We start from the raw sequence: 72,089 nt of genomic DNA, 5'->3' as shown, positions 1-72,089 counted from the left end.
GGAGATTTACTTCTAAACTGCACAACAGTCTCTGTGTTAACTCGTAAAAGATTGAAGCCAGAAGGCAGGAACCTTTTAAAGCTGCATTCTCTAGAAAGTTGTTCGGAACACCTCGCCCTTGAAGCTTAGGGCTTAGATAAATACGGCTGTGTTTTGTTAACCTGCCTCCGCGCCCGCTCACCCCAGCTGTGAGGGAAGTCGCCGCTCTGGCTTACATCTCGGCCTTCTATTGATGTCCACTTTGGTATCGGCGCAGGTCATCCATTCCACTGCCACTCCGGCAGCCGCTGGGAATGCACGGCCAAAGTTGCCGCTCTTTGCGAGCCTGGGGAAGGAGTGTCAGTTTTTTTTTTCAGGGCTTAACAGCCCCAGTCAGATCCCGGCACATGGGCTCATAAATCTTGTGCTGACCGAGATGAACCGCAGTGCTCGGAGTCTCCTGAATGTTGACAGGGTCTCTGCTTACTGTAAAAGCCCCTGCGCGTGACAAGTGAAGGATTCGACAAACGCTCACGAGGCACAGCAGACTTCTATTAGTTGTAAAACAAATGGCTTTAAAAAGAATCTCGGACAATGGTTTAAGCCTGTCTGTTAGACATATTATACTGATGAATGGGTAAAATGGCAAAAAACGCTTCGGTCCGTCCGGCCGGCAGGGACGCGGCTTTCAGTGGGAACGCGCACCCGGGCAATTGTCGTTTATTGAAAACCCCTCAAACTTGATTCCAAAGAGATCTGCCTCAAAGAGAACAGTATTCTGGAGATCCTGGAGAGATTTTTATTTTTTAAATGTGTTATTTTGTATGTTCTTGCAGCGTATACAATTGGCCAGAGTGTAGGTCACCAGGGGGACATTGGGTTCCATTCCTTTCCTTTCATTTCAGAGATCATTTCCGGGTGCGTTAGTGCTATTGGTCCAAGACCTTGGTAAGGAAAAGTCCTGAACTGTAAGATAGTGTTCCTGGTGGCATTTAGTCAACCTGTGGGTAGAGTGCGGCGCAGCATTTTGATTGGGAGTGCTGACTGCTGATGCAGTGAATGTGTAACATTTAATTTAACTGGGGACTCACAGCAGACTATCTACAGTGAACTGCTGGAGGCCAGCAAATAATTTTCTGCAGCCTTCAATGCTAAATGTTTTTTTTCAGTATTCCACTAGAAATGCCGAACCCTCTGGGGCGGATTTATGTTGCACTTGCGCCACTTTTGCGCCGCCGTTGCGTCACTTTTGTGACGCAGCAGCGGCGCAAATCCTGCGCCATGGTGCGGGGTATTTACAACATGACGCATCTGGGAGATGCGTCACGTTGTAAAGCCCTGCGCCACATGTAGGCGTTCCAGGGCAGGTGGGGGCGTTCCGACGCAGGAACGCCTCCTAAAAGTGGCTGAGTGAAATCTACAAGATTTCACTCAGTCACTTTTAGGCCCATGCTGCCTCAAAACCCTGCGCCTGCTTGAAGCAGGCGTAAGGATTGACGCAGCATTGTAAAGATAGGGCCCCCCAGATCATTGCTAGAGCTGCGTCGCGCTTGCGACGCAACTCCAGCAATGCGCCACTTTTCGGCACAGATGCGTCACGCATCTGTGCCGTTTTTGCCCCATGGTGCGCCGCATTATAAATGCGGCGCATCCATGGTGGCGCAGCTGTGGCGCATAATAACTGGCGCATCCCTGCTGATATGCAGGGATGCGCCAGTCGTCATAAATCTGCCCCTCTGTCTTTTGAATTTACTAATGCCCCGTGAAATAGGCAGCTCTTGTAGTGCTTCGGGTGTGTCATGTTCTGCCCTTGTGAAACTGGGGTCACTACAGGCCAGTTACTGCTAAGTGACTGCACAGGGCCAGGTGCTGACAGGCCAACACTGAATGTGAAGAGGAGATCACCGACAGCAGGCATAGATAGGTACCACAGAATGTCTATGTGCAGGCACTTTGAGCTGCAGGCTCAGCCTCGAGTGAGCACCTGTATGTATTGTGCTCACAAGCCTCTGTATGCACCAACACCGGGATACAGACTCATAATATGATGCATGCATGAACATCCCTTCACAAGCCTCTAGGTGCAGCCACCTCCAGGGTGAGAATTCAGCATTGGAGCACGTATGAGCTTGATTATGCACATGCTAAAGTCTTCGAGGCTGCCTCGCCTACATTGTTGAAAGTCCCATAAGACACACACATCTCACCTTGCTGTGCCCGCTAGTATTGTGCATCACTGCATGCAAACAGCATTTATATATAAAAGAACGTAAGTGAAGGGAACCCAAGGTTTCCCTAGAGGACCACGTGCCTTCTTCTCCCACCACCACACATCTCGCAGTGCAGGTTCTTTTCCTTCTCTGATTTCTCCCTTTGTCATTGTTTTCCTATTCTCTTCCTGTTTCTTCTCCTTTTCTGCTTTTCTCTACTCTGCCCTGGTTCACGGTTTGAGGATGAAAAGTAAGGGGCAGATTTACAAGCCCCTTGTGGCTCATTTACGCCGCCGTTGCGTCACTTTTGTGACGCAGCGGCGGCGCAAATCCTGCACCATGGTGCGGGGTACTTACAACATGACGCATCTGGGAGATGCGTCACGTTGTAAAGCCCTGCGCCACATGTAGGCGTTCCTGCGCAGGGGAGTGTGTTCCGGCGCAGGAACGCTTCCTAAAAGTGGCTGAGTGAAATCTACAAGATTTCACTCAGTCACTTTTAGACCCATGCTGCGTCAAAACCCAGCGCCTGCCTGAAGCAGGCGTAGGGATTGACGCAGCATTAGCAAGAGAGGGCCCCCCAGAGCATTGCTGGAGCTGCGTCGCGCTTGCGACGCAACTTCAGCAATGCGCCACTTTTACGGCACAGATGCGTCACGCATCTGTGCCGTTTTTGCCCCATGGTGCGCCGCATTGTAAATGCGGCGCATCCATGGTGTCGGAGCTGTGGCGCACAATAACCGGCGCGTCCCTGCTGATATGCAGGGATGCGCCAGTTATTGTAAATATGCCCCTAAGTACCTACCGCTATCAAAACAAATGTCTTTGTCCCCACCTTAATTAAACACAAAAGCTTGTCATTCATATGTACATGTTAAATATGAGGAAGGTATTAACAGTTTTGATAGTGAAAACTGTTCTCAGGCAGAACATTCACAGTTAGAGCTGATATGACACTGAGCCCCAGAGCCACTTTTATTTTGCACAGGTGTTCTTCTGATGCTAACAGTGCCCCCTCACACAAAGCGGCACAAGCGGCAGCAGCAATCAACTTTCGCACGCAATAGATATTTGCACCGAAAGTTGCGGCAAATACATCACAAAATCACTTTGCGTCAAGGGGCTCCAATTCCCTATAATAAATGCTAAGTGGGTGTAACAGGTAAAGGAACAGTGCACATATCCATAGGTTTTCCCCCAAATCTACATCGACTATACTCACCCACTTTTGGCTCTGTCGTATCTCGAGTTCACTCACTCTCGTACCTGGCTCCCTTTTTCTCCCATATAATTGACATTAATAACTGTAGACAACTTGCATGTTACAGGTATTACTTTTCGTTTTTAAATAGCGGCACATGTCTGTAAATACCGGATGCGCTAATGCCCATGTTATGGTGCTCAATTTAGCAAGCCTGCCGGGGACCGAACTCACGACCTGCCGATCACCATTTTGTTCTTGCGTTTCACTCATAGAGGTCCTTCTTCGGGGAGCCGAGGTTGCTTCACAGCTGGGAGAAGAGTGCAGCGCGACAGAGCACACGCATATAAATAATACTGCTTTGTTAAATATGTCATCACACTTGAATCAATATTTATGCAGTGTGCTTTAAACATCTGTGGCTAAAATATAAAACACTGTCATACAAAGATTTTAAAAAATCGTTAGTCTCCAGCTGAAATTCGTTGCGTCAGCTTCCAAACTATTTCAAAAGCTTGACACCTATGGCCAAAATGAACTGTCCTGGCTTTGAGTGAAAACTTAGCTACAAATAATAACAGCTGCTAACATGGGAGAAGCATATTCCTATGCATAATGCGTTTGGGCGCTTGATTGACCAAAATGCCTGGGGCAGTGGAAGTGACATCACATGCCCTTTGAACTTAATGACATCACAGGAAGTGACATCATATGATCCTTGTCCCTAAGAATGTAAGTCAGACCTCCATTAGGAGGTTTCTTCCCAAGAGAAATTTTTCAAAAGAATGGGGTTACATGCCCTATATTAAACACATTTTCACATACATTTGCTAAAATGTCTAAGGCCCTGACACGGCGTTAGCTAGTTTTTCAAATCCTTCTTTAGTGTGCTAAGCCAATGAAACCAGATGTTCCCCAGGAGACTACCCTTTTTTTTCCAAAATGTGGTATTGATGCCCTCGTATGTCAAAAATTACCTCCACTGTGCCAGGACCAGCATTTTGTTCTGGGTGTCCCTCTTATATCAAGAATGGCCTAAAATATGCCAGTGTCAGAATTTTGCAATTTATACTGTCAAAATACCATAGGTGACCACTATGTCAAAAAATTGCGCAGAATGTCAGGGCCATCATTTTGTCATGGTTACCACCTTCCTTTATGCCATGTTGTCCATCTTAATGCTAAGAATTATCTCCATGTTGCTAGTATTAATATTTTTCCACTGTTGTCCACATGAGAAGAATTTTTTCAAGTATGCCAGTATTTTTCCACAAGTATCCTATATGCTATGAATTACCTTTAGTATGCAAGTACCAGTATTTTACCAATAGTGACCTTTACGCCAAGAATTACCCCCAGCGTGCCAGTGGCAGTATTGTATCACAGGTGTCTGTCATGCTAACAATTGCTGCAAGTGTGCCAGCACTAGAATTTTGCCCTGTTTGTCTCTAGAAGAAAATAATTACCTTCAGTATGACAGGGCAATGAGAAGTTCACAAACATCACATCACATTCTTGCTATACATATTCACTCACTAACACTCACCGTTTTACGCACACTCACTCATTCATTCTCAATCATATTCATACACACCCTTACATTCATTATAATTCAGTCTTACTCACTTGCATTCACTCTTAATTTCACTAATTCTCACTCACTCATGTTTACTGGCACTCAGGCCCTGGTTTACTAATGCTTAGTACAAGGTTTGCATCATTTCTGTGATGAAACGCAGCACAAAGTGTAAGGGTGAAATTTACTATCCAGTGCAAATCAGGATTTGCACTAGATAGCATCCCAAAGTAGCACAAAGTTGTGCTATGCGCTGTTTTGTGTTACTTTACATCAAGGGGGCATTCTATGGGTGGTGCATGGGCATTCCCATGCAACCACCCATGGGTTTTGACGCAAATTCCTATCTACAAATATTGATAGATAGAGATGTGCACACCCTTGCACTATGTATGCATTGGCGCATGGGTGCCAAAAATGCCCCAGTGCATGGGGAGAGACAAAATGCACCGTATCATAGTAGATATGGCATATTTTTTCTTTCTCCCTTTGACACAGGCAGCGCAGCACCTTTGGTGCAGAGTTGCCTCACATCAAAGAATAGTAAATCTGGGTCTAAAACGCGCCCAATTTTACTGACTACCTGTCACTGACTCGCTTTCACTTTCACTCACACACGCGCTCTAACTCACATAAACACTCTCTCGCCTGCAAGTAGGCACACAACATACACTGAAAACAAATTTTCCTTACCAAAGCTGCCACCAGAGGTACAGTTTAAGCTAAGTGTGCTCCATTTTTCATTACACTATTAGAGATTAATTGCACATCTTACTTGCCATACCTTGGAAGTTTGTGTTGGCTTTGAAACGTATACTGAAGTTTGTCCTAGGTTACAACTAACAGGCAAGCCAGCCGGCGCTGACGCTCCCAGGGGCTCTGGCTGATGACCTCATTGGCTTACGGAATGCTGCGTCCCCATTCGCACAGTGCTGCACATTTCCATGCAGCGCTGCGTGGATGTTGGTTAGTTAATCCTAGTGTGAGTTTCATTCTTGCTTCTGCAGCTTAACTAAGAACACTGAGCAACATTCATTGAGCTGCTTCACATCTGGCAGCAGCCATCAGGGGGTTTGGTTATTATACATGAATCTTATGAGTTGATAATTGTTGTGGTATTCCCTGCTTTTATTAGATCACAGTCCTTTGTCAAGAAAAGCTGCAGTCCAAGGATGGCAAGACAGACTGAGAGTTTGCTGCAACATTCAGACAGCCTGAGTCACACAGTGAGAACAATATGGCCGCCCTTGCAGTCATTGGAAGGCGCAGGACTGTTTTTGGTGTATACTTCATAGTTAATTGTCTTCATTTATATCAGTGAGGCTATCGGCTGCGTTCAGACGCACATCTGGCCTATTTTCATCATCCCTCTCAGATGGGTTACATCCCACGTATATATTTAACCTTAAAATTAAATGGGAATTAAAGTGGTTCTCAGACTGCCCTCTTTGACCTGCTATTGACCGTTTGAACTTCTAAGTTGGGGTCAGAGGGGGCCCAGGATAAAGAGGTCAAAGGCTGGTCACTGATCTCCAGCTCCGCCATTTTGAATGGGACGACTTTATTGCTGTGATTTATACAATTTGCTCAGACAGGTTAAGGAGACTTTAAAACATGCCCTGGTGCTCAGCCTGCCCGGGCACACCATCAGCTTGGAAAATAAATTCTGGACGTCCAGCTGAAATCTCTTGTGGATAGATTTGAAGTCTTTCACCCTCTGTGCCCCCTAGATTCATTTCTGCACTCGACCCCTGAGCGTGACAAGGTTAGTGTTTCCAGATTTATTTAAACAATACAAATGCAGCAAATGGCGGCCTGTAAAAAATCTGATTCATTGCTAGGGAAAATATTCTTCAGCGTTGTGCGGGCAGGCACCTTCCATTAAACACTCTTCTAAATACATCTCCGCATTCAAAAATACTGAGAAAATGAATGGCTCAATCATTGCACTAACAAACATTTTTCAAATGCAGGGTTTCTACATCAAGCTCCCTATTGTCTTCTGCTTTATGGCAAAATAAAGAGACGAGTTACCGCAAAACATGTTCAGCTGCCTATCGAAACAGCAGACAGCTACATCTGCATCTCAGTATGAAACTCACACTGTTAGATAATGTCATCTTATGGGCCGGTTATGTGAGGCAGAAACAAAAAAAGAATGGCAATATGGCATCGAATATCAATTAGGGGAAGATTTTTTTTATATAAATTGTCCTCTATGCCTGTGGAAATCTCTGTTACATTTGATGTTTTTTCTTCATTATGCGCAATTCATTTAGTGTAGGGATAATATTTAGAAGTAAAACATTTGTAGACATATTAATACAAGTATTATTCAGTAACATATGATATGTGCTAAAAATGTATATCTGGCTGCTGTTATCAATATCTGCACGAATCAACTCAAAGACATCAAAAATCAACTATATGTTCTAAAAGATGGGTCTCGAGTCCTTCGGTGCTGGTGTTGAACAACGCTGACACCGGCACCCCCTCCCAAGTTTGTCGATCACAGGCAGACACTGGGGATACTCGCACTGGAGGATTCCTTTTTTCCCTAAAAGGGCAGGGGTATATCTGAATTGTTGCCGCTTCAGCCCACAGTCACATTCCGCCCATATAAGAATTAAGCATGCGGCTAGGTGCACCGACATCATAGAATCCTACCGCCGGCGAAGACAACTGGTGTGTTTTTCCTCTGCCATCTGGTGGGGTAATTGGGGAGGGGGAGGCATATAATCTAGAAGTGTTTTTTCAGTTGGCAGTTGGAGTTTCATCCAATGACTCGTCTTCCAGCAATTCGGAACAACATGAAGATGGCAGTCATACTGTCCCTTCGCAAGCACAGTCTGTGCAGTAGGGCACCCATAGCAATATAGACCAACCTAAAGAGCAGGCACTAACAGTGTGCTGTCTTGGTAGCACCCAAATTAGTTCAGCCCCAAATTCTGGCATTTACTAGCGATGCTACAGCCATCTCTTTTTGGATGTGGACTTCAAAATGCAAATTGTGCAGCAAACACATTTTTGCTGAATGATTTATGAGAGAGCATGGAGGCACTCTAGGGCTTAATTCTAGGGTACACTGATGGACAACCCTCTTCACTTGAGGAGTTGAAGATATATTTTTGGGCCTTATTCTCAAAATGGAGTTAGTGCACAAACCAAGCTTGCAGTCCGACTGGTCTACTTGCACAGTTTCACCCATCTCCGCACCGTACATGAGCAGAGATAATCTTTTGTGTTTGCAGCGTATGTTGCATTTCAATGAGTGTTCTGCTGCATTGCCCCGGGACCATCAAGACCATGACAGGTTGTTCAAAATTAAGCCTGTCGTGAAATATTTGTCTGCCAGGTTTCCAGAGAGTTATTCTCCAGGGAAGAATATATCCATTCATGAGTCCTTGATCCTGTACAAAAGACAGCTGCTGTTCAGGCAGTATACTGAGAGCAAAAGAGCTCATTATGGCATTAAGTTTCATGGGCCACTACATGACTAGGCAAGCAGCCATGGAATTGTTTTTCCTCCACATGAGGGAATCAAGGACTTGCTTATGGCCTGTTCAACACCTTTGTCCGTCATCAGAACGTGGTAGAGGTTCTGTTTGCTGATTGATAAGTGCATTATAGTCTCCACACTACACATAATGGTGGACGGAACAAAAGCCATGTTGTCACAAAGTACCCCGTGTAGCAAAATTAGAAATTCTTGACTAATTTTTTAAGTGCTTTTTAGGGAACCTATGTATACAACACAAGAAGCACCTTGATTGCCCATGAGAACAAGAGTAAGTGTAATAAGTCAAACAAATGTCCTGTGGGACTCATTCACCAACACTTCCACTTTAAAACTAGATTAGTACCTTGTTTCATAATATTGTTATTAAAAAAGGATACAGGACACAATATCTTGTATGATCATGATTTTCACCTTTTTAGTATATGGACAATATTCATTGCAGTGGGAATCAAAATTAGTGCAGACAACACATTCTCAGACAATGAACTAATATTTATACAACAGCATAGAACGGACACTGAATTTATTGAATATAATTTTGTTTCAAACAAATGTAAGTGGAAATTCTGTCTGTTCAATTTTTATACTGAGCAGGAAGGCAGATACTAATGTTATTATATCCATCGAATATACAATATGTCAGATACACATAAGCTGACCAGGATTTGGTGTGATGTTTGCTACGTAACACATCTATACAGCGCATAATGTACTACGATATATGTGATGTGACCAGATAATTGTACCATGTATGAGGTGACATGCCATCCTATCTGCTGTGGAAACATATGTGTGATGCACCATAAATGTAAGAGAAAAGATAAAGACAGTGGCTACATGGTGTAGCAGTATGTCTTAATTGCTAGATGTCAAACTGCAAAGCCTAAAAAACAATAAAGATATTTACAAAAAAATAATAATGTTATTGTATCAATCACATTGATTGCAATACATATACAACAAGTAAAATCAGTCATTGAAACATTTCCTCAGGAAATTGTTAAAAACATGATATACGGTCCTAAATGCAGTGTTAAAAATCCAGCTGGTTAGCATATTCTCTGTAACATTATGTAAACGAGATCTAAAAATGTCATCAGTTTATTGATAAAAACAGATTATTGTGTCATAAAATAGTGGTTAATTGCCCCCTTTATTGTGCTGATGTTTGCTTCTTTAAAGGAGGCAAGCAAGTTAAGTTTCCTTAAAGCTGACAGTTTTGGGTAGCGATAGATAATGTGGTCTAGAGTTTCAGCTTTATAGCCAACAATCAACATCCACACTTGTCTTTGTCTGGGATTCCATGCTCCCTCAAACTCAAGCAGAGAAATATACAGAAGTCTAAATCTCAAATATTGCCTGTTTTGATTGGCTTCTAAGTTTGAATCAATAAATTCCTTGTTTGAGAATAGATAGAATTATACACTAGATTTAAGTGCTTATATTACGTCAAAGTAGAAAGATCTTTTTCACGATTGTTAATTTTCAAGGTTTTCTTTAATATCTCTATCCACTTTCTGGATAACATTGCAGACATCATTTCTAGTTCCGGTGGACTGTGTTCCTTAATTGCCTTTTTAATACATACTCAATTTAGTTCCAGGTCTCTGTTAGAGCTCATTTTTAATTCTTAATAAATTAAATGCCTTAATTTGACCATCTCCGCTTCAATACATTTGTAAACATAAATTATCGTTGCAGTTATGTGAAACGTAGTTAATGATTTTATATTTAGCTCTAGTCTTAGTTTGTAGTGTGGAATGGATGATCGCAGGTTTAATAGTTGTTTAATGTTTAATGTTTTGCATGTATATTTTACGTAGTATAACTATTTTTGATATAATTGGATTCTCCAGCACCAGATAGCTAGCTTCTTCATCATTGATGATGTATTGTTCTTTCCATTTTTTGATTCTTTGTTGGTAGTCTATTGTCATAATATTGATGGGGTTAGCTGCTAGTTTTGTATATTTACTGGTGTCATTTAGTTGTCTTTTTGCCTCCTTAATATATTGGAACTTGTCTAGAATGACAATTTATTTATTTATTTATAAAGTTTGGTATACCGCGAAGCAGATCCCGAAGGATATCAGAGCGCTTTACATGAGGATCAATTGAATCACAAGTTACATGTTATATCCAAGCATAGTAAGACACGGGCACAGAGACAATGAACAAGAATAGCAGATATTCATGGATACAATCATTACATATATAGCGCTGGCTAGACCCGTAGGTATCAGAGCGCTTTACATTAGGTTGCACAATGTTACAGAAAATGATCACAATCACACAATACATCAAAAATAAGCAACACAATGAGAGAGGAAAGAAAGGTGAGACAAGTAGAGCGGAGGGGGGAAGCTGGGAACGGTGAAGAGGGAGGATGAGGGAAAGGACGGCAGTAGAGACGAAAGGAAGTCTGTCCAAAGATCGACTGGGTAGGTGACGTCTGAGGAGGGAAGCCTCAACCCATCTCCCCTATAGCTAAACAAGGTAGCTCCATCGGGCATCAGACAAATAGCTAGGTCTCAACTGACGAGGGAAAGTTCACAGGAGAAAGTGCAGTGGATAAACAGGGTGGGGACTATGAGCAAGGACAGGTGAGAGCAAAGGTCAGTAGTTGGAAAGAGGAGAAGAGTAGAGCAGAGAGGGGTAGGGAGAAGGGGGAGGAGGGAGGAAAGGTCAGGAGAGACATCGGTCCTGGTGTTACTGGGGAGAGCCTTCCACTACGTTCTCCAGCTGGCCACTGGGACAAAGATGGTGAGAGGAGAGGTGAGGAAGGGACAGACTCCAAGTTCGGACCTCCTCGTGGTGAAAGTCTCCCCTGGCGGCCATCTTAAGGTCAGGCAAGGAGTGAAAACCCCTGTGGGTCCCCACATCCGGGTCCTTTTCAAGGTTTGCTAAGACCCTTTCCTGGGCCCTGCTATTACTGCTTTCCCCCCTCAGGGAGCCTCTGGGGTGCCCCCGTGCCATACCTGAAAATGGGAGGTACGGCCTCCATTTTGGAGTCAGGCGGGGCGCCTCAGGGTCTCCTTCCCTCTCGGTCTACCTTCAGATCTTGTGCCCCCCTTCCACCAGTACCGTAGCTCCAGAGTCTCAGTGCAGCCAGCTCCTTGAGGTGTTTGCTGTGCTCGGGTTTGGCCAGCTCTTCTTGCGTTCCCGGGCTCCGATCAGACCATCTGGTCCAGATGTGTTTAAATAGTCAAAAAGGGACACTGGGAGCACACCACACGTTGTCTCTTTTTGAGAAAGGCAACACCAAATTAGGCACATACAAGGAGCTGAGACAGCTCTGGGATTAGTTTGGCGCAGTGATTCTCCAATCTGTGGCCAATGATCAGATCGGGAAGCAAACTGAGAGCGAGCAGGCATGAGGGGTCACAGACGGGAAAGCACACAGGAAAGCACAGCCTGCCCCCAGGCTGGACCCGGCGTGGAAGAACGAGGCACCGGGCAGCGGCCTCCCGCAGAGGGAAACACTTTAAATGGACAGAGGCGGCAGCCCCAGGCAGGGAGTACGGCCCGATCCTGGACAATGAGAAAGACGAGAGCCGCCCATCGGCAGGGCTGAGGCAGAAGGTAGTGACCTCAAGGAAAGAGCGCGGCTCACTTCCGGTATGTGAGCCGTCACTCAGCGGCTCACTTCAGGTGTGGGAGCCGTCACTCAGCAGCTTATTTCAGGAGCAGGAGACATCGCTTAGTAGGAAGCACAAGCGGCCGACCAGGCAGCATGTAGGCCGGCGGCTGCAGGAGCAATCACCCGGTCCTAGGCCCCCCCACTCCTCCGAGGATAGCAGACGAAACAGCGCCTCCAGCCAACAATGCAGGGGGGATCTGACAGTCAGAGCCTCTCATCAGGTTGCACAACCCGAGAGCCAGCAGCCGACCGGCAACATTGCAGATGAGGAGATGCACTCGGCAGGATCCACAGGCAGCCGACCAGGCAGTCCGATGGCCAGCGCTCGCAAGGAGGTGAGCAGAGCCAGAAACGATACACAGCAGCGTTTAAACTGCTGGGAGAGAGTAGCGATGGGCGCCAGGGCAATGGATGGCAGGGTTGGACCGGGATAACAACCGATTTGGTAATCCCCAACCAGGAGCTCACTTGAGGAGCTCCTGTAAGGCGGCCATCTTGCCTACGCCTAACAATGTTACCCCTTTGTCGGACGGTTTTATTTTGATGGTGTCACACTCCCTTAGTCCTTTAAGGGCCTTCCGTTCATCCTTAGTTAAGTTTTCTTTTTGCTTTGCGTTGGTGTTTTTTAGTTTCCCCAGATCTGATATTACAAGCTCATGAAATGTGCCAATCCTGCTGCATGGTGGTAGGTTGGGTCAGAATTTGGATTTGCTCCGGAGATTTGTTGATGGATGTCCACACGTGTTTATTTCCAGGCTATCCAGTACCTGGCTTATTGTTACATGATTTTCTCATCAGTTCATAATCAATAGGATGTTACTACGTCTGGTATCTGGTCAATTGTTATCTTAGTTTCAGGGTCTTTCCTGGCTGTCGATTTTGGTTGACTTTTGTTTTTGGCAAAGATTTTGTTCAGTTTAAATTTTCCTATGAATTTGTAGATGTCAATTTTTGTTTTGGTATAGTCATAATGTTGCTCCTGGCAAAAGGTAAGACCTCTGTTGAGGAGAGTAGCTTGTTCTTTGTTTAGTTGTAGTTTGGACAGTTTAATGATTAGGTTCTCTTGATTTTGTGTATTTAATTTTTCTGTTGATTGCAGAGTCGGTACTTGTCTCTTTTTGCCCCATCCTCTTCTGCATTTCCGTTGCGTGTATGGCTTGTGGAACGTGTCTTTACTTGTCCTCTTTCACGCCCTCTCCCCCTTCCTCTTCCTCTGTTTGTCCCTGGTCGCTGGTCTATATCAAGCAATTTCATCTCCTCTAAAAAAGACATTTTGGGAATTTTGTGGGCATTCTGTTCTCCTTCACTGGCGTTAGTGTCACATTCACTCACAGTCTTGTCTGATTTGATTGTTTGCGCTGTTTGGTATCTCATTTGTTGTTTGAGTACATCGAATCTTTTGGCGAATGTCAAGATCATGCCAATTTCATAGTCTCTTTCATCCCTGATGAATTTGCGGTGTTTCCTTTCCTCTATTTCATTTTTGTATTTGTCCAACCTCATTTCCATCTCTTTTCTCAATTTTACCACTTCATCATCTTTTTTAAGAGATTTGATTTGTTATTCTATACTATTGATTGACTGGTGTATTTGCTCTATATCTTGTTTGGAGTACTTAATTATTATTAACATCATGTTTTTTGAGCATTGCATATTGTTATTGCGCCATTCCTCCAGCATTTCTGGTCTTGTGTCGGGATGATTAGATAGAGTGAAGATTGTTAGTCCTTGTGGTACTCTACCTAGTTCGATGTATTTTTCCATTGTTATTATCTCCCAGGTTTTAGAGATTTCCTTCCATAGCTTGCGCTCCAATTGCGTGAACAGACTTTTGATAAGAATGTTTTGTTCTGTTCCTTTGTCTGTAGCCATTTGATTTGGTTTTGTAATTCTGCTGTCCTTTGTAAACAGGGTTTCCGCTTTTTGCATTCATTTTGCTGCTCTCTATTCCATGATTTGATCCTATGTTTGATATATGTGGCAATGTCCAGATGGGTACTGATAGTTTAGAGCAACTTTCCAAGTAATGCCTTTTATTCCATGTATTGATGATATTGACGTCAGTGATATGCACTTGTTCGGATATTATTCAATCCTCAGTTTTCTGCCTATTAGTTTTTAGTTTCCTCTTGGCAGTGTTCCGGTGCTCGTATTGTTAATACTTTGATTCATCCAAGAATGCCGCATGATGGGCACATGGGAACAGCAGCATACATTGAAAGTGTAAACAGACTTCCTTTCTTAACCATGAACAAGCTTGAATGTTGAAACGCGTTGGTGGCAGTTGTGAATAAATCCATTTGAAACAGTATTACTGGAGTGCGGCATCAATTTGTTTATATATATATATATATATATATATATATATATATATATATATATATATATATATATATATATATATATATATATATATATATATATATATATATTCGCTCGTTGCTCCACACACATGCGGAGCACTCACAGACAGGTGCAGACTTTGCGGGTGTGGAGTCCGCAACAATATCACGCTCAATTCCCTCTTTTTTCGTCAAAAAGGATGTCCCACTCACGGGCGTTTGAACACAATTTATTATATCAGATGACCAGCAACAGACGCGTTTCGGCGAGATGCCTTCCTCGATGTTACCAAGACATCAGAAACGCCATGTTTTTCAACATCCCCCATGTCCACAAAATTAAGAAAGGACTAAAAATGATCGCTCTAACATCGGCGCCATTTTGTAGTAGGTGCTCACTTGTATTCCCTGCACCTTATCAATGTTAGAAAGTAACAGTTCGTATATTTCAATTATACATGTCATTGATAACGCCGTAAATCGGCCCATATTCTCTCTGTCTTTGTGTATCACAGGGATTGTTACATTAGATTATATATTACAAACTTTTATGCGTCGCCCATATCCACAAAAATAGAGAAAGGACTGAAATGGTCGCTCTAACATCAGCGCCATTTTGATAACGTCGTGGATCGGCCCATATCCCCTTTCTATGTGTATCACAGGGATTATTTCATTTGATTATATATTACCAGCTGTTATACATTTCCTTACTTTTTTGCTTCATTTTCATTTTTGTGATTTACATTGCAAGACATATTCTGACAACATTTATAATTAATTTCAATCTTGTTTCAGACACATCATGTAGTTCCAACAGCCGTTGGAAATATTCGAAAAAGTTTTGGAACCAGATATCAGTTAGAAAAACTCACATACAGATCACTTATGTACCTATGTGGACGGATAATTCCTCCCCACTATTTAACCCACGGGGGGACTTGGTCTGTAGATCTATAATAAAACGTGACTCAAGTCTTCGTAGTTTCTTTACTCCCCCCACGGACACTTGTTGGGACATAGTCTAGACCATAAAATTGCAGCAGATTGCGATTGCTTTGATGTTTTTCTGCAAAGTGACGCGCTACTGGGTACATCTGATCATTCTTGTCAATAGCCCTCAGATGTTCAAGAATCCTAATCTTCAATTGATGAATAGTGCTACCTATGTAGCGTAACCCGCACGGGCAGACCAGACAGTAAACAGCATATGGAGTACTGCACGTTATGAATTTAGTAATTCTCTTGGTCTTTTCTATATCAGGAATGGTATATGTTAGGATTCTATTGCTATTGACACAGGCCTTACACCTGTTGCACGGATAAAAGCCCATCATTTCCTTCAAGGTGCCCCCTTTCTGTGGCATTTTTTCTAGGTGGCTTCTCACCAGTATATCACGAAGTGACCTTGCTTTTCTAAAAGTCACCAAAGGAAAAGGAGGAATGTCATCACATATGGTGTTGTCAGTTTTTAGAATATGCCAGTTCTTTTTGAGCATGTTTTTTAGATGGTGTGCTTCAGCGGAGTAAGGGGTAATCATTCGAAACTTGCCCTTATCTTCCACAGGTTTATCTTTATCTTTTAACAGGTTTTCCCTTGGGATACCTCTCACCCTCTGTAATGTAGATGTTAATGCTCCCAGGTTATATCCCCTTTGGGTGAATCTGACTATACTTTCTGAAGCTGCATTTTCAAAATCTATGTCCTTGGTACTATTTCTTTTTAGTCTTAAAAGCTGTCCGTATGGTATGCTGTTCACAAGTTTGGGGGGATGACTGCTCGTTGCAAATAATATAGAATTTCCTGCAGTGGATTTTCGGTAGAGAGCTGTTTGAATATTGCCTCCTTCTACAAACACTTTCAGGTCCAGGTAGTCCACTGCCACCGGACTCACTGTTCCCGTAAAGTGTAAGTTTACATTATTCTGATTTAGTTGATCTATATATCCTCGTGCCGTTTCTGCTGTTCCCTGCCACATGACAAAAAGTAATCACAATAGGGCAACCCACTATTCCCCAAGGAATTGGGTAGATTAATTAAATACAATAGGTACCTTGAGGATTTATTTAGTAACAATTAATTAGTTAATTGGGAAGTCACAAAGTGATCTTAATTTCCTTAAACTCAAGCAAAAAAAGGAAGAAGGGGAAAAAACTCATACAGTGCAATAATACAAAAGTTCATTCAAAGTTTTTTTACCAAAAATAAATTTGTATTTTCAATTTCTGAAGTAGTGAAACAATACACTTTACGCTGCGACATTTTCTTACATAACTAAGAGGCATTGGTGGCCTAAAAAATTCTTTAAGTTTGTATGAATTAAGTTCATTGCCTGGCCAAACATGTGGTGGGCTCTGTCTTGTATGTAAGAAATGTCATTAACTACTGCTAGTAAGATTGCAAAGAAGACAGTAGTTTTATGTTGCCGTACATGAAATGTAAAGTGTATTGTTTCACTACTTCAGAAATTGAAAATACAAATTTATTTTTGGTAAAAAAACTTTGAATGAACTTTTGTATTATTGCACTGTATGAGTTTTTTCCCCTTCTTCCTTTTTTTGCTTGAGTTTAAGGAAATTAAGATCACTTTGTGACTTCCCAATTAACTAATTAATTGTTACTAAATAAATCCTCAAGGTACCTATTGTATTTAAATAAACATGACAAAAAGGTCATCGATATACCGATACCACTCTATTACCCTGCCCAGATCATTGTCACTTTCGTAGGTTCTAGGCACCCGCTCCTCCCACCAGCCAACGAACAAATTCGCATAGCTGGGGGCGAAGGAGGTGCCCATCGCCGTACCGGACAGCTGTTTGTAATGTTGTTCTTCAAATAGAAAGATGTTGTTTCTTAAACAAAACTCCAGAAATTCTACTAACATTTGATTATGTTCAGAGTATCTCAATTGTTGTTTTTCCAAATAATACCTGACAGCTCTCTACCCATCCTCGTGATCTATACAAGTATACAGACTAGTGATGTCTAGTACCATTAATTGATATGTAGGATCCCATTCAACATGCATGATCTTATTCAAAAAGTCTTTCATATCCTTTACATACGAATCCAACTGAGCAACAAAAGGAAATAAAAAATGGTCAATAAAGGTTGATAAATGTTCAGTTAGTCCGTTAAGAGATGATACGATTGGCCTACCAGGTGGATGCCGGCTATCCTTGTGCAATTTGGGAATGTGGTAAAAAGTGGGAATCACTGGGTTGGAGCTGCGTAGGAACAAATGTTCTTCCGGTCCCAACATCAGTCTCTTATACCTATTATTGATAAGTTCATCATATCTTTTAATGCTCATCCGATACATTTCACTAGTTGTTTTTTGATAGCATTCCACATTCGATAGTTGACGCAACGCTTCATTGCAGTACTGTTCTCTGGTCTGCAAAACCACATTTCCCCTCTTGTCCGAGGATTTGATGATGATTGATCGATCCTGTGTTAAATTCTGTAGTGCCAATTTCTCGGACTTAGACAGATTACTAGAGAATGATTTAGTTCTATTTTTACATCTGAATTTCAAAAGGTCGTTGATCATGGTTTCAGAAAAGATATCTCTGGCATCCAGTGGCATTTGAGGATTGAAAAGAGACTTTGGTTTGAACGGACTTTCCTCACGTTCCTGTTCAATGCCGATATTCTTTGCCCTTTGTGCCATGTCCTCAAATAATGTTTGATTTTCATCGTTTTCCAGTCTCAGACTCTCCAAAAGTTCTATTGCAGGTAAGTCTTTGCCAGTTAGAACATCTGTAACCGTCAATCTGGCTGTAACCCCTTTTTTTTCTTTCATACATGATCTTAATTTGAAATATTTATGTAATTTCAATTTTCGTATGAAGTTGAAAAGATCTATTCTGGTTTGTGTGTACTCTAGATGATTGCTAGGACAGAATGTTAGTCCTAGACTGAGTACTTTCTCTTCAGATGATGAAAGAGGTTTATCCGTCAGGTTGACTACTGTTAAATTTGGAAAGTCTACTGTCTCTTGGTTTGTTTCTTGCGATATGTCCATCTGGATCTCCGTCCTCTTCATCTTCCTGCCGCCCCTGGCTCTTCTTGTTTTTCTACGTCTCCTTCTGGTGGCTTGTTTTTGCCACCTCGTAGCCATGATTGGCGGATTATCTGAAACTCGTCGTGAAAAGGATTTGAGGTTTTCATTCTTTCCATTGATCTCCCCCCTTGATCATCACTTGATTCATTTTCTGTAATATCGGATTCCGAAGTTTCTATGCGTGATGATGGTTGCCTGGATCTTATGTTAAGTTCTTTCCTTGGGCCATCAAACTTCCGGGCAAATGTTAACACCCTGCCCTGTGCATAATCGTTTTCGGCCCGTATAAATTTTTCTTGTTTCCGATATTTGATTTTCTGTTCATATTTGAGTAATCTTGCTTTCATTTGACCCATTAATTCCTCGATCTTTTTCTTATTTTCTTCATCTTTGGCCATTTCCTCTTCAAGTTCTTTAATCTCACTGAGTGCCCTGTTCCGATCGCTTCAAGCATATTTGACAAGTATGCCCAAGGTCCCCTGGCAGTATTGAGCTGTATGCTCCACCCACTCCGTTAATAACTGTGGGTCAGGATTCTCGTAGGAAGGGACTGTATACACTCGCAGTCCCCACGGGACTCGTTTTTGATCAATGTAGCTTTGTAAACTGGTGGCCTCCCACCATTTGCGTATTTCACGCTCATACAGTCGCTCCAATTTGAGCATATTGTCATTCAATTTGTTTCTTGGTTCCTTAGGGTCAGGAACACTCGAACGAGCCCTGGCTCCTAATTGTGTCTTGAACATGTCTTTCGCTGCCTCACGACGTGATTGCTCACAAAACATGGCTCCGATGTACTATTCTGGTCAAAATTTGATATGCTTATCAATGTGTTCCTTACGCCCCCTTGCCTTGCCGTTTAATATACACTGCCCGTCTACATCAAACAAATGAGTAGGAACTCACCAATTGATGTTAGTCCTGTTGATCCAACACTGGTCTCCACTTCCACCTCTCAACGGGATTCCTGATACTCCTGGCGGTTATGGCGGTGCTTCCACATAACGTATTCGCTCGTTGCTCCACACACAGGCAGAGCACTCGCAGACAGGTGCAGACTTTGCGGGTGTGGACTCCGCAACAATATCACGCTCAATTCCCTCTTTTTTCGTCAAAAAGGATGTATATATATATATATATATATATATATATATATATATATATTCAATGAAAAAAACACAGGTTTCAGTGACGTTATAGTTAGTTGGACATTTCACTCGTGCAAAACCAGAGAAATATGGCCATTATAGTTAGCTGAGCTACCTATAACTCACACCCCCACAATGCACTGCTGATGATGTCACATATTACATCATTAATGACATGGTCAGTGACATCACTGATGGCATCACTGATGACATCTCAAATGACATCACTGATGACATAATCCAGTGACTGTGTGTTTCTGTAAAGTTTAAATATGTTTTATCTATATATAGGCCAAGGTGTATTGAAGAATGTGTGGGTGTATGACTGTCTGAATGAATGATTTAATAGGTGTGTGACTGACGGTATAAGTGAGTGATTAAATGTGTCTTACTGAATGCATGGCTTCATTACTAAACTGTGTGAATGTATGTATCAGTCTGTTAGTTGGTGTGTAAGCGGCTGCATGGGTTGGTGCGTAGCTACATGAGTGTCTATATGGGTTATTGATTGGTTGTCTGAGTATCTGTAGGGGTGCCTGAGTGTCTGTGTGGATGGGTGGGAGGTGTGTGACTCTGTGCATGGATGTGTGAGTGGGTAATTCACTGGGTGTATGGGTTCAAGAGTGCACCTGTGAAGGGCTGTAGGGGTGGATGAGTGAGTGTATGGATGTGTTGGTCAGTGAATGGTTGTCTCAGTGGTACATGTGTGAGTAACTACATATGTGAAAGGCAGTGTATGTGAGTGTTGGGGTATATAAATCACTGTATGTGAGAGTGAATGATTGTGAGAGTGGCTGTATGGGTGAGTGTGTGCTTGTATCAGTGATTGTATAAGAGAGTAAGTGTGTGCTAGTATCTGTATGAATAAGTGAGGTTGTGTGTGTATAACTGTATAGGTGAGTACATGGGAGTGTGAATGATTCTTTGCATGATTGACTAGGTGTGTGAGTAACTCTATGGTTGAGTAGCGATGTGTGAGTGTCTGTATAGGTGTATGAGTGCAAATGACAGTGTTGTATTGATAAGTGATTGCATGTATGAGGGACTGTATGGGTGAATGAGTGGATGTGTGTGTAGACCTAGGAATCAGTGAGTGGGTATGTAGTAACTGGTATTGGTGTGTCTATGGTTTCAAAAATGGTAGTCTGCATTTTAGAGTGGGTGTATCAAAGGTTATATTAGAGTGTGAGGAGGTACATCAGATTATCACGTGGATGATGTTATCAGTGATGTCATTTGAGATATCATCAGTGATGTCACTGACCATTTCATGAATAATGTATTATGTGACGTCATCAGCAGTGCATTGCGGGGGCACGAGTTATAATTAGCTCAACTAACTATAACAGCTGAATTTCTCTGGTTTTGTTTGAGTGAACTGTCCAACTAACTGTGTTTTTTCAGTGAATTTCTATGGTTTTTCCAATGCAAATTTCTAACTATAACGTCCCTGAAACCTATGTTTTTTCAGTGAATTTCAAAGGTTTTTTTAAATGATAATTTCTAACTATAACGTCCCTGAAACCTATGGTTGTTTCAGTGAATTTCAAAGGTTTTTTAAATGCTAATTTCTAACTATTCCTACAAAGGTAGGACGTGCAGAAAGAGGAAGACACGCACAGAAAGAAGCAAGAGAAATGCAGAAAGACGCAACAGAAGTCTAGAAAGACGAAGAAAGGTGCAGAAAGAAGCAAAAGATATGCACAAAGAACCAACAGAGGTGCAGAAAGAGGCCTTGTTGCAAAGTCATCCTGTGCCCACAACATTTTGCTGACTGGTACTGGTACTGGTGGTAAGTGACTCTGACTAACCAGGCCCGGAGAAAGTGTTATCCTGAAAGACACTTAGAATACAGTGAAAACACCTATATACACTAGGGTACACTATGGTTTGGGGTAGCCCTGTGATTGGCATTACCTCCCCTGTAAGGCCCTAGTACATAATAGGGCAGGGGGATTCAAACTACCTCTAAGTCAGCGGTGCAGAAAGACGCAAGAGAAGTGCAGAAAGAAACAACAGAGGTGCCAAAAGAGGCAAGAGAGGTGCAGAAACAGGCAAGAAAGGAAGGTGCCGAAAGCAGGTACAGGGGTGCAGAAAGAGGCAAGAGGGATACAGAAATTTACAACAGAGGTACATAAAGAAGCAAGAGCCGGGCAGAAAGAAGCAAGAGAAGTGCAGAAAGAAGCAAAAGAGGTGGAGAAAAGGGAAGAAGGTACAGAAAGAGGTAAGAGGGATACAGAAATTTGCAAAAGAGGTGCAGAAACAAGCAAGAGAAGAGCAGAACGAGGCAAGAGAATTACTGAAACAAGAAACAGAGGTGTAGAAAGAAGCAAGAGATGTGCAGAAGGAGGCAAGTGAGGTGCAGAAAGAAGAGCAGTGCAGAATGAATCAATAGAGGTGCAAAAAGAGGCCAGAGGGGTGCAGAAAGAAGGAAGAGAAGTGCAGAAAGAGGCAAGACTATTGCTGAAAGAAGCAACAGAGGTGTAGAAAGAAGCAAGAGAACTGCAAACAAAGCAAGAGAATTGCTGAAAGAAGCAACAGAGGTGTAGAAAGAAGCAAGAGAAGTGCAGAACGAGACAAGTGAGGTGCAGAAAAAAACAAGAGCAGTGCAGAAAGAACCAACAGAGGTACAAAAAGAGGTAAGAGGGGTGCGCAAAGAGGCAAGAGAGGTACAGAAAGAGGAAAGTGAGGTGCAGAAAAAAGCAGGAGAAGTGCAGGTTGAGGCAAGTGAGGTGCAGAAAAAAGCAAGAGCAGTGCAGAAAGAACCAACAGAGGTGCTGAAAGAGGTGTGAAGGGTGCAGCAAGAGCAAGAAAAGTACAGAAACAGGGAACATGGGTACAGCAAGAGGCAAGCGAGGCGCAGAAAGAGAAAAGAGGGGTGCAGAAAGAGGCAAGAGATCTGCAGAAAAAGCAACAGAGGTGTTGAAAAAGGCAAATGAGGTGCAGAAAGAGGCAAGATATCTGCAGAAAAAAGCAACAGAGGTGCTGAAAGAGGCAAGAGAGGTTCAGAAAGAAGCAAGAGAAGTACAGATAGAACCAAGAGAAGTGCAGAAAGAAGCAACAGAGGTGCAGAAGGCGGCACAAGGGGTGCAGAAAGAAAGAAGGGAAGTGCAGAAAGAAGCAACAGAAGTGCTGAAAGAGGCACAGACGGTGCAGAAAGAGACAAGAGAAGTGCAGAAAGAAGCAACAAAGGTACAGAAAGAGGCAAGAGTGGTGCTGAAAGATGAAAGACAGGTGTAGAAAGAGGCAAGAGAGTAGGGCAAATAGGGAAGAGGGGTGCAGAAAGAGGCAGGAGGGGTACAGAAAGAATTAACAGAGGTACAGAAAGATGCAAGAGAGGTGCAGCAACAAGCATGAGAAGTGCACAAAGAGGCAAGAGAATTGCTGAAAGAAGCAACGGAGGTTTAAAAAGAAGCAAGAGAAGTGCACAAAGAGGCAAAAGAGGTACAGAAAGAGGCAAGAGGGGTGCTGAAGGAAGGAAGAGAAGTGCAGAAAGAAGTAACAGAGGTGCTGAAAGGTGCAGATGAGGCAAGAGAGGTGCATCAAGAGGGAAGAGGGGTGCAGAAAGAGGCATCATGGATGGAGAAAGAAGCAAGTGAGGTGCAGAAAGAGGCAAGAGAGGTGCAGAAAGAGGCAAGTGAGATGCAGAAACAAGAAAGAAAGGTACAGAAAGAGGGAAGACGAATGCAGAAAGAGGCAACAGGGGGGCAGAAAAAAGCAAGACAGGTGTAGAAAGAAGCATGAGAAGTGCAGAATGAAGTAACAGGGGTGCAGAAAGAGGCAAGAGAACTGCAGAAAGAGTCAAGAGAGTTGCAGAAACAGGCAAAAGAGGTACAAAAAGATGGAACAGAGCTGCAAAGGCAAGAGAGGTGCAAAACAGGTAAAAGGGGTACAGAAAGAGGCAAGAGGGGTGCAGAAATTGACAAGAGAGTTGCAGAAAGAAACAAGAGCAGTGCAAAAGAACCAACAGAGGTGCAAAAAGAGGCAAGTGACATGCAGAAGGAGGCAAGCGAACTGCAGAATGATGCAAGAGAGTTGCAGAAACAGGCAAAAGGGGTGCAGAAAGAAACAGGCGGGCAGACTGAGGCAAGAGAGGTATCGAAAGAGGGAAGAGGAGTGCAGGAAAAGGCAAGAGGGATGCAGAAATTTGGAACAGAGATGCAGGAAGAAGCCAGAGCAGTGCAGAAAGAATCAACAGAGGTGAAGAAAGTGGCAAGAGGGATACAGAGAAAGAGGCAAGTAAAGTGCAGACCAAAGATAGAAGTTGCAGAAAGAACCAGCAGAGGTGGAAAAAGAGGCAAGACGGTGCAGAAAGGGGTAGGAGAGATGCACAAATTAGGAAAGAGGGGTACAGAGAGAGGCAGGAGGGGTACAGAGAGGAAGACAACTACAAAAAGAAGCAACAGAGGTGCAGAAAGAGGCAAGAGAGGTCAGAAAGAGGCAAGAGAGTTACAGAAAGAGGCAAGTAAAGTGCAGAAGGAGGCTAGAGAACTGCAGAAATAGCCAATAGAGGTGCAGAAAGAGGCAAGTGAGGTACAGAAAGAAGCAAGATAAGTGCAGAAAGAAGCAACAGAAGTGCAAAAAGAGGGAAGAGGGGTGGAGTGAGAGGCAAGAGGGGTTCAGAAAGAAGCAAGTCAGGTGCAGAAAGAAACAAAAGAAGTGCAGAAAGAAGGAACAGAGGTGCAGAAAGAGGCAAACAAGGTGCAGAAAGACATAAGCGGGGTACACAAAAAGGCAAGAAAGGTGCAGAAAGATGGAAGAAGGGTGCAGAAAGAGGCAAGAGGGTACAGAAAGAAACAAATGAGGTGCAGAAAGAGGCAACAGACCTTCAGAAAGAGGCAAGAGTGATGCAGAACGTAGAAGAGATTTGCAGAAAGAGGCAAGAGAAGTGCAGAAAAAGAAAGAAATGTGCAGAAAGAAGCAAAAGAAATGCAGAAAGAGGCAAGAGAGGTGCAGAGAGAGGTGTAGCAGGAAGCAAGAGGAGCTTTCACACCATTAGAACCAATTTAACACCCACATTTAGCAATAAGTGGCAGGTGACCATTCTAAGTTTGCAAAGGACCTTCCAACACGCTGTAACACTTGTCGCTGCATTTTTGGTAATGTTTAAGCCCTTTGAGCTAGAAACAAGGCTCTTTTTGTTAAAATCTACAGATTAGGGAGCAGATGAGATGATGAATTATGTGGCTAATGTGGAAAATGTATATTTGTGCGAAAGTCGGTGCAGCCAAACAGTCGCATAATTCCAGTGGCCCTGCTTATACCTCTGACTAGGTCCAGAAGTGCTCCTCAGTGATTCCTTCTTTTTTTTGTCTCATTGAGTTCATAGTTGAGCTTCCATGGAAACGATGAAGACTAAACCACTCCACATTACTCTCCATAACACATAATCCCACTCTACATAATTCCTATAAAATAAATACCACATACTTTCTATCCACTTTCACTGCACAACTTACCACACAATTCCACTACACAAAATGTACATCCACTCCACTCTGAAAAACATAAAAAAACCTTTACATTGCCAATATCTCTAACTCTCGCAAATGCGAAACCTATAACATCGCAAACACTTGTTTAACTAGTAGTAGCGTATGCAGAGTGGTGGAGAAAGGGTACTGGATCTCCGACCAGCGCTGAGGAATTCCCCTGCATAGGACTTACAGGAGATACCAGGAGGGTTTCTTGGCCCCCAAAGTCCCTCAGGAGTAAATTGGACTTCTTCCCCCATCCCATACTCTGCGAGGAGGCGCATTTGAAGAGTGGTGGAGAAATTGGAACATGGCCTCCGAAGACGTTTTAGCAACCCCACTGTGTGGGACTTACTGGAGGTAACAAGAGGGGTAGTTGGCCCCCAAGGACATCCTTGGGTGCCAACTACTCCTTCTATTACCTCTAGTAAGTCCCACACAGCAGGATTGCTAAGTTGTCATTGCAGGACATGCCCCCTTTCCCCACCACTCTGCAAACGCACTTGCTGGCATGCACTTGGATGGGGATTGAAGTTCCCTTCGCTGCAGGGGGACCGTAGGGGCCAACTAGCCTGATACCTTCAGTATGTCCCCCCTGGCATGTTTTAAGTTGGGGGATTAAGTCCCCTTGAATACTGAGGGTCCATGTGGGCCAATTAACACACCTGTTACCTCCTGTAGCTCCCATACAGCTAGATTGCTGAGTGTGCTCAAAGGCCACGACCCCTTTGACAGGACTCTGCAAACGCGACTCATGGCGCACTGCAGCTAGGGGGATGAAGTCCACTTGTGTCCTGAGGTCCTCATGACACAAGGGGACCTCATTGCCCCACCTGAAGTGCACCAAGAGGCGCGTTTGCAGAGTGTTGTAAAAAAGGGCGTGGCCTTTGACTACTTCTCAGCAATCCAGCTCTGTGGCGCTTACTGAAGGTACCTGGTGGGCTAGTTGGCCCCCAGGGACCCTCAGTACTCATGGGGAATTAATTCCTCAACTTACAACGTGCTGGGGATGTGTTTGCACAGTGGTCCCGGGAGGGGGTACGGCCTCCCGCGAGATGCCGGCATTTGTTTTTAAACATTTTCTTTGAGTGGGGCTGTGTGGCCCTCCTTCTTTTAGCAATTTTGTGGCGCTGGGGACCCCTTCCTCCAGGGCCTGACCCCTTATTTATTTAAAAAAGAAATAAAATGGGGAGGAGGCCGTGCAGCACCCCTCCCGAGGCCAATTTCGGCCCTGGGGAACCCATCCCCCAGGGCATGGCCTCCTGTTTTTATTTATCTATAGGGAAGGGGACCGCGTGGCCCCCCTTCCCTGGGCCAATTGATGACCCCAACCCCGGGGGCATGGCCTCCTTTTAGAAAAATGTATTTCTAGGGAAGGGGGACCACGTGATGGGGAAAGGGTGCTGGACCACTGCTCAAGAATTCCGCTGCATAGGACATACAGGAGGTACTAGGAGGGCTTCTTGACCCCCAAAGTCCCTCAGGAGTAAATTGGACTTCTTCCCCCATCCCCTACTCTGGCAGGAGGTGCATTTGCAGAGTGGTGGAGAGATTGGGACATGGCCTCCGAAGAGGTCTTAGCAATCTTACTGTGTGGGACTTACTGAGGGACCATGGGGGAAAACTAGCCCACCTGTTACATCCCGTAAGTCCCATACAGTTGTGAAAAAGGATGTGGCTTTGGACTACCTCTCAGCAATCCAGCTCTGTGGCACTTACGGAAGGTACATGGTGGGCTAGGTGGCCCCCAGGGACCCTCAGTATTCAAGGGGAATTAATTCCCCAACTTTCAACGTGCTAGGGGGTGTGTTTGCACAGTGGTGCAGGGAGGGGGCGCGGCCTCCAGCGAGATGCCGGCATTTGCTTTTCTTCTTTTTTTTTAAAGGGGGACTGTGTGGCCCTCCTTCTTTTAGCTATTTTGTGGCCCTGCGGACCCCAACCCACAGGGCCTGACCCCTTTTTTATTTAAAAAAGAAAAAAATGGGAAGGGGGCCGCGCAGCCCCCATCCCAAGGCCAAATTCGGCCCTGGGTACCCCATCCCCCAGGGCATGGCCTCCTATTTTTATTTATCTATAGGGAGGGGGGCCACGTGCTCCCCTTCCCTGGGCCAATTGATGACCCCATCCCCTGGGGCATGGCCTCCTTTAAAAAAAATATATTTCTAGGGAAGGGGGTTGTGAGGCGCCACTTCCCTGGGCCACTCTTGGCCTCGGGACCCCATCCCCGGGGCATGGCCTTTTTAAAATATTTAATGGGAAGGGGGCCACATGGTCCCCCTTCCCTAGGCCACTATTGGCTCTGGGGACCCCATCCCCTGGTGCCTGGTCTCAATGTTGGGGACCATGGGGAGAGCCCCAATGCCCCCACGGTCCTGCCGGCTCCCCGCCCCTGGAGGTGGCGGTCCCCAAGGCTGCAGGGGGGCCATGTGCCCCCGCATATAAATTATGAAGCCCCAGGGAGGTGACGGTCCCTGTGGCTGTGGGGGCCCCCACGGTCCCCCCTACCTTAATTTACAATTGCCCCCGGGACCTGGCCCACCCGGGGGATTTTTAATAAACAAAGCAGAGGAGCCAGTGCTTCATTTTAAAAAAAAAAATAATTTCCTCCGGATTCGCAAACACAGCGCAAATTCGGCCAAAATTATTTTTTTAAATGCATTTTTTGGGCCTGGAGCAGGCCTTGGGGGTCAGGGTGATTCTATTCTGCCCTCTTTTCTTGTGTTTCAACCTTTTTTTCTTCTGTTTTTTTGTGACTTGGTTACTGAGTCACAAGATGGTTGCCAACACTTCCTGGTTTGGAGTCAGCTCGTGCTCAGGAGGAGTCGCGACTCCTCCTCGGTGCTCAGATATCGAAAGTTTTCTTTTTTTAATTTCTCAGGAACTACTGAATGGATTTAATTCCATTCAGCAGTTCGGGTTGTAGCCTCTTCCAATTTTTCTTATGGAAATTAACATGGGGAAAACATGGGGAAAGTGCATTTTGGGACTCCCCTTTTTTCTCGGCCCCCACTTGATGAATCACCCAGAAACTTTCAAGACAGGAGCTGACCGGAGCGCCCCATTAGTTTTGAAAATTTTTGCGAAGATTCGTCAAACGACGCCAAAGATATTGGCAAAAGAAAAAATGCTTTTTGAATAGAAACAAGGTCCTAACTATAACTACCTACTGGCGACCCTAGACTGTTTCATCCAAGGCATTTGTGCCAATCTTAAGTATACATTGAAAATAGTTTGCCTTGATGCGTTTCGCCAAGCCTGGCCTTGTTCACAGGTAAGCACTACGATACATACTTTCTTGTACACATGTGATTTCTGATCACCAGTAATAAACAACAGATTATGCGGAGGTTTCGCAGCTGCTCCGACAATAGACATATTTTCCTGATTTGTACAATCACTGGTCATGGTTATTCTTATAAATAAAAGACAAATACATCTATAAGTAGGCACAGAAAACTAGGCACATCAACTTGAATATATTTCACATGGATATATAGAGAGAATAATACAACTATATAGACATGTCTAGAAATGTCTAGTGATTGACCAATGAACCTGGCAGCAATGCAATGTTGACATATGTGCAAAATCATCAATTTAAACATAAAGTGCATAATGCATAGACAGACTTTGGGTTCTCTAGTAAATGTTTTTTTAATCACAGTTTTCGCCCTAAGTGTGCAGAGTCTGCACCTTGTGCAAAATAAGCATTTTGAACATAAAGTGCATAATGCATAAACAGATCCCGAGTTTTATTGTAAATATGTCGGTTTTCCACAATTACGCCCAAAGTGACCAGTATCTGAACCTCCATAGCCCTTACTTGATTTCTAATTGCCATAATTCATATCTATTTATACCTTCAAAACATTTATGTAAATGTGTGCAACTGAGATCTGCCGTTGTTTAACAGTAGATTCACATCAGTATAATGCCTAATGTGCAAATGTATGCAATAGGCTGCAAACTACCATTCTACATGCTGCTATAATTAACCTCCAATCCCCAAAAGTAATAAGTGCAAAAAGTGCATGTACTTTTAAAATAAAATATCGCTGCAATGTGATTGAAAACGTATTATAAGACTATAAAAGAACCCCCTAATATGTAATTGACTTTTCATTTTCAGTTTTTTCGATCATCTTTAAATACATTTTTATCTTAATTTAGAAACAGGTATATAAAGTCTCACTACTATTCAAACCATTTGGTGACTTAGTGTCTAAATTTAAAATACCCTGTGTTTCTAATTGTCTTAACATTAGTTCGCAGTTGCCATTTTGCCTCAACTTTGGAACTGTATCAATTACATGATACTTGAAATGGCTGAGGTTATTATAATGATTTTGTTTGAAATGTCGGATTACTGGATAAGAAATGTCTGAATTTATAATGGTTTTTACGTGTTGTAAGATTCGCTAATGTATTTGTAGCTTAGTGCTTCCAATATAACAAAGCTCCCATGAACACTCAAGGCATACACTATATATTGAACTCACAAACACACACACATATATATATGTATATGGTTTTGTATGTGTGTTCACCTCTTCATGGGTGTTGCAAAGCACAGTTTATTCAATGATTTCATCACCCTCTAGTCTACTTTTTCCCCTTGTTTTGTTATTTTTGTAATAGTCTTTATTGGAGCTGCACCGCTTGGATATCTCTCAGCGTTACCTTGTTCCTGAGGTTTGAAACCTTCCAGCCCTGTTCTTTCCACCTTGTACATATCCTTTTGATCCTTAATGCCACAGCTCCCATGATACATCAACTGTTCTTTTATGGTTTTTCTTGTTGCTTTTTACTCAATTCATATGATCCTTCTTCACAGATACCTGCTTATTGCACATGTAGAATATTTAGAGTAAAGGCATAGTGGCTACTGGAAGACATCATCCTTTCCTAAAGGAAACCAAACTTAAGTAGAAAGAGTCCTAAGTGTATCCAAACTATTGACAGCATAAACAACCACCTTAGAATGGTTTCAAAGCCCATTCAAACTATTGACAATATAAACAACAACATGAGAATGGTTTCAAAGCCCATTCAAAGGAGGCCTCTGGGGTAGGTGCATGCACATGCATGCACTTACACATGCACTGACAGCTATCTTTGGTTTCAATAGCCATACAAATGTGGGCGCTGCTTGTAGTCCAGTGTGAGATATGGCAAACTGCATACACCGGTGACTGCCAGTAGCAGTGTGTGCGAACCTGCCGGGCACTTGCTGAGTTACAAGCAAAAATTTAAAAAACAAAAAAATATGGAAAAGGACACATTGGAAAACAAGTCCCTGGTACTGAGGGGGAACATTATCTGTGTGGGGATAAATATTGTGCTTTAGCACAATGTCATCACTTGCACTGAAGAGGCCAATACAGCTAAACTGGGCTGACCAACTGCTCGATGCTTTAGGCTGTAGCGGGTGAAAGAAAAATGTGAATGATAGAACAATAGATCAATGGAGGAAGAGGGCTGATTGAAAGCCTGAATGTATAAGTATACCGGTATATCGTTCTATGAAAATCAAAACGTTTTTATCTAACCCAAGATCTCAAAATAATTGCCTTCCGTTTGGAAGTCATCCCAGCCTTAGAATTTTACTTGCGAAAATAAGTTTAGATTCAGTCATTTCCAGTACTAATCAAAGATGGTGAGATATTTGTTTATAATGCAATCTATTTCACCTGATAAGGTATTTGCAACTGAAACTGTCAACATTTCTTTTTCTTGTGTATGAATTGTTGAACAATCAGGGAATATTTGAAATCCGTAGGTGCTCCAAGGTACTGTAAACTCTGCCCAGCTGATCAGGCAGGATATGTTTACTGTGGATGGCTTAACAATTTGTCTGTGGTTGACTGCCTTCATCTGGCTCATCTTCATGGATGTCTCTTAATGCTAACCAGATATGTCAGAAATGTCAGTGTCACCTTCATGAAAGGACTATTTTTCACCACACATACTACCAAGGAATTGTTTTAAATTGTTTTACACCCTGTCTACTCTTGAGCGGTACTTCAGCTATTGCAGACTATAGATTAGTGATAGATTGATAGATTGCAGTGTCTCTTTAGAAATTTGACCACTTCAGTGCACTGCACAGTGGTTTCCTGGCATAAACTGCGAGTAAACTTCAAAGAGCATCACTGAAGTTACTCCATTGATTACCAATGGAAAACAGTTTAAATTTAACGTTCTCTGCATGGTTCACAAGTCATTCAGTGGTGCAGTTCGCAAACATCTATCCATGCTTTTCACTTAGACTCCTAATGTGAGAGTCTTACCAACACAATAATGTGTCCATTTAACTACAAATAGTAAAAGGGTAAGGCTCTGCAATATCACCCATTGGACTCTTTCTTTGCATCCTTGTTTTGAGACTGATAGCAAAGCCGCTAGAAAATATCAAGAGATTCTTGTATTTCTCCAGGTATATGGACTTATTTACCTTTGCCCATAATCAGTAGTTGAGGAGAGTTCCCGATTTAGCTGGTAACACCTGTAACTAGCTGCTGGACAGGGCTCTCTCTGCAGAGGCACCCCAGAGTCATGCCTTCCCTTGCTGGACCCCTTTTGCTGCACCCCTTTTGTCGGCTATTTGTAATCTGCACACTTTACTCCCTTTAACCAGTGGTTGTAAACTGCTTGTGCTCTACCTTCTAAACATAGTACAATTGCCCTACTCTTGATTGGACTACATTTAATATACTTATAAGTCCCCAGTAAATGTTAGTACATGTACCAAGGGCCTGTAAATTAAATTCTGCTAGTGGGCTGCAGCACTCATGGTGTCACCCACTAAAGTAGCAGTGCAAGATATGCCTCAGGAGTGCCCGTCAGACTGTAGTGCAGTTTTAAACTGCCATTTCGACTAGCAAAATAAACCTTCTGCCAGGTATAACCCTTCCTTTTTAATACTTATAAGTCACCCATAAGATACATCCTAAACACTCAAAGGGAAAGGTGCATTGTATTTAAAAAGTACGACATGTGCGGTTAAGTTTTACTTATCCTTACTGATTTTCACTGTTGTAAGGGTATTTCTCCCATAGACTAACACTGAGTTACATTAATACACTTAATAAGTGATAACTTCAGTTAGAGAACAGATAGAAACATGCGTATTCCACTCATTTGAATAGTAATTTAATGCCTTCTTTAATAGTAAAGTTGGATTTTAAGTTCCTGTTCTGAAAATGCCACTTCTAAAAAGTTGACATTTTTCTCCCTAGCCACATGTGACTTTCTGCCAGCATCCAAGGTCGCACAGCACTGAATGGCTCTCATTTGGTGCTTTGTGCATCCCTTTCACACATGGAGACAAAATGGCCTTGGGTGTGGGGTAGGAGTTTCTCTCCTAAGCAAGATGTACTGGGGAATTATACTCAGCCTTCCTGAGCTTTGAAGGCTAGTCTCAGGGCGATGCCCACCCCTTTCCTTCCTGACTTCTAAGGGCTGCCTACCCTGAAACTAATAAATGCAGCTCACATTTAGGCCTGCCGGCCCTTTGTTACCCTAAACAGTTTGGAGACAAACCAGGAAAATGGAAGGATTAGATAAAGAGGGCATCCCTCACCCAAAGGTTGGCATGGGGATAAAAGTGGCACTTCCTAATCTCTCATCAGAACACTCCTGGAGCTGTGGAAGATTCAAAAGAATAAGCCCTGCTGTCTGAAGAAGGAAGACTGGACATGCTTGCCTTGATTCCAGGCTCCCCATAAGTGACTCCAAGCATCAGTTTGCTGGTCTCCTGATTGAGCTACAGGGGCACAACACATTTACAGAGGCCCTCCTGCAACTACCCAGCTGACCAGAACCAACTGGCCCTACTGAGCCCTGCTACTGGCCTTACTGGAGCAAACCCTCATCCACAAGAGTTGCTCCCAATGTCCTGGCCCATTGATTAGTATCAAGGTGTACTCATCCTGCCTCAGACCTACAAGTACTGAGCTCATGGTGAAGATCCAGATGTGTTGGGCTCTTCAAAACCACAAACGGACACCTCTCATCATCCGATGACCATCTATGATGCCGGCTAATTCAAATCTTCAGTGATGACCTGCTCGTCATGTAAGTTCCTAGATCCAGTATCAATGGTGGCAGTCTGCATTGACAGCCAACGCATGCTCCACTGATGAGAGACACTTTGAGGAGAGCAGCATCTGTTGGTGATGCCCTACCTACTCTTCGTGCAGACAATGGTCTACTCTTGTCATCTGCCAACGTAAATATCCACTGCCCTAGCCCCGTGTGGACTTGGACTTAGAGAAGGTTAAATCTTCAGCCGGATTAACCTGGTTGCTGTATTTGAGCTGCACTTCATCACGGTCGACCTGAACTTATGACTTTGTCCCAGTCTTGGGCAACCAGATAACTGCACCTGGTTCTTTGCGATTTTTCATGCTATTTGTACTGGAAAATGTGAAAATTTATAACTTCAATTCTACTGATTAGATTATTGTCATTTTGGTGTAATCTTATTTATTAAATGTTACTCTATTGTTCTAAATTGGTCTGGGGATTTTCTTGTGTTGTGTTTTGATTGCTTGAGTGCTGCATAAATACTTTACACATTGCCTCTAAGTTAAGCCTGACTGCTTTTGTTCCAAGCTACCAGAGAGTTAAACAAAGGTTCATTCAGTAACTTTTGTAGTTCAGCCTCACAAGGATTGGGCCCAATTCACAAAGGTAAACTTAAACATTTGGTCTAAACTTAGGTCAAAAGTCCAAGTTTACTACTTTGGGAATTCACAAGGGGCATCTAGTAAATACCCTTTGTGAATTCCCAAAGTCGTAAACTTGGATGTAATCACACAACTGAGACCACACAGCATACAACTTACACATACATACAGACACAGAAAGGTGCTCTGTGACAGTCCCTGTAATTATTGGCAGCTGTGGTTCTTCTGGCTTTTGCCGTTGACCTTAGACGCTGTTCATTGTCTTGGGTATTGTCCACAGAAGTTTGCGAATGAAAACTAATGTTAAAAACGGTTCCACATACATATCACTTTATTTTCCCAGAGCCCCTGTGCTCTCTTTATTTCCTACAGCTGGCCACGTCTCGTCCTTTGCACGCCAGGGAGCTCCCTGCCCAGCCCTCTTTTAATGGTTTTTCTTCCAAGGACCCAGCTCTCTACAGTGCTACAGGTCACTAGCTGCTGCTTTGGCATGAAAACCTTTGGCATAAAAACTCTATAACGATGAACGAGGTAATGACGGTAATAGGAAACTTAGAAGTAAACAAGACTGACCTCTCAGATACCAATAAAATGTACTTTGATTCACTGCTATAGGTAGATTCCCAATTACCATATTGCACATGGCAAAGGAGAAGCTTCTCCTTGTGAAGAGGCTTCCCCTGTTTATCTTCAAGGCCATATATTCAGGTTGAGACATCAGACTGAAACTGAATAATTGGTCTACTATGTGAGAGGAGAAACAAAACAGATTCAATAATGCTCCTTTTGATATCTGTGCGCTATACGAATTCATAGTAATAATGATGGCAAAAATAGGGAAATGCTCTTGGTAAGCAGTAGAAATACACTGCAAAATAATTTTGATTACGAAGAGCAGAGCAGGCTGCTCAGATGAAGGCACAACAAATGCAAAAGATTATAATCTGTCAAGTGACATGAATTTTGGAGCAACATCTTTGTTAGAAACAGAAATTGACATGCCTGGTCATATTGAAGATGTCTACTCATTATCTGACCTATCAGGAGCCACAGATGGTTCGAGTGGAAGAAGGTCTACAAATCCACCAATGATTACACAAGGGGATGGAGGAAAGCAAACGTGACCAGATAAGAAAATATAGGATAAGATAAACTATTGCAACAAATCCTTATTGCTGTGGAAGGACTTAATGAGCTCCAAACAAAGTTCAGGGAAGATGTCAAAGAAATATAACACTAGGGGAGATTGCACAGAGAGTCGAAAGAATAGTAGATTCATTTCTGCGATTGAGACTAAAGTTGAAGACCTTGAGAATAAATGCAATTCCCAACATAACATTATAAATCTTTGACACAAGAAAAAGTATCCTAAAGGCATATGTAGAATATCATACCTACACTTTGATGGGATCCCAGAATATGTGGAAAGTAAATAAGGTACATTTAAGGTAATAAGCAACCTTTTCTAAATTAATGTGTGATTTTGGTCTAATTCTGTGATTAAAGGCTCAAAATCTTGAGTAAGGACACTGAAGCCAAATCTTATACATCCCTGAAAGTCTTTGTACACCAAATATTCTCCACCGCATCATTTGAAACTGCACTGCGATGTAAATAAATGCAAGCCTTGTGCAGTTCAAAAAGTATGGGGCACATGCACAAACAAGCACAAATCGTTCAGCGGTCCTGCCTAGAAGTATTATGGAAAGGGCAATTCCATATTGTACATGAAGTAGGGCAAACCACGTTCCTCATGCAAAATATGAACATGGAGAAATGAGTTAAGTTAGTTAAAGAATGGAAATATAAGACACAAAGAAGCACAATAATTTGGGCATGCAGGGGCAAATAGACAGTAGGACATGGTTTGCTGAGTTTGGGATTTTACCGAAAGAGTATTTACAGCTTGGTTTTGAGTGAACAATCAAACTGAAAGGTACTTCTCTAGCAGGGATTACTCATCTTCTGAAAGGATGCATATCAACACACCCAATCTAAGGGAGAGTAGAGAATTTGGATGGGATAAGGAAGAAATGGAGGGTGGGGGATTTGGAAGAGAGGTGATTTACAAGACATAATTATTGAGAAATCTGACATAAGTGACACATTTGTTGATTTGAGAGTGAATGTCTGAAATTGGATCTGTACAAAACCTAAGTTGAAACGTTAACAGTTTAAATAGTCCCAGAAAAAAAGGTTTTGTAACTCAGATGCTATTATTGTAATATACTAGCTCTGCAAGAACTGCAAATAGCTTATTAAGATTGAGGGTCGCTGAGAATGCTGGGCCATAGGGTGGCAATAGGAACTACACAATGAGCCACCATTTGTGGGGCTTAAATCTTGATAGAAGAAAATAGTGTTAATGGAAGCAAAATGCTGGTGATAAGAAGTACAATGGGCCATCACACATGTAATTATCCAGAAACAATTACTAGTAATTTGTATTTTCCATGATCCCAGAATGGATCCTCAAGCAAGGTATACCACCTGGATTGACAACCCCACAAGCAATACTCACATAATCTAATGTCCTGAACAAGTATTCCTAATACAACAATAGAAGTGTTTTCTAAGATATTTTCTGATCATAACCTCATATTATCACAATTCAAATGATGGCCTCAACAAGCCAGATGGTTTTCAAGAGAAAGCTAACCAAGGATTGGAACTGCATAAGTAATGTGTGACCACAAATAAACAAATTCTTAGAAATGAATGTTGATACAACCACCAGTAATTCGGTTTGTGATGTGCCTAAGCATTTACTAGGGGCTTGATAATAAGGTATTACTTACTTAATTATGCCCTTCTCACCCTCTGGGGTATAAGTCATCAATCGTGACTCTCCATCCCTCTCTGTCCTGGGCTTATCTTTCAATCTGACTCCAGGTGTGGCCCATCTCCCTGCAGTCAGCCTCGGTCCTCGGCGCCAGGTGTTTCTTGGCCTTCCTCTTTTCCTTTTCCCTTCATGGTTCCAGGTCAGGGCTTGCCTGGTGTTGTTGATGCAGGCTTGTGGAGGGTGTGACCTATCCAGCCCCAGTGTCTTTTCATGATATCTTCATGAGAAGGAAGTTGGAAAGTCTGCTGCTATAGTTCTTTGTTGATGATGGTGTTTGGACAGTGGATTTGGATGATTTATTTCAGGCAGGTGTTGATGAAGGTCTGGAGTTTGTTAATGGTGGTCTCTGTTGTCCTCCAAATTTCTACTCCATACAAATGGACTGATTTTACATTGGTGTTTACCAGCCTGATCTTGGTTTGCAGCGTTAGGTCCTTGGAGCTCCAGATCATCTTTAGCCGAATGAAGGCAGTGCCTGCTTTGCCTACTCTTGCCTTGACATTGGCATCTGTGCCGCCCTGCTTGTCTATGACCCTGCCTAGTTAGATGAAGACCTCAAGCTCTTCAAGTGCATCACTGCAATAGTGACTGCAGTTGTGCTGGCTGTGTTGACCTTTAGGATCTCGGTTTTTCCTCTGTGGCTGTTGAGGCCAAGTTGTGCCGATGTGGCTGCCACATTGTCAGTCTTCTCTTGCATCTGCAGATGGGTATGAGAGAGTAATGCAAGTCGGCTGCAAAGTCCAGGTTGTTGAGCTGCATTGAAGGTGTCCACTGGATCCCATTTCTTTTTCTTGCTGTGGATGTCTTCATGTTACAGGAGGAAGAGAAAAGGCTAGAGCTAACAACCCTGGCAGAGTCCTGCCCTCACTTGGAAGGCTTCTGTGAGTTGTCCTTCATAAACTATTCTGCAAGTCAATCCCTCGTAAGAGTTCCTGTTGATACTCACAAGTTTATCTGGCACACCGTAGTGGCAGCAGAGTTTCCAAGGGGGCTCTCTGTCCACGCTGTTGAGTGCCATTGCATAGCAGATTGCTGGTCTCGCAACTGAGCATCGACCTGTTCCTCCGTTCTGTTCAGTATGACTCTGTTGGACACTTTGCCTTGGGTTGATAGAAGAGTTATCACTCTGTAGTTTGTGCAGTTACTCATGTCACCTTTCTTGCAGATCTTAATGAGCTATCCCTCCTTCCATTCAGACTGCACCTTTGCCTCTTCCTAGATCCTTCCAAACATGGGGTAGAGCATGTCTACTGATGTTTCAATGTATGCCTTCAGTGCATCTGCAGGAATGTTGTCAGGTGCTGCTGCCTTCCCATTTCTCAGATGTTTGATGGTTTGCTGTGCTTTGTTGGTCTGCTGCAGTTGTTTGGCAAGTCCTTTTCAGCTGACCCTGTGTCTGGTGGAGACTGCAGCATTGGCTGGTTCAGCTGTTCTTCAAAGTTCTCCACCTATCTTTATTGTTGCCTTTCGTTACCCATAATTGTCCTGCCAGCTTTTTCTTTACCAGGTATTTCTGGCTTGCTGTATCTGGCGGAGAGTTTCCTTGTTATGTCATAGAGTTCCTTCAAGTTTCCATGGCTTGCTGATTCTTGGGCTTCTGTGGCAAAGCCATTGATGAATCTTTGCTTGTCTGCTCTTAAGCTTGTTTTTGTCCCCTTCTTGGTTTTCGTGTATTTGCCCTGAACTTTTGCTTTTTCTGCTCTGGTTTGGCTGGTGTTGACTTGGATTTTGTGGAGAGTCTCAGTGGAGATTCATTCTGTATGCTGGTGTTTCTTGGCGCACAGTACCTCCTGGTAGATTGAAGTCACTGTTTCTTTTATCTTCTCCCACTTACTTTCTACTGGGTCATTGTCGTCCTCTAGTTCTTGTAGGACTTGAAACCTGTTACTGAGGGTGACTGAGTATTCCCTCCATTTCTGTGCATCTTTGAGGTGGGTGGTGTTAAATCTCTGGCGTTGGTTTGTCGGATCCAGCCTTGCTCTCTTCAGCTTTAGCTTTAGCCTTGCCATGACAAGGTAATGGTCTGTCACCACATCCACATCCACTCCTCTCTTCACCCTCACATCTTGCAGGGACCTCTGGAACTTCTTGGCAATACAGACATGATCCATCTGATTCTCTGTTGAATGGTCGGGTGATACCCAAGTTGCCTTGGGTATTCTTTTGTGTGGGAATACACTACTGCCTATCACCAGACTGCTCAAGGCACGGAGATCTGAGAGACTTTCACCATTCTCATTTATGTTGCCGTGGCCATGGTTGCCCATGACTTCTTTGCACCTAGTGTTGTTGCTTCCAATCTTGGCATTGAGGTCCCCCATCAGTATGGTGATGTCTCAAGGAATTTCTCCTGGATGGGCTCAAATCTGTTGTAAAACTGTTCTTTTTTTCGCTTCTTTGCTATCATTTGTAGGTGTATAGCACTGGATAACATTCATGTTGATCCTCTTTTCTTTTGTGTGGAAGGTCACTGTGATGATTCTGGGATCATGGTCTTCCCATCCAATAAGAGCTCTGTTGGCTGCTGGCGTTAACATCAGTGCTACTCTCTGAGTGTGTGGTGCCTTCTCTTCCTCATGTCCAGAATTCATCAGCATTCCATTTGGAGAAAATCTTTTCTTTCTGGACTGTGTCCATCTGGTCTCGCCATACCAAGCAAGGCAATGTTGTATTTTTCATCTCCTCTGCCACTTTGGCTGTTTTGCCTGTCTCGTATATGGTCCTCACGCTCCACGTACCGGTGGCGATGGCTTTGGTTGAAAGCAGGTGGATCGGCTTTGTGGCTTCCAGGGATCTCTAGCTTTCACCACACAGTCATAGCTCTCTGTGAAGAAGATTCCTGTCTCACCAAGGCTGATATGTCTGTTGATTGACATGTCTGTAGCAAGGATTTTTTTTACATGGTTTACATGATTGGGTAGCTAATCCCAAACATAACTGTCTCTCTTTCACAGGAGGGTTTGGGACTGGCTATGGTGGAGTTATAATTAGGTATACAGGAATAAAAAAGCCAAAGAAGAGGAACAGCAAATAAGAGTAGAGATCGCAAGTTTAGAAATAATCATGTGCTAGCTTTATTAGAGACACACATTGAAGAGATATATCACCAGCTGGCAAAAGCTAAGACTCAACATATGAAATATATATATGCCAAAGCTGCCACTTTGTACTTGATATAGCGTCAGAAAATATATGACTACAATAATTCTTTTTAGCATATAAGAATAATGAAATCAAAATCGCGAATAGGATCTGCGCAATACAAGTTGATCAACACCAAATGTTTACAGATCTAGGAGATATACTAAACAATTTCAAGTGTATATGAGCCATTACATATGGAAACTACAACAGGAACATTACACAAGATAAATGCAGATTGTCAGCAATCAATGATTAATAATCTTTCTGCAAACATCGAAAAGGCATTGGATAGAGCATTGTGACAGTATCTTTAGAGAATTAGGAGTGAAATGTACACTGGATCTGAAATCAGGCTTATATGTTAACCCGTAGGCTAGAATTATTGTTGAGGGTAGTTTTTGAGAATTGTTTAAGATTACCAGAGGTACAAGTCAAAGATGCCCTCTATTGTCTTTTCTATTTGTTGTCTACCATTTTTTAAATAATTTTTCAAAAAGATACAGGAAAACCAAACCAATAAAAAAGGCATATTAGAACAGTAGTATAAGACAGTTCATTTCTAGAAGATTGTAATTTTGTAAACAGTGGGATGATTAAGTCTGGTACCTTACCCAGGTCACAGATAATGTCAAGATGTGTCTGCATTAGAACATACTCTTTGTTCCTGCATGTTCATGCTTAAAGATGCTTGCAGCATTTGCTCTTAGCATTTGTGTAGCTGCTTGTAGCAATGGGCCATAGCCTTGTGCTATTGCCTGATGTGGAATCTGACGATGTCAGTATTCCATGCGTTGGGTACGGAGGTGGAGATTCTATGGTTGGTCAGTTGCTGCTGACCAGAGAGGGCTGGTCCATTGAGTCCTGTTGTTGCTGAGGAATAAACCTATCTTGGTGACATACCTGTTGGGTGCCCAACGTCTTTGTTACAACATTTCCTGGTGACGATCTGCTCAGAGCTACAGAGAGCGGTTCCCAAATAAATGTGTGGCAGCTGACACTGTTCCTTACCAAATATTGGTGAGTTTGTTTCAATGTTGAAGAGTGGTAGGTATTTTTCAAAGTTAGATTTGAAGAGTGCGCACCACCAAATACACCTGCACTGGGATTCCATTTTACCACTGAGGGGACTTTTCAGTTTACTTGCATGCCATTTGATTTGTCATCATCTGCAAGCATGTATCATTGCATGGTGAATGAGGTTGTATCGGCATGGGAACTGTTTCTTTGAACCCATAAGAAGATGCTATATGTTCCTGCATGTTTATGCTTAAAAATGCTTGCCGCATTTGTTCTTAGCCTTTCATTAGCTGCTTGTAGTAATGGGCCAGCGCCTCATGCTATTGCCTGATGTGGAATCTCACAATGTCAGTATTCCATGCGCGGGGTAGGGAGGTGGAGATTCAATAGTTGGTCAGTTGCTGCCGACCAGAGAGGGATGATCCATTAAGTCCTGTTGTTGCTGCGCAAGAAACCTATCTAGGCAACATACCTGTTGGGTGCACAATGTCTTCTTTACAACATTTCTTGGTGACGATCTGGTCAAAGCTATGGACAGCAGTCCTTAAATCAATGTGTCATAGCTGACACTTTTCCCTTACCAAATATTTGTGTTAGTTTCAATGTTGACGGGTGTGAGATGTTTTTCAAAGTTAGATTTTAAGAGTGCCTATCACCAAATATGCCTTCACAGGGATTCCAGGCCTTTGACTGCCTTTATTACCATTGAGGCGACTTTTCAGTTTACTTGCATGTTATTCGATTTGTCATCAGCTGCATGTGTGTTTCAAGGCATGGTGACTGAGGTTTTCAAGGGTCTGAGTAGTGTGGTGTATTTTCAAGATGATATTTTGGTTTTTGGTAAAACCATTGAGGAGCACAATGTCGTTTTGAAGCAGGTTTTACACAGGATTGCGGAGGTGGTTTGTGCACTTTGCAACGAGAAATGTTCATTTTTAGTGGAGGAAAAAGAATACTTGGGTTACACTGTCTCCGCCCAGGGTGTCAAACCAAAGAAGAATCTCCTCAAAGCTATCAAGATGGTACCTGATCTCACAAAGAACAACTCAGATACTTCATGGGTCTTATTGAAAATTATGCGAAGTTTGTGGAGAAGTTTTCTGATAAGACTGAATGCTTGAGATTGTTACTCAGGAAACGGTCAAGTTTCAAGTGGGGCAAAGAACAAAACAATTTTGGGAATTCATAAAAAATGAATTTGTAAGGTGGGTGTATTAGCACTGTTTGACATTAAACTCAGATCCATTGTTACTGTGTACGCCAGTGCCGGTGGTTTAGGGGCAATTCTTTCACAAAAGCATGGTACCGTAGAAAAAACAGTGATGTTTGCATCTAGGATTTTCACTACTTCTGAACGGAACTATTACATTATCGAGAGAGAGGCAGCATGTGATGTGGAGTACTTTTGCATTTATGTATGGGGGACTTAGTTTGTGTTGAGATTGGAACATAAACCCCTGGTTATAGTGTTGCTTCCTGGGGGTGCTGGGAAGGGTTCAACAATGTTGGCAAGATTGGCAGCTAAACTGCAATAGTATCACTATATAGTGGAGCATGTCCGGGGTGGTGATGGTGCTGTTGCTTCTGTAGAGGCTGCAGCGATGGTGGGCGAGGGTCTATTTTCCATTCAGGGATGGCATCAAGAGATGTGTGTTGATGAGGTTTTAAGACAGGTGGTATGGTTGGTAAAACTAGGAAGGGGGAGGGAGAGTTGTGTGGCGGTATCTTTGCAACCATATGTCAAGGTGATCTATGAATTGTCTTTGGTGAAAATATGTTAATGAGAAGTGACAGGTTCATACCACCTTTTAGTTTGAGGCATAAATTGGTGGCACTCGCCCATGAAGGGGCATTTAGGGCAGACTCTGACACACGGTCGGCTTAAACCCCAGTGTTGGTGGCCTGGGATGGATGAACAGGTGGTTTCATAGGTGGAGAAATGTCCAATTTGTGAGGAGGGATACAAGAGACTGAAGGTCAGCTCTAAGTTAAACATGGGGCATATTGAAGATCCTGGTGTATCATGGCATAGTATTTGTTTGCATTTTATTGGACCCATACAAGAGTTTTCTACAGGTAATGGGGTTGCTGTTGTGATCATAGATGTGTTTACAAAGTGGTTATGTTAAAATTTTTGTGAGGGTTGGTAATTGGGTGAACATTAGTGTGGGAAGAATTTCTAAGAGTTTGTCAAAGTTCAAAGGGCCATTTCGAGTCTATTTTCTTTTGGTGACTGGTGAGAGGTGGAATCGTCACAGGATTTCCTTATATCAGAAGGGGGGTGAATACTCTGTGGAGAAGGGTGAAGGTTGCAGTAGATGTTCAGTTATGCACAATCGTGAGGATGAGGAAGATAGGAATGTATGTGGGTCTTACTTCAGTGTTTCTGAGACCATGAATGGTAGTGGTTCCCTGTGTAAGCGTGTTAGCCTGGGGGCGATCAGGAGCACAAAGATTTGCATACCTCCAGAGTATTTGAAAGCATTTGTACATTAATAAATGACTATAATGGTTTTTCAAGTTGCTTTTTCTGCACTTTCATGCAACATGTTTTTGTTATGATTTTAATGACAATGTGTAATATCTTATGTATGATCCTTACCTTTTGTTATGTAGTTTTAAGAATTTTATTTCTTTGCATTTTTATGTTATGTTACACTCTGATTCTGTTCAGCTTTATCTACACAGTTTGGAAGGGAAGGAGAGGTGTAGTAATGGGCCAGTGCCTTGTGCTGGACCCGTGCTAGTGCCTGACGTGGAACCTGATGATGACAGTATTCCATGCACGGAGTAGGGAGGTGGAGATTCAACGGTTGGTCAGTTGCCGCTGACCAGGGGGGGATTGGTCCGTCCTGTTGTTGCTGTGGAATAATCCAATCTTGGCAAAATACCTGTTGGTACACGGCATCTTCTTTACAAACTCCTCCATTTTTTAAGCCATTAAACACTGAACAAAACAGTAATAGAAGCATAATCTTATGGGCCAATTGAACAGTAACGCATCTAGACCAATAATTCTCTATCTCAGGGTCTACATCTGGTTTATCCTGTAGTAGGTACAAACGGAAGGGTTCTCATTTATCAATCTTCCTGGAACTTGTGGGGTGGAAGGTGGCATATTTTTTTGATCAATCATTGCATATGGCAATGTCTTTAATCCAAGTCTCTACCTAAGAAGAGGGGCCCCCAAACCAGGTCATCACCACTCTTCACTATGCCAACACAAATGTAATCATTGTAAAGAAGTAAGCCCCTAGTTTTTTGGAACTAGCCGTACATTTCCGAAAACAACAGTTGATGGACAGAATGCAGAACAATGTCATACATTCACCACAGTCCAGAGATCTGGGCCTAAATCCATCGTTTTTTTGCTCACCATGCCATTCCAGTTTGAACACAGCCATATTGCAAATCAGTCTTAACCCTGTGCCTCATGGGAACAGTCCAGCCCGAACTGCCAAGCCAGTTCCTCCCTGGACTGGAACCAAGCATCCTAGGACCAGTTTCGGGGTTTCACCCCTCTTCAGCCAGGATAGCTTGATTCCAGTGGGATGGAGAGCATGGGACTCACGTCTGAGCATACCCGTCCCACTCGGGGTGACAAATGCAAAACCAACAGTTGATGGACAGAATGCAGAACAATATCATACATTCCCCCCAGTACAGAGATCTGGGCCTAAATCCATCGTTATTTTGCTCACCATGCCATTCCAGTTTGAACCCAGCCATATGCAAATCAGTCTTGACCCTGTGCCTCATGGGAACAGTCCAGCCCGAACTGCCAAGCCAGGTCCTCCCTGGACTGGAACCAAGAGTCCTAGGACCGGTTTCGGGGTTTCACCCCTCTTCAGCCAGGATAGCTTGATTCCAGTGGCATGGAGAGCACGAGACTCACGTCTGAGCATACCTGTCCCACTCGGGGTGACAAATGCAAAAACAACAGTTGATGGACAGAATGCAGAACAATGTCATACATTCACCCCAGTACAGAGATCTGGGCCTAAATCCATTGTTTTATTTCTCACAATGCCATTCCAGTTTGAACCCAGCCATATGCAAATCAGTCTTGACCCTGTGCCTCATGGGAGCAGTCCAGCCCGAACTGCCAAGCCAGGTCCTCCCTGGACTGGAACCAAGCATCCTAGGACCAGTTTCGGGGTTTCACCCCTCTTCAGCCAAGATGGCTTGATTCCAGTGACATGGAGAGCACGGGACTCACATCTGAGCATACCCGTCCCACTCGGGGTGACAAATGCAAAAACAACAGTTGATGGATAGAATGCAGAACAATGTCATACATTCACCCCAGTACAGAGATCTGGGCTTAAATCTATCGTTTTTTTGCTCACCATGCCATTCCAGTTTGAACCCAGCTGTATGCAAATCAGTCTTGACCCCGTGCCTCATGGGAACAGTCCAGCCCGAACTGCCAAGCCTGGTCCTCCCTGGACTGGAACCAAGCATCCTAGGACCGGTTTCGGGGTTTCACCCGTCTTCAGCCAGGATAGCTTGATTCCAGTGGCATGGAGAGCACGGGATTAATGTCTGAGCATACCCGTCCGACTCGGGGTGACAAATGCAAAAACAACAGTTGATGGACAGAATGCAGAACAACATCATACATTCACCCCAGTACAGAGATCTGGGCCTAAATCCATCGTTTTTTTGCTCACCATGCCATTCCAGTTTGATCCCAGCCATATGCAAATCAGTCTTGACCCTGTGCCTCATGGGAACAGTCCAGCCCGAACTGCCAAGCTAGGCCCTAACTGGACTGGAACCAAGCATTCTAGGACCGGTTTTGGGTTTCACCCCTCTTCAGCAAGGATAGCTTGTTTCCAGTGGCATGGAGAGCACAGGACTCACGTCTGAGCATACCCGTCCCACTCGGGGTGACAAATGCAAAAATAACAGTTGATGGACAGAATGCAGAACAATGTCATACATTCACCCCAGTACAGAGATCTCGGCCTAAATCCATAGTTTTTTTTATCACAATGCCATTCCAGTTTGAACCAAGCCATATGCAAATCAGTCTTGACCCTGTGCCTCATGGGAACAGTCCAGCCCGAACTGCCAAGCCAGGTCCTCCCTGGACTGGAACCAAGCATCCTAGGACCGGTTTTGGGGTTTCACCCCTCTTCAGTCAGGATAGCTTGATTCCAGTGGCATGGAGAGCACGGGACTCATGTCTGAGCATACCTGTCCCACTCGGGGTGACAAATACAAAAACAACAGTTGATGGACAGAATGTAGAACAATATCATACATTCACCCCAGTACAGAGATCTGGGCCTAAATCCATAGTTTTTTTGCTCACCATGCCATTCCAGTTTGAACCCAGCCATATGCAATTCAGTCTTGACCCTGTGCCTCGCGGGAACAGTCCAGCCCGAACTACCAAGCTAGGTCCTCCCTGGAATGGAACCAAGCATCCTAGGACCGGTTTCGGGTTTCACCCCTCTTCAGCAAGGATAGCTTGTTTCCAGTGGCATGGAGAGCACGGGACTCGCGTCTGAGCATACCCGTCCCACTCGGGGTGACAAATGCAAAAACAACAGTTGATGGACAGAATACAGAACAATGTCATACATTCACCCGAGTACAGACAACTGGGCCTAAATCCATCATTTTTTTGCTCACAATGCCATTCCAGTTTGAACCTAGTCATATGCAAATCAGTCTTGACCCTGTGCCTCATGGGAACAGTCCAGCCCGAACTGCCAAGCCAGGTCCTCCCTGGACTGGAACAAAGCATCCTAGAACCGGTTTCGAGGTTTTACCCCTTTTCAGCCAGGATAGCTTGATTCCAGTGGCGTGGAGAGCAGGGGACTCATGTCTGAGCATACCTGTCCCACTCGGGGTGACAAATACAAAAACAACAGTTGATGGACAGAATACAGAACAATATCATACATTCACCCCAGTACAGGGATCTGGGCCTAAATCCCTAGTTTTTTACTCACCATGCCATTCCAGTTTGAACCCAGCCATATGCAAATCAGTCTTGACCCTGTGCCTCATGGGAACAGTCCAGCCCGAACTGCCAAGCTAGGTCCTCCCTGGACTGGAACCAAGCATCCTAGGACCGGTTTCGGGTTTCACCCCTCTTCAGCAAGGATAGCTTGTTTCCAGTGGCATGGAGAGCACGGGACTCACGTCTGAGCATACCCGTCCAACTCGGGGTGACAAATGAAAAAACAACAATTGATTGACAGAATGCAGAACAATGTCATACATTCACCCCAGTACAGACATCTGGGCCTAAATCCATCATTTTTTTGATCACAATGCCATTCCAGTTTGAACCCAGCCATATGCAAATCAGTATTGACCCTGTGCCTCATTGGAACAGTCCAGCACGAACCTCCAAGCCAGGTCCTCCCTGGACTGGAACCAAGCATCCTAGGACCGGTTTTGGGGTTTCACCCCTCTTCAGCCAGGATAGCTTGATTCCAGTGGCATGGAGAGCACGGGACTCACGTCTGAGTATACCCGTCCCACTCGGGGTGACAAATGCAAAAACAACAGTTGATGGACAGAATACAGAACAATGTCATACATTCACCCCAGTACAGAGATCTGGGCCTAAATCCATCGTTTTTTTGTTCACCATGCCATTCCAGTTTGAACCCAGCCATATGCAAATCAGTCTTGACCCTGTGCCTCCTGGGAACAGTCCAGCCCAAACTGCCAAGCCAGGTCCTGCCTGGACAGGAACCAAGCATCCTAGGACCGGTTTTGGGGTTTCACCCCTCTTCAGCCAGGATAGCTTGATTTCAGTGGCATGGAGAGCACAGGACTCACGTTGGAGCATACCTGTCCCACTCGGGGTGACAAATGCAAAAACAACAGTTGATGGACAGAATGCAGAACAATGTCATATATTTACCCCAGTACAGAGATCTGGGCCTAAATCCATTGTTTTTTTGCTCACCATGCCATTCCAGTTTGAACCCAGCCATACACAAATCTGTCTTGCCCCTGTGCCTCATGGGAACAGTCCAGCCCGAACTGCCAAGCCAGGTCCTGCCTGGACAGGAACCAAGCATCCTAGGACCGGTTTCGGGGTTTCACCCCTCTTCAGCCAGGATAGCTTGATTCCAGTGGCATGGAGAGCACAGGACTCACATCTGAGCATACCCGTCCCACTCGGGGTGACAAATGCAAAAACAACAGTTGATGGACAGAATGCAGAATAATTTCATACATTCACCCCAGTACAGAGATCTGGGCCTAAATCCATCGTTTTTTTGCTCAGCATGCCCTTCCAGTTTGAACCCAGTCATATGCAAATCAGTCTTAACCCTGTGCCTCATGGGAACAGTCCAGCCCGAACGGCCAAGCCAGGTCCTCCCTGGACTGGAACCAAGCATCCTAGGACCGGTTTCGGGGTTTCACCCCTCTTCAGCCAGGATAGCTTGATTCCAGTGGCATGGAGAGCACGGGACTCACGTTGGAGCATACCCGTCCCACTCGGGGTGAATGCAAAAACAACAGTTGATGGACAGAATACGGAACAATGTCATACATGCACCCCAGTACAGAGATCTGGGCCTAAATCTATCATTTTTTTGCTCACAATGCCATTCCAGTTTGAACCCAGCAATATGCAAATCATTGTTGACCCTGTGCCTCATGGGAACAGTCCGGCCCGAACTGTCAAGTCAGGTCCTCCCTGGACTGGAACCAAGCATCCTAGGACCGGTTTTGGGGTTTCACCCCTCTTCAGCCAGGATAGCTTCATTCCAGTGGCATGGAGAGCACGGGACTCACGTCTGAGCATACCCGTCCCACTTGGGGTGACAAATGCAAAAACAACAGTTGATGGACAGAATGCAGAACAATGTCATACATTCACCCCAGTACAGAGATCTGGGCCTAAATCCATCGTTTTGTTTATCACAATGACATTCCAGTCTGAACCAAGCCATATGCAAATCAGTCTTGACCCTGTGCCTCATGGGAACAGTCCAGCCCGAACTGCCATGCCAGGTCCTCCCTGGACTGGAACCAAGCACCCTAGGACCAGTTTCGGGGTTTCAACCCTCTTCAAGCAGGATAGCTTGATTCCAGTGTCATGGAGAGCACGGGACTCACGTCTGAGCATACCCGTCCCACTCGGGGTGACAAATGCAAAAACAACAGTTGATGGACAGAATGCTGAACAATGTCATACATTTACCCCAGTACAGAGATCTGGGTCTAAATCCATCGTTTTTTTGCTCACCATGCCATTCCAGTTTGAACCCAGCCATATGCAAATCAGTCTTGACCCTGTGCCTCATGGGAACAGTCCAGCCCGAACTGCCAAGCCAGGTCCTCCCTGGACTGGAACCAAGCATCCCAGGACAGGTTTCGGGGTTTCACCCCTCTTCAGCCAGGATAGCTTGATTCCAGTGGCATGGAGAGCACAGGACTCACGTTGGAGCATACCTGTCCCACTCGGGGTGACAAATGCAAAAACAACAGTTGATGGACAGAATGCAGAACAATGTCATATATTCACCCAAGTAGAGAGATCTGGGCCTAAATCCATTGTTTTTTTGCTCACCATCCCATTCCAGTTTGAACCCAGCCATACACAAATCAGTCTTGACCCTGTGCCTCATGGGAACAGTCCAGCCCGAACTGCCAAGCCAGGTCCTGCCTGGACAGGAACCAAGCATCCTAGGACCGGTTTCGGGGTTTCACCCCTCTTCAGCTAGGATAACTTGATTCCAGTGGCATGGAGAGCACAGGACTCACATCTGAGCATACCCGTCCCACTCGGGGTGACAAATGCAAAAACAACAGTTGATGGACAGAATGCAGAATAATTTCATACATTCACCCCAGTACAGAGATCTGGGCCTAAATCCATCGTTTTTTTGCGCAGCATGCCTTTCCAGTTTGAACCCAGTCATATGCAAATCAGTCTTGACCCTGTGCCTCATGGGAACAGTCCAGCCCGAACGGCCAAGCCAGGTCCTCCCTGGACTGGAACCAAGCATCCTAGGACTGGTTTCGGGGTTTCACCCCTCTTCAGCCAGGATAGCTTGATTCCAGTGCCATGGAGAGCACGGGACTCACGTTGGAGCATACCCGTCCCACTCGGGGTGACAAATGCAAAAACAACAGTTGATGGACAGAATACAGAACAATGTCATACATTCACCCCAGTACAGAGATCTGGGCCTAAATCCATCGTTTTTTTGCTCACAATGCCATTCCAGTTTGAACCCAGCCACATGCAAATCATTCTTGACCCAGTGCCTCATGGGAACAGTCCAGCCCGAACTGCCAAGTCAGGTCCTCCCTGGACTGGAACCAAGCATCCTAGGACCGGTTTCGGGGTTTCACTCCTCTTCAGCCAGGATAGCTTGATTCCCGTGGCATGGAGAGCACGGGACTCACGTCTGAGCATACCCGTCCCACTTGGGGTGATAAATGCAAAAACAACAGTTGATGGCCAGAATGCAGAACAATGTCATACATTCACCCCAGTACAGAGATCTGGGCCTAAATCCATCGTTTTTTTGCTCACCATGCCTTTCCAGTTTGAACCCAGCCATATGCAAATCAGTTTTGACCCTGTGCCTCATGGGAACAGTCCAGCCCAAACTGCCAAGCCAGGTCCTCCCTGGACTGGAACCAAGCATCCTAGGACCGGTTTCGGGGTTTCACCCCTCTTCAGCCAGGATAGCTTGATTCCAGTGGCATGGAGAGCACGGGACTCACGTTGGAGCATACCCGTCCCACTCGGGGTGACAAGTGCAAAAACAACAGTTGATGGACAGAATACAGAACAATGTCATACATTCACCCCAGTACAGAGATCTGGGCCTAAATCCATAGTTTTTTTGCTCACAATGCCATTCTAGTTTGAACCCAGCCATATGCAAATCAGTCTTGACCCTGTGCCTCATGGGAACAGTCCAGCCCGAACTGCCAAGCCAGGTCCTCCATGGACTGGAACCAAGCATCCTAGGACCAGTTTCGGGGTTTCACCGCTCTTCAGCCAGGATAGCTTGATTCCAGTGGCATGGAGAGCACGGGACTCACGTCTGAGCATACCCGTCCCACTTGGGGTGACAAATGCAAAAACAAAAGTTGATGGACAGAATGCAGAACAATGTCATACATTCACCCCAGTACAGAGATCTGGGCCTGAATCCATCGTTTTTTGCTCACAATGCCATTCCAGTTTGAAACCAGCCATATGCAAATCAGTCTTGACCCTGTGCCTCATGGGAACAGTCCAGCCCGAACTGCCAAGCCAGGTCCTCCCTGGACTTGAACCAAGCATCCTAGGACCGGTTTCGGGGTTTCACCCCTCTTCAGCCAGGATAGCTTGATTCCAGTGGCATGGAGAGCATGGGACTCACGTCTGAGCATACCCGTCCCACTCGGGGTGACAAATGCAAAAACAACAGTTGATGGACAGAATGCAGAACAATGTCATACATTCACCCCAGTACAGAGATCTGGGAATATATCCATCGTTTTTTTACTCACCATGCCATTCCAGTTTGAACCCAGCCATATACAAATCAGTCTTGACCCTGTGCTTCATGGGAACAGTCCAGCCCGAACTGCCAAGCCAGGTCCTCCCTGGACTGAAACCAAGCATCCTAGGACAGGTTTTGGGGTTTCACCCCTCTTCAGCTAGGATAGCTTGATTCCAGTGGCATGGAGAGCACGGGACTCACGTCTGAGCATACCCGTCCCACTCGGGGTGACAAATGCAAAAACAACAGTTGATGGATAGAATGCAGAACAATTTCATACATTCACCCCAGTACAGAGATCTGGGCCTAAATCCATCGTTTTTTTACTCACAATGCCATTCCAGTTTGAACCCAGCCATATGCAAATCAGTCTTGACCCTGTCCCTCATGGGAACAGTCCAGCCCGAACTGCCAAGCCAGGTCCTCCCTGGACTGGAACCAAGAATCCTAGGACCGGTTTCGGGGTTTTACCCCTCTTCAGCCAGGATGGCTTGATTCCAGTGGCATGGAGAGCACGGGACTCACGTCTGAGCATACCCGTCCCACTCGGGGTGACAAATGCAAAAACAAAAGTTGATGGACAGAATGCAGAACAATGTCATAAATTCACCCGAGTACAGAGATCTGGGCCTAAATGCATCTTTTTTTTTGCTCGCCATGCCATTCCAGTTTGAACCCAGTCATATGCAAATCAGTCTTGACCCTGTGCCTCATGGGAACAGTCCAGCCCGACCTCTCAAGCCAGGTCCTCCCTGGACTGGAACCAAGCATCTTAGGACCAGTTTCGGGGTTTCACCCCTCTTCAGCCAGGATAGCTTGATTCCAGTGGCATGGAGAGCACGGGACTCACGTCTGAGCATACCCGTCCCACTCGGGGTGACAAATGCAAAAACAACAGTTGATGGACAGAATGCAGAACAATGTCATACATTCACCGCAGTACAGAGATCTGGGCCTAAATCCATCATTTTTTTGCTCACAGTGCCATTCCAGTTTGAACCCAGCCATATGCAAATCAGTCTTGACCCTGTGCCTCATGGGAACAGTCCAGCCCGAACTGCCAAGCCAGGTCCTCCCTAGACTGGAACCAAGCATCCTAGCACCGGTTCGGGGTTTCACCCCTCTGCAGCCAGGATAGCTTGATTACAGTGGCATGGAGAGAACAGGACTCACGTCTGAGCATATCCGTCCCACTCAGGTTGACAAATGCAAAAACAACAGTTGATGGACAGAATGCAGAACAAAGTCATACATTCACCTCAGTACAGAGATCTGGGCCTAAATCCATCGTTTTTTTTGCTCACCATGCCATTCCAGTTTGAACCCAGCCATATGCAAATCAGTCTTGACCCTGTGCCTCATGGGAACAGTCCAGCCCGAACTACCAAGCCAGGTCCTCCCTGGACTGGAACCAAGCATCCTAGGACCGGTTTCGAGGTTTCACCCCTTTTCAGCCAGGATAGCTTGATTCCAGTGGCATGGAGAGCACGGGACTCACGTCTGAGCATACCCATCCAACTCGGGGTGACAAATGCAAAAACAATAGTTGATGGACAGAATGCAGAACAATATCATACATTCAACCCAGTACAGAGATCTGGGCCTAAATCCATTATTTTTTTGCTCAGCATGCCATTCCAGTTTGAACCCAGCCAAATGCAAATCAGTCTTGACCCTGTGGCTCATGGGAACAGTCCAGCCCGAACTGCCATGCCAGGTCCTCCCTGGACTGGAACCAAGCTTCCTAGGACCGGTTTCGGGGTTTCACCCCCCTTCTGCCAGGGTAGCTTGATTCCAGTGTCATGGAGAGCACGGGACTCAAGTCTGAGCATACCCGTCCCACTCGGGGGGATAAATGCAAAAACAACAGTTGATGGGCATAATGCAGAACAATGTCATACATTGACCTCAGTACAGAGATCTGGGCATATATCCATCGATTTTTTTGCTCACCCTGCCATTCCAGTTGGAACCCAGCCATATGCAAATCAGTCTTGACCCTGTGCCTCATGGGAACAGTCCAGCCCGAACTGCCAAGCCAGGTTCTCCCTGGACTGGAACCAAGCATCCTAGAACCGGTTTCAGGGTTTCACGCCTCTTCAACCAGGATAGCTTGATTCCAATGGCATGAAAAGCACGGGACTCACGTCTGAGCATACCCGTCCCTCTCGGGGTGACAAATGCAAAAACAACAGTGGATGGACAGAATGCAGAACAATGTCATACTTTTACCCCAGTACAGAGATCTAGGCCTAAATCCATCGTTTTTTTGCTCACCATGCCATTCCAGTTTGAACCCAGCCATATGCAAATCAGTCTTGACCCTATGGCTCATGGGAACAGTCCAGCCCAAACTGCCAAGCCAGGTCCTCCCTGGACTGGAACCAAGCATCCTAGGACCGGTTTCAAAGTTTCACCCCTTTTCAGCCAGGATAGCTTGATTCCAGTGGCATGGAGAGCACGGGACTCACGTCTGAGCATACCTGTCCCACTCGGGGTGACAAATGCAAAAACAATAGTTGATGGACAGAATGCAGAACAATATCATACATTCACCCCAGTACAGAGATCTGGGCCTAAATCCATCATTTTTTTGCTCACCATGCCATTCCAGTTTGAACCCAGCCAAATGCAAATCAGTCTTGACCCTGTGGCTCATGGGAACAGTCCAGCCCGAACTGCCATGCTAGGTCCTCCCTGGACTGGAACCAAGCATCCTAGGACTGGTTTCGGGGTTTCACCGCCCTTCAGCCAGGGTAGCTTGATTCCAGTGTCATGGAGAGCACGGGACTCAAGTCTGAGCATACCCGTCCCACTCAGGGTGATAAATGACAAAACAACAGTTGATGGACATAATGCAGAACAATGTCATACATTGACCCCAGTACAGAGATCTGGGCATAAATCCATCGTTTTTTTGCTCACCATGCCTTTTCAGTTGGAACCCAGCCATATGCAAATCAGTCTTGACCATGTGCCTCATGAGAACAGTCCAGCCCTAACTGCCAAGCCAGGTTCTCCCTGGACTGGAACCAAGCATCCTAGGACCGGTTTAGGGGTTTCACCCCTCTTCAGCCAGGATAGCTTGATTCCAGTGGCATGGAGAGCACGGGACTCACGTCTAAGCATACCCGTCCCTCTCGGGGTGACAAATGCAAAAACAACAGTTGATGGACAGAATGCAGAGCAATGTCATACATTTACCCCAGTACAGAGATCTGGTCCTAAATCCATCGTTTTTTTGCTCACCATGCCATTCCAGTTTGAACCCAGCCATATGCAAATCAGTCTTGACCCTGTGCCTCATGGGAACAGTCCAGCCCGAACTGCCAAGCCAGGTCCTCCCTGGACTGGAACCAAGCATCCTAGGACCGGTTTCAAGGTTTCACCCCTTTTCAGCCAGGATAGCTTTATTCCAGTGGCATGGAGAGCATGGGATTCACATCTGAGCATACCCGTCTCACTCGGGGTGACAAATGCAAAAACAACAGTTGATGGAAAGAATGCAGAACAATATCATACATTCACCCCAGTACAGAGATCTGGGCCTAAATCCATCGTTTTTTTGCTCACCATGCCATTCCAGTTTGAAACCAGCCATATGCAAATCAGTCTTGACCCTGTGCCTCATGGGAACAGTTTAGCCCGAACTGCCAAGCCATGTCCTCCCTGGACTGGAACCAACTATCCTAGGACCGGTTTCGGGGTTTCACCCCTCTTCAGCCAGGACAGCTTGATTCCAGTGGCATGGAGAGCACAGGACTCACGTCTGAGCATACCCGTCCCACTCGGGGTGACAAATGCAAAAACAACAGTTGATGGACAGAATGCAGAACAATGTCATACATTCACCCCAGTACAGAGATCTGGGACTAAATCCTTCGTTTTTTTGCTCACCATGCCATTCCAGTTTGAACCCAGCCATATGCAAATCACTCTTGACCCTGTGCCTCATGGGAACAGTCCAGCCCGAACTGCCAAGCCAGGTCTTCCCTGGACTGTAACCATGCATCCTAGGACCGGTTTCGGAGTTTCACCCCTCTTCAGCCAGTATAGCTTGTTTCCAGTGGCATGGAGAGGACGGGACTCATGTCTGAGCATACCCGTCCCACTCGGGGTGACAAATGCAAAAACAACAGTTGATGGACAGAATGCAGAACAATGTCAAACATTCACCCCAGTACAGAGATCTGGGCGTAAATCCATTGTTTTTTTGCTTACCAGGCCATTCCAGTTTGAACCCAGCCATATGCAAATCAGTCTTGACCCTTTGCCTCATGGGAACATTCCAGCCCGAACTGCCAAGCCAGGTCTTCCCTGGACTGGAACCAAGCATCCTAGGACCGGTTTCAGAGTTTCACCCCTCTTCAGCCAGGATATCTTGATTTCAGTGGCATGGAGAGGACGGGACTCACCTCTGAGCATACCCGTCCCACTCGGGGTGACAAATGCAAAAGCAACAGTTGATGGATAGGATGCAGAACAATGTCATACATTCACCCCAGTACAGAGATCTGGGCCTAAATCCATCGTTTTTTTGCTCACCATGCCATTCCAGTTTGAACCCAGCGATATGCAAATCAGTCTTGACCCTGTGCCTCATGGGAACAGTCTAGCCCGAACTGCCAAGCCAGGTCCTCCCTGAACTGGAACCAAGCATCCTACGACCGGTTTCGGGGTTTTACCCCTCTTCAGCCAAGATAGCTGGATTCCAGTCGCATGGAGAGCACGGGACTCACGTCTGAGCATACCCGTCCCACTCGGGGTGACAAATGCAAAAACAACAGTTGATGGACAGAATGCAGAACAATGTCATACATTCACCACAGTACAGAGATCTGGGCATGAATCCATCCTTTTTTTGCTCACCATGACATTCCAGTTTGAACCCAGCCATATGCAAATCAGTCTTGACCCTGTGCCTCATGGGAACAGTCCAGCTTGAACTGCCAAGCCAGGTCCTCCCTGGACTGGAACCAAGCATACTTGGACCGGTTTTGGGGTTTCACCCCTCTTCAGCCAGCATAGCTTGATTTCTGAGCAACCAATTAGATAACATCATCAACGCATGGTTTATCATTATCCTTTTTTTCCAGAACTTGCTTGCTAATGGTGCAGCACTGGACAGTAGTAAACCAAATGTAAAAATGTGGCAAGTGGGCTTGTACAGAGCTGCCATAAATGGATAATTGTGACATCCACCTTGTGCAGCTTTTCTGGTTTATGATATGCCCATTGTAGATAATTATAATGAATCAATTTGTGCATATAATTCATCAATACCTTGGCGGTCTAGTGGCATCAATAGTTTTGCCTCATCATATCATCTATTTCATAGCCTATATATTGTTCCCACTTTTGCATAATCCTAATCATGTTGCACTTCATCTGAACTATCGATACCGTGTAAAGGCTTGCCACCCACCTTCTGTGGTACTATGATTGGATTATCATGTTTAAACCTAAAGTATACAAAAATATCCAGGAATGTAGTTTGACCAGCTTCATAATACTGTTCAAAGAAAAAGAAAATAAACCCTCACTATACAAATGACCATTCCAGTTGGCCGCACACTGCTCGTCACACCAGCATGTTGCCCCAAGGAACTCTGGTAAGTGTAGTGGTGACGGCGAGTACGCCTATGCCACAGTGTTGAAAAAAAGTATGTGTCGCATTAGCCATCCCTGGACACGTGTTTCGAGGTAGTTGCCTCTCATCAGCAGGGAGTAGGTAAGTGTAAAGGGGTGCCGCGCGGACTGCCAATAACGTAAAAACAGGTAGAGTACCTCTCATGGCGCGCAGGTGCTGGTCCAGAGCTCGTCAGCCCAAATGGCTCAAGGGAGCCTTTATATAACAAATCCAGTTGGCCGCACACTGCTCGTCACACCAGCATGTTGCCCCAAGGTACTCTGGTAGATGTAGTGGCGACGGCGAGTATGCCTATGCCACAGTGTTGAAAAAATTATGTGTCGCATTAGCCATCCCTGGACACGTGTTTCGAGGTAGTTGCCTCTCGTCAGCAGGGAGTAGGTTAGTGTAAAGGGGTGCCGCGTGGACTGCCAATAACGTAAAAACAGGAAGAGTACCTCTCATGGCGCGCAGGTGCTGGTCCAGAGCTCGTCAGCCCAAATGGCTCAAGGGAGCCTTTATATAACAAATCCAGTTGGCCGCACACTGCTCGTCACACCAGCATGTTGCCCCAAGGAACTCTGGTAGATGTCGTGGCGACGGCGAGTACGCCTATGCCACAGTGTTGAAAAAAAGTATGTGTCACATTAGCCATCCCTGGACACGTGTTTCGAGGTAGTTGCCTCTAGTCAGCAGGGAGTAGGTAAGTGTAAAGGGGTGCCGCGTGGACTGCCGATAACGTAAAAACAGGTAGAGTACCTCTCATGGCGCGCATGTGCTGGTCCAGAGCTCGTCAGCCCAAATGGCTCAAGGGAGCCTTTATATAACAAATCCAGTTGGCCGCACACTGCTCGTCACACCAGCATGTTGCCCCAAGGAACTCTGGTAGATGTAGTGGCGACGGCGAGTACGCCTATGCCACAGTGTTGAAAAAAAGTATGTGTCGCATTAGCCATCCCTGGACACATGTTTTGAGGTAGTTGCCTCTCGTCAGCAGGGAGTAGGTAAGTGTAAAGGGGTGCCGCGTGGACTGCCAATAACGTAAAAACAGGTAGAGTACCTCTCATGGCGCGCAGGTGCTGGTCCAGAGCTCGTCAGCCCAAATGGCTCAAGGGAGCATTTATATGACAAATCCAGTTGGCCGCACACTGCTCGTCACACCAGCATGTTGCCCCAATGAACTCTGGTAGATGTAGTGGCGATGGCGAGTACGCCTATGCCACAGTGTTGAAAAAAAGTATGTGTCGCATTAGCCATCCCTGGACACGTGTTTCGAGGTAGTTGCCTCTCGTCAGCAGGGAGTAGGTAAATGTAAAGGGGTGCCGCGTGGACTGCCAATAATGTAAAAACAGGTAGAGTACCTCTCATGGCGCGCAGGTGCTGGTCCAGAGCTCGTCAGCCCAAATGGCTCAAGGGAGCCTTCATATAACAAATCCAGTTGGCCGCACACTGCTCGTCACACCAGCATGTTGCCCCAAGGAACTCTGGTAGATGTAGTGGCGACGGCGAGTACGCCTATGCCACAGTGTTGAAAAAAAGTATGTGTCGCATTAGCCATCCCTGGGCACGTGTTTCGAGGTAGTTGCCTCTCGTCAGCAGGGAGTAGGTAAGTGTAAAGGGGTGCCGCGAGGACTGCCAATAACGTAGAAACAGGTAGAGTACCTCTCATGGCGCGCAGGTGCTGGTCCAGAGCTCGTCAGCCCAAATGGCTCAAGGGAGCCTTTATATAACAAATCCAGTTGGCCGCACACTGCTCGTCACACCAGCATGTTGCCCCAAGGAACTCTGGTAGATGTAGTGGCGACGGCGAGTACGCCTATGCCACAGTGTTGAAAAAAAGTATGTGTCGCATTAGCCATCCCTGGACACGTGTTTCGAGGTAGTTGCCTCTCGTCAGCAGGGAGTAGGTAAGTGTAAAGGGGTGCCGCGTGGACTGCCAATAACATAAAAACAGGTAGAGTACCTCTCATGGCGCGCAGGTGCTGGTCCAGAGCTCGTCAGCCCAAATGGCTCAAGGGAGCCTTTATATAACAAATCCAGTTGGCCGCACACTGCTCGTCACACCAGCATGTTGCCCCAAGGAACTCTGGTAGATGTAGTGGCGACGGCGAGTACGCCTATGCCACAGTGTTGAAAAAAAGTATGTGTCGCATTAGCCATCCCTGGACACGTGTTTCGAGGTAGTTGCCTCTCGTCAGCAGGGAGTAGGTAAGTGTAAAGGGGTGCCGCGTGGACTGCCAATAACGTAAAAACAGGTAGAGTACCTCTCATGGCACGCAGGTGCTGGTCCAGAGCTCGTCAGCCCAAATGGCTCAAGGGAGCCTTTAGATAACAAATCCAGTTGGCCGCACACTGCTTGTCACACCAGCATGTTGCCCCAAGGAACTCTGGTAGATGTAGTGGCGACGGCGAGTACGCCTATGCCACAGTGTTAAAAAAAATATGTGTCGCATTAGCCATCCCTGGACACGTGTTTCGAGGTAGTTGCCTCTCGTCAGCAGGGAGTAGGTAAGTGTAAAGGGGTGCCGCGTGGACTGCCAATAACGTAAAAACAGGTAGAGTACCTCTCATGGCGCGCAGGTGCTGGTCCAGAGCTCGTCAGCCCATATGGCTCAAGCGAGCCTTTATATAACAAATCCAGTTGGCCGCACACTGCTCGTCACACCAGCAGGTTGCCCCAAGGAACTCTGGTAGATGTAGTGGCGACGGCAAGTACGCCTATGCCACAGTGTGGAAAAAAAGTATGTGTTGCATTAGCCATCCCTGGACACGTGTTTCGAGGTAGTTGCCTCTCGTCAGCAGGGAGTAGGTAAGTGTAAAGGGGTGCCGCGTGGACTGCCAATAACGTAAAAACAGGTAGAGTACCTCTCATGGCGCGCAGGTGCTGGTCCAGAGCTCGTCAGCCCAAATGGCTCAAGGGAGCCTTTATATAACAAATCCAGTTGGCCGCACACTGCTCGTCACACCAGCATGTTGCCCCAAGGAACTCTGGTAGATGTAGTGGCGACGGCGAGTACGCCTATGCCACAGTGTTGAAAAAAAGTATGTGTCGCATTAGCCATCCCTGGACACATGTTTCGAGGTAGTTGCCTCTCGTCAGCAGGGAGTAGGTAAGTGTAAAGGGGTGCCGCGTGGACTGCCAATAACATAAAAACAGGTAGAGTACCTCTCATGGCGAGCAGGTGCTGGTCCAGAGCTCGTCAGCCCAAATGGCTCAAGGGAGCCTTTATATAACAAATCCAGTTGGCCGCACACTGCTCGTCACACCAGCATGTTGCCCCAAGGAACTCTGGTAGATGTAGTGGCGACGGTGAGTACGCCTATGCCACAGTGTTGAAAAAAAGTATGTGTCGCATTAGCCATCCCTGGACACATGTTTCGAGGTAGTTGCCTCTCGTTCGCAGGGAGTAGGTAAGTGTAAAGGGGTGCCGCGTGGACTGCCAATAACGTAAAAACAGGTAGAGTACCTCTCATGGCGTGCAGGTGCTGGTCCAGAGCTTGTCAGCCCAAATGGCTCAAGGGACAAATCCAGTTGGCCGCACACTGCTCGTCACACCAGCATGTTCCCCCAAGGATCTCTGGTAGATGTACTGGCAACGGCGAGTACGCCTATGTACACGCTGGTAGGACTAGCAGAGTGCGGCCAATCGGATTTTTGTTTACATTCAGGCTCCCTTGAGCCGGTGGGGCTGACGAGCCCATGGCTACGCACCTGCGCGCCTTGAGTGGTACTTTACCTGAGAAATTTTTTTGGCAGCCTACGCAGCAACCCTAAACACATACCTACTCCCTGCTGACGAGAGGCAACTACCTCGAAACACGTGTCCAGGGATGGCTAACGCGACACTTATTTTCATTTTAAACTTTTGGCATAGGCGTACCCGCCAACGCTACTTCATGGACCACAATTCTTTGGGGTAACACGCTGGTAGGACTAGCAGAGTGCGGCCAATCGGATTTTTGTTTACATTCAGGCTCCCTTGAGCCGGTGGGGCTGACGAGCCCATGGCTACGCACCTGCGCGCCTTGAGTGGTACTTTACCTGAGAAATTTTTTTGGCAGCCTACGCAGCAACCCTAAACACATACCTACTCCCTGCTGACGAGAGGCAACTACCTCGAAACACGTGTCCAGGGATGGCTAATGCGACACTTATTTTCATTTTAAACTTTTGGCATAGGCGTACCCGCCAACGCTACTTCATGGACCACAATTCTTTGGGGTAACACGCTGGTAGGACTAGCAGAGTGCGGCCAATCGGATTTTTGTATAAAAATGACCATGTTGATGAAGTCCGGTCCTGACCAGGAAACCTATAACAACCTTCTCCATGGTAAACAGCAAGAGTGGGTTACAATGCAGAGGAATGAAGAGTGAGCCTGTCCTGCAACACCTTTTCTGCCATGCTCAGCAAACAGTCACCGCTGTAGACTCCATCTTCTGTGTCCTCAGAAGTCCCTTTAGCAACACGAGGTATGCAGTACCATTCACAATGTGTTCTCTTTATAAAATTAGGTGGGCGTGCTGGAGGCTGTAGATCCAATATATTTATCCTGTGCCGCTACATAGAAGGCCTCCTTGCTGGGGGCCTTGAGGCCCTCCCTTACATTGCAGTGTAAGGGTGTCCCATCGCACCCTGGCCTGCTTACCTCCACACACCAGGTAAATGAGAAGCAATTTAAGTGTACTAAAAATCTTTTGTTAAGTGGGATGGGATTGTTTACAAATAGGTAAAGAAACTATTTTCATAATCGATACTCTGCCTACAGTTATCATGGTAGCTTGATCCCGTTATTTACACTTCAAGAGAACCTCTCTACCATTGGGCCATAAAATAGGCAAATAATTGACTCACACTTCTTATGAAATGTCACCCCCCATGTATTTCTCTGTGTCAGCACACCAACACAGTGGGAAGTTTATATCTGGCCTTAGAGTGGACTGCGTCAGTGCGAATTTCCCTGACCTTCGGTATGTGGACATTAACCTGCGTCAATGATGCCAATGGGCATTTTGCCGTCTGAACTGCAGCACTTAATTAAACATTGCTGCAGTTGTAGGTGGCAAAATGCATGTTAGCAGAATAGGGAGGGTAGCAGGGCAATGGGAACGCACCCCCGGTAAACAAAAAACCCCAGCAATAACCGTGGAGCAAACACTGCAATCAATCAAACCATATTATTTAACTAATGAGTAGATCAATGTTTTTAGATGGCTTCAGAAATATCAAAGTAACAACTACATAAATCAAGTTAAAAAGATATTATGTTTTGAAGCTCAGTGCCCTGTTAAGGTGTTTTTCTCTGAGTCACCAGGCCTGAGGCTGCATGGCAATCAAAAATCGTGAAAGGGACAGGGATTAATCCTGTATGGTACCTCTAAATGGGTCATATGTAATCCCATTGACCCAAACTTTTTCTACAGTGAAGTATGCAAGACAGAAATTATATGCATCATATACTTCCCCAAACCACGATGTTGGAGTCTATTCAGGAAGAAGGGGCATTTTAGGGAGTTGAGGGCCTTCTCGGCATTTAATAGGCCCATCACTGCCTTGAGTTCAGAGGTCAATTCATCAGATGTACTATATCTAACATTTCTTCTACCCATACCATGATGATACCATTCAAACATTGTTTTATCTGCAGAATGTCAACAACACTGAACTACTCTTATAGCCTCATGTAATATGACACAAGTTCCACCAGGATGTCATGGGTCTACATGGTCCTTCCACCTCCCCCTTTTTCTCAATCTTAACAATTTCCACTTTACATAATCATGGCAATATTTTAGTGGGAGATTCCAACTCCTAGTACTTACTATCTAAAGTGTGTCTCCTATGTCTGACACCTCAATGTCCGCTATATTGTGGAAATCAGTTAGTTTTTGATTTATGCCAGCCAGTGTGAAAGCCTCTGCATTTATTTCATAGTTATGTTACAGGGTTTTTATCTCCTACGTCAGTTGTACCAGGTGAGAGCATATGTCTTTTAGAACTCAACATTTCGTAGGCATGGCTATCCCATGTATGAAAACCTTGCACACCTCCCATACTGTTGTGTAACTAGAGACTTACCAGACATTCCAAGAAAGAACTTTGTATTAACAATTTTGAGTTGGCTGAGGAACACCGCACCTGTCAGAGCTTCCATAGTAAACCTCCATGCTTGTGGGTAGGCTTTTGATGCTGGAATTTGAGCTCTAAAAACACTGCAGAATGGTCTGATATAGTGTGGTGCTTACGTGTAATAGTGCTCCCCCTAGGAGCATTTCAGTAAATACTATCCAGTAGGTGATACAGGACATTGTGTGGGTACACTTAGGTGTAGTATGAGTAAGTCCTTTCAGAATGTGCCTACTTCTCCAAACATCAGCTACATGTAACCATTCAGTAATCTTTAGCATCATGCTAGCTCCCTGACTCGAGGTCAAGCATGAGATTGAGATCACCTTCCCATAATACTTCATCTGTATGGACCCTGTCAAGACTCCAAAATTTCACTAGTAAACATTGGACATTATATGTTTGTGCCATGCTTATTTTTAATAGTGATGACTTGGCCTAAAATCGTCCCCACCAGAAGAAAATATCGCTCCTCTGAATCACGGCGTGCCTTCCAAAGTTTGAAATATTATTTTGCTATGCTATATTATCGGCGCATTCAAAGCATGCTAATCACCAATGAGGGTATCCAGGCACTTTGTAGCAGGTGTGTTTGACAAGCACTGGGGGTTTACTTGAAAAACCAAGTCTTCGGCTTCTTGTGAAAGTGAAGAAGAGAGAAGGAGTTTCTGCTGGGTTATGGGAAGTCATTCCAGGCTTTAGGGGCCAGGTGCAAGAAGGCGCGAGCTCCAGTTCTGCTTTTTTGTAACGCTGGTGTGTGTACTAGTGAGAGGCCAGCAGAGCAGAAGTATCTGGAAGGTAGTTGGAAGTAAATGTGGCTGTTCAGGTAAGCAGAGCCAGTGTTGTGGTAAGAAGTTTGAAGTGTGTGTGCTTGTGTATAAGAAGCCAGTGGAGTTCTGTAAGGTGTGTGATGTGGGCTCGGCATGGGAGGTTGAAGACTAGTCTGATTGCAGCGTTTTGGATGGTCTGCATGCTTCTTGTGACCTGGTTGGTAATCCCTGCATTGAGGTTGTTTCAAAAATCTAGTCTGCTGGTGATGAGGGCTTGGGTGTTTGTTTTATGGTGTTGTCTGATTTCCACTTGAAGATTCTCTTCAGTATTCTTAGTGCGTTATAGCAGGCTGAGGCGTTGACTTCGGCGGTCATGTCCAGTTTGATGTCTATGATGATTTTGATTTTTCTAGCTTGTGATCAGGATGTGGGGGTGGGGTCTAACGTTTGTGGGCCACTAGGTGGACTCCCATGGTGAGGCATTCTTCCCAAAGACTACTACCGTGGTCATGTCTGAGTTCAATTTGAGGCAATGGGATTTCTAGATGAGGACTTCTGTTATTCATGTGATTAACTTGTTGCTAGTGTTAGGTGTTTCTCCAAGGAGGACTGTATCAGTTGCGTGTTGCTGGCATAAGAGAGTATTTTTATGTTGTAAGCTTGTATGACATCGGCCAGTGGGGTCATGTAGATGTTGAAAACTGATGAGTTGAGCGAGGAGATTTGTAGGACTCTGCAAATAAGATTTTGAGGCATTGGGGAACATGTTGCCAGTTTGGGTTCTCCTGGTGAAGAAGGAGCAGTTGAATTGAATTGATTCTTATATAGCGCTGCTGTCACCCCACGGGTATCCTGGCGCTCTGATAAAGACAAGTATTGCCGGTGCTGAAAGGTTAGGCAGGATGAAGAAACCAGGCTTTCGGGAAGAGCCATGTTTTAAGGCTCTTTCTGAACTCGGTTAAGGAGTCGATCTGTCTGATCCTCTGTGGTAGCTCGTTCCACATATGGGCGCCCACCACGCTGAAGGCCCTCCTGCCCATTCTAGCCCGTTTGAATCTAGGCGTTTCCAGCAGATTTGCGCTGGAGGATCGCAGCTGTCTCTGGGGAAGATACCAGGTGAACCTATCCTGAAGAGGGACTGGACCCATCCCGTGTGTTGCTCTGTAAATCAGACAGAGAGATTTAAAAAGGACCCTTTCCCTGATTGGTAGCCAGTGAAGCTCTCTCAGAGCCTGAGTAGAGAATGCCAGTTGCGTGTCGTCCGCATAGTTGACTAACTCAACCCCGAACGCTTTAATGATCGAGAAAAGTGGCTGTAAATATATATTAAAAAGAATGGGGCTGATACTAGAGCCCTGTGGTACCCCATGGACTACGGGTGATTTCCCAGATGTAAACGGACCCAGAGTTACCATCTGTTGTCTCCCCGTCAAGTAGGACCGAAGCCACTGCAGTGCCCGACCCTTTACCCCTATACCCTCCAGTCTCTCAAGCAGAATTGGATGACTCACTGTGTCGAATGCGGCAGACATATCCAGGAGCACCAAAACCGTGGTGCTCCCGTTGTCGGCCCGCATCCGCAAGTTGTCCATCATGGTTATCAGGGCTGACTCCGTCCCGTGTCCAGGTCGGAAACCAAACTGATCCCTGTCCAGCAAGTGATGTTCCTCCAGGTAATCTGATAGAGATCTACTTACCACCTTTTCCAAAATTTTAATTGGGAAAGGGAGGAGGGAGATGGGCCGAAAATTGGCCGGGTTAGTCTGGTCTAGCGAGGGTTTTTTAATTAAAGGAGACACCACCGCCTGCTTCCATCCCTTCAAGACTATGCCTTCTTCCATAGATTGGTTACATATCTGGCTTAGCCAGGGAAGAGTCGGGCTGCCATATGTCTTCCACACTTTCTGGGGCAGGGGGTCAAGTGGCGATCCTGAAGAAATGCTTTGCACCGTTGTGTTAAAAATGAGGTCAGTGACGGTAGGAAAACTAGCCAAGGAACATTGCCGACCCAGAGTCCCTTTAGTTGCCTCTTTACCAAGGTCCTGGATGGCAACTTCGTTGTCCTTAAAGGAGCCAACAAACTTTGCCACTTTATCCTCAAAGTGGACGGCGATCACGAGAGCAGGATCGAGGAATTTGTGCCGTTATCTCGGAATGGATTGGGATCCTTTCCTATAACCCAGAATATTTGGAAAGGTCGTTTCTTTTAAAAAAAGCATATATCAACGGATTTTACTGTGGCGACCAGGATCCATTAGCATCAGTCATCATTTGATGTCAAGCATTCTGCTTCAACTTGTCGGGAGAAGTTTGGGCGCTCACCAGAAATAATATAAGATTGATCTATCTTTCAACTTCTATCTGATTGCATTTTAGAACTTCAGCATATCAAAATGAAAACTACATGATATTGTAATTTCATCAATTCATGATCTTTGCCGCAACTTATCTTAAGTAGATCATTCCTCTTTTTGTGGGCCCTCAGATTAAGCTACCTCCCATTACTTGAAAAGCTTATCAGAGTATAGTAACCACTGACAAGAACATTCTGAAGAAGGCTCCGCCGAAACGTGTCAACTTCATACTCTTGTCAAACTTCATACTCTTGTCATGTTTGTTCAGTGTGAAATTACATATTTTTGTCATATAATCATTCATGTATTGATATCATAATTTCATGTAAATCGAACAGAGCTAAACGATGAATATCTATGTTTTTTTTAAAAAAGGAAAAAACTTTTGATCAATATATAAAGAATAATTAGCAACCAAAAAAAATAAAAGCAATTTATAATAATTTTTGCATTGAATTGGGTTTGTTTCTGAAGTTACAACGCACTTTGTCATTTGTATCATTGCACTGAGCCTGGTGCTTTTTCATTTTCCAACATACATATCTGGCTTAGCCAGGGAAGAGTCGGGCGGCCATATGTCTTCCACACTTTCTGGGGCAGGGGGTCAAGTGGCGATCCTGAAGAAATGCTTTGCACCGTTGTGTTAAAAATGAGGTCAGTGAGGGTAGGAAAACTAGCCAAGGAACATTGCTGACCCAGAGTCCCTTTAGTTGCCTCTTTACCAAGGTCCTGGATGACAACTTCGTTGTCCTTAAAGGAGCCAACAAACTTTGCCACTTTATCCTCAAAGTGGACGGCGATCTCATCGCATAACTTCTGTGAGGCCTCCACTTTATTCTCCAAACAGGTTGGAGCCGAGATGTCTCTCACGATCTTAAAGAGTTTTTTAGTCCCATTGGATGCTTGTTCCATTCAATGGTGAGTCCCTGGACGACTGCTTTGTGGAGTCATTAGATTAGGATGGGGTTGGAGACATTGTGGATGCTGCTGATAGGTCTAGAAGGATGAGGGCTGTGTTTTCCCCCCTGCTGAGGGCCATCGGGATCTCACTAATTGCTGCTATAAGTGCAGTTTTCATGCTGTGTTGGGTCTGAATCCTTTTTGTGTGGTGTTGAGAAGCTGGTGTTTAGCGTGGTGGTATGAGAGGTACTTGTTGATGGCTTTTTCCAGGACTTTGGCTGGTTAGGGAAGGAGGGATATTAGTTGGTAATTGGTGTGTTTGGTCAGGTCAGCCACGGGTTTCTTCATGAGAGTGTTGATGGCTGTGTATTTTCATGGTTCTGAAAAGGTAGCTGAACTGATCGAGGTGTGCGGTATAGGGGTGAGGGTCTCACTGACAGGGATTACTCCTTTGTTGAAGGCTTGGTGGGGGTAGGGGTCCACCGGGGCCCCAGACTGAATGGTCATGATTGTTGTGGTTTCCTCCATGGTAATTGTGTTCCATGAGGTGATTATGTTGACTTCCTTCATCACTGAGAGACTCCTAGATAGGGCCAGGGGGTCCAGTTTCAGAGTTACGTTGCTGCATATGGTTGCCATTTTGCTGCTGAAGAAGTTTGATAGATTGTTGCGTGAATCTTGTGATGGGATGATGTTTCCAGTGACAGCTTTGGGAGTGGTGCAGTCTTTGATGATTGCGGGGATTTCTTTGCTGCTGTTGCAATTGGTGTTTATTTGTTCGACCAGGGTCTTCCTCTTGATTTCTTGGATGAGCTTTGCTGGTTCTCCATTTCCTCTCCAGTTTCTGGCAGTGCTGCACGGTCAATTTGAGGTCTTCTGTGTGTCAGCTGACTTGTGTTCTGGTTTATGCTGTATTGATTTGTATAATGGAGGCCAGAGTGACAGGGCATTAAGTAATCCACTAATTGGAGTTCTCAATGTCATATGTCAGCATACCTGTGGGTTCTGGTTTGTTCTTGTGTAGGGAGGTCATCGAGTCCACAGCTGTTACATTGTTCAAGTGTTGATGTGCTCTGGGGCTCTCCTGGATTGATGGATGTTGATGTAAAACTGACTATGGCGTGGTCTGTCTAGGTGATGGGTCTTGGAGTGGTGATTGTCATGTTGTTGAAAGACAGTGTCAAGGACTTGTCCAGCTGCATGTTGGACTTTCTGACAGGTTGGGTTAGTCTGAAGTTGTTAAGAAGGGCAGCTCAGTTGGGGTCATTCCGTTCTTTAGGAGTAAAATTGAGGGCTATGAGGAGCATGAAATTTAGCCAGTTATATATGAAAACTCACACTGCCCCACAGTAGGAACTATAATTGGGAACATATCTATCAGACCTAATTGTACTATTAAATATCGACCCCCCAGAATACCATGGTACAAGAATATTGAAGACAGAATATCGAGGGACAAATTATCAAAATGTCAGTGCATATAGGGAAGAATATATTTACTTTTCCTAATTTCACATCTATTTACCTTCAAAATATATGTTATGTTACCCGTAAGTACATATATGTGCAGTACAGAAATTCTAGACTTATTTTCCGGTAAATATTTTTCTCAATATTGGCCTTTATATTGTGTCCTATTGATATTCTAGGATCCATATTCAGGGTAGACACCATTAGACCTTCACTTTCAGGTAAAGGTGACTGGTCTGTTGGGCCTTATGTGGAGTTGCCTGATTGCAATGTCAGGTCCATCCAGTGTCTATCCAGGAAGGTTAGTACTTTTCAAGCTTTTTGGGGATTATTGCGGGCCTGGATATTCCATGTCAGTTTTGTGATTTTATTTTCATGACCTATAATTGAATATGGTCTGTATGGACCAAGATGTGGTACTATGTGACCTGCCCATAAGTACTGACAACAAAGATATACTCTGCTAAGACAGTAATGCCATTTCCCACCCCTGCCAATAATGAATGTCTCAACTATCAGTGCATGACAATCACCCTCAGATATCAATAAAAATATCAAATTGGCTCACTTCTTTCCTAAAACCCAGAACATTTCAAGTCTGCAAGAACTCCTGCTACTCAGATACTTTCACCCTGAAGTGCAGTGGCGCAGGACTCTGCATCCAGCCCCACAATCTTTAACTTATATTAGTGCCTTTTCGCTGACATCGATCAGAAATTTGGGCTGTCAAGTGTCTCGTATGCCAACACGACACAACTGGTCATCTCCATCATACCTGGAAAAGATACACATTACCAATAGCTGGCCCCCTGTCTAGAAAAAGTAGCCAGGTGGATGGCAAACTGCTGTCTCAGACTAATTGGGGAAGAAACATAGATTATGATAATGGGTAACAGATCCAACCCCCAGCTAACTCTCAAATGGCCGGAGTGTACAGGAAATGCACCAAACTCTAACTCTCCCATTAAAAGCTTGGGAATGTGGCTTGACAATATTCTTTCTATGGAAGCCAAGCAAAACAACTTGCTGCCAACTGTTATGGCATCCTCAGAACACTTCGAAAGATTCTAGATCTACTTCTGCTTTCCTCTAGAAGTATCGTCGTGCAAACCTGAGTACTTTCTCGTCTTGACTATGGAAACTCCCTATACTTAGGCTCCCTTAGACACGTAACAAAGAGACTCCAAGTTGTCTCAAAACACGCTTCAGCTAAAAATGCCTTGGCCTTCCTTCACTGGGTCCCTATTAAGCAACGGGTGACATTCAAGGCACTATGCTTGCTACACAAAGGACTCCATACATAAGGGCCCTCTCTGCTAAGTGCCATGTTGACTCCATTTACCCTAAGCAGGGCTCTGAGATAATCCACTGCCTGAATTCTAAAGGTTCTTCGAATACAAAAGACTTGATTGGGTGGACGCTCCTTCTCCCATCTAGTCCCAAAACTTTGGAACTCAGTCCCGAAACTTTGGAACTCTCTACCTATAGAACTAAAGATTGTTGACAAGGAGATACGGATTAGAAGAAGCTAAAAACATGGCTCATTATATGGATCCTTGCCCAGCACAGTTGCTCTAACTGTGGTTTGGACAGTGCTGGGAAGCCTTCAAGTATCCATGCGCTTTAGAAATCCGAATAGAATAGAAAATCTGTATAGAATAGATGCTTCAGTTTCCATTGAAGGTGACGTCTTGGATTATTCTTGAGCTCTGGACACTAAAGCATGTGCCAACTTCCTGATAACATTTCCTTCATTTTCTGTGTCTGTAAAGTAGCGCGTCTTACCCTGCTTGATGACTCGTAGCTTGGTTGAATACTGCAAAAGAGATTGAATCCCTTTGTTTCCCAGATGCTTCTTCAGTAAATATACGATGAACTGCTGTTAAATCGGGGTAGATAGTAATGGTATGTTTTTTTCCACAGGCAACTTTGCAGGACCTTGTTTCTTTCTTTATATTTAAAATAATCTGGCAATGATGGAAAACGGGGTAGCACCAGTTAGTGATTTGGGTGTAGAAGAACATTGGAAACTTTCCCCTATCACTAAGACAGTAAAGTTATCAAGATCCAGCACATTGGCCACATTCTACCCATGTCTGTCGATTCCAGTAAAAGTGTCTTCAAATCCTAATTTTTGGCCCTAACATATTGAGGGTCTTTCCCTGATTTTTTACCTACTCATTAAGAGCTAGGTCAGATTTTTTTTTATCCCATAAATGTGAACATTCTGATGTTCTAGGTTTACCATTAAGTGATCAAGATGTCATATAAAACAACATCATCTACGAAGCTTGAGGAAAACATCGAGTTCATCAGAGGGAGCTGTCATCGAAACATTAGTATCATTATTCCAAAGGACTTTTGGATGTTATTTAGGTAAATCATAATATTAAGTTGGAATTATATATTTATTTTTCATTGTTTACAATTGATAATATTTACACGTATACTTGCAACAACAAAAAAATGATGATTGGGTTGCATATGTAATGCTGGTTAGAAATATGATTTACTTATGTAGGAACACAAGTTAGATGTTAAGGTTTAGGGAATTATTTCTCGTATTTCTTTTATGTTTGTTTTAGTTTGGGTTGACACTCACAATCATGGGGTTTGGTTACAATGTCACAGGCTGTTAAAATAGACGGGTTTCACGTGAGGTGTCTTTAATGGGTTTTCTTATCGTTCAGTTATTCAGTGCACAAGCACATTAGCTTTATGTATGTAAATGGAGTACATAAATGCTGCCGGTTTCAGCGTTGCAACACAGAAGATCTACATTGGACTTTCACAGCAATCAATCATTCAGAGGATTTATAAAGTGCGCTACTCACCCGTGAGGGTCTCAAGGCACTGGGGGGGCGGGGGGCAGCTCCGGATCAGTTGAAGAGCCAGGTCTTGAGGTCCTTCTTGAACGTGTGAAGGGTCGGGAAGCATCTGATGTTCACAGGGAGCTTGTTCCAGGTCTTGGCTGCGATGTAGGAGAAGGCTCTCCCACCTGCTCTGTTTCTGCGGATGCGGGGGACATCTGCCAGGGCGAGATCGGCGGAGCGGAGGTTCCTCTTGGGTGCTTGGAAGGAGACTCTCTCGTTTAGGTACTTGGGTCCGATGTTGTTGAGGGATTTGTAGGTGTGGACGGGGAGCTTGAACATGACCCTCTTCTCGATGGGGAGCCAGTAGAAGGTCTTGTAGGTGTTGGGTCATGTGCTCATGATGTGGTGTCCCGAGGAGAGGACGGGTCTGGCTGCGGCGTTCTGCATGGTTTGGAGTTTGTTTAGAAGCTTTCTGTTGATTCCGGCAGATAGGGAGCTGCCGTAGTCCACTCTGCTGGTTATGAGCGTGTGGGTGACGCAGTGTGTCCCTGGCCGAGTAGAACGCGGATGTCATCAGTGGCTGTGAGGAGGGCGGTCTCGGTGCTGTGGTTGCTGCGGAATCCAGATTGTGAGGTGTCGAGGATGGAGTTCTCTTCGATGAAGGCGGTCAGCTGGGCATTCAC

General features: G+C 44.8%; 2 pseudogenes; both read right to left on the bottom strand.

Annotated features, from left to right (window-relative positions):
* Positions 1–36,663: 36,663 nt before the first annotated feature.
* LOC146865644 (uncharacterized) lies at positions 36,664–38,057 on the bottom strand (annotated as a pseudogene).
* Positions 38,058–38,146: 89 nt separating this feature from the next.
* Positions 38,147–67,135, bottom strand: LOC146865643 (uncharacterized; annotated as a pseudogene).
* Between the last annotated feature and the right edge of the window lie 4,954 nt (positions 67,136–72,089).

Source organism: Triturus cristatus, chromosome 2_1 (assembly GCF_964204655.1).
Source record: "Triturus cristatus chromosome 2_1, aTriCri1.1, whole genome shotgun sequence".
In the NCBI taxonomy this organism is placed as follows: Eukaryota; Metazoa; Chordata; class Amphibia; order Caudata; family Salamandridae; genus Triturus; species Triturus cristatus.
The sequence above is the reverse complement of the archived record's forward strand: the minus strand, read 5'-3'. Positions and strand labels throughout refer to the sequence as shown.